This window comes from Phycodurus eques, chromosome 14 (assembly GCF_024500275.1).
Source record: "Phycodurus eques isolate BA_2022a chromosome 14, UOR_Pequ_1.1, whole genome shotgun sequence".
Lineage (NCBI taxonomy): Eukaryota > Metazoa > Chordata > Actinopteri > Syngnathiformes > Syngnathidae > Phycodurus > Phycodurus eques.
The window spans coordinates 24280611-24352699 of NC_084538.1; the positions used below are offsets into that span (position 1 = coordinate 24280611).

The 72089-nt window shown below is 45.7% G+C and overlaps 2 protein-coding genes across 5 annotated transcripts in view; both read right to left on the minus strand.

The window, feature by feature from the left end:
- Positions 1 to 5116, minus strand: part of enpep (glutamyl aminopeptidase) — a 25046-nt gene extending 19930 nt beyond the window's left edge. The window contains exons 1-2 of the mRNA XM_061696416.1: positions 4399 to 5116; positions 2202 to 2343 (exon numbers count right to left, since the gene is read on the minus strand). Of these exons, the coding sequence (XP_061552400.1) occupies positions 2202 to 2343; positions 4399 to 5045 (789 nt within the window). The 5' untranslated portion in view covers positions 5046 to 5116. The remainder of the gene's footprint in view (positions 1 to 2201; positions 2344 to 4398) is intronic.
- Positions 5117 to 25658: 20542 nt separating this feature from the next.
- lrit3b (leucine-rich repeat, immunoglobulin-like and transmembrane domains 3b) lies at positions 25659 to 42144 on the minus strand. Of its 4 annotated transcripts, XM_061697337.1 has the most exons (7): positions 41963 to 42089; positions 33058 to 33152; positions 32086 to 32460; positions 31922 to 32007; positions 30819 to 31112; positions 30665 to 30724; positions 25659 to 26528 (listed from the first exon to the last, which is right to left on the minus strand). In XM_061697337.1, the coding sequence occupies exons 1-7, from the start codon at positions 42002 to 42004 to the stop codon at positions 26056 to 26058; spliced, it is 1425 nt and encodes a 474-aa protein (XP_061553321.1). In that variant the 5' UTR covers positions 42005 to 42089; the 3' UTR covers positions 25659 to 26055. The 4 variants fall into 4 exon arrangements, with proteins under 4 accessions (XP_061553321.1, XP_061553319.1, XP_061553320.1 ...); XM_061697335.1 differs by having other exon boundaries at positions 31922 to 32460; XM_061697336.1 differs by lacking the exon at positions 33058 to 33152 and having other exon boundaries at positions 31922 to 32460; positions 41963 to 42144.
- Between the last annotated feature and the right edge of the window lie 29945 nt (positions 42145 to 72089).

Sequence of the window (72089 nt, forward strand, 5' to 3'; positions counted from 1 at the left end):
AGCCCCACAAATGAGAGGAGGGAAAAAATTTGTTCCTCTGTGTTATTATTCACAGTATTCACCCTTGTCATTCTTGTTTGTTTTTTTGTTTTTTTACCCCCAGAGGATTGTGACATAATTTAGCATTGGAGTTATGCTATTGAATCTTGAATTTCCTCTTCTCGTTCCTCTTTTTCTTACTATTAGCAACTGCACAGTGTAATTGTAGCAGTACATACAAGCAATTCAAAGGTAAAAGTTGTACCAATGTTCCATAAATAAGAAAAAAAAAAAGAATAAAAATATAAACTACAGGACTTTGAAGGCACTGATGGTGTAGTGGTACACTCGCCTGACTTTGGTGCGGGCAGCATGGGTTCAGTTCCCACTCAGTGTGAATGTGAGTGCGAATGGTTGTCTGTGTCTATGTGCGCCCAGTGACTGACTGGCGACCGGTTCAGGGTGTAGTCCGCCTTTCGCCCGATGTCAGCTGGGATGGGCTCCACCATCCCGCGACCCTAACCAGGATAAGCGGTTTTGAAAATGGATGGTGGATTGACTTTGAAGGGTGACTTCACACATCATGGTTCAAGTGGCACAATTTTGAGATGGGTCATGTCAGCGTAAAGACAAATAAACACGAAATTGGATGTCTTCACATCAGAAATAGATCTCTTTCAAATGTGGCTATAAATTACATCTTCAGATGTGACTGTAATCCATCCATCCATCCATTTTCTACCGCTTACCTGAGGTCGGGTCGCGGGGGCAGTAGCTTTAGCAGGGACGCCCAGACTTCCCTCTCCCCAGCCACTTCATCCATCTCTTCTGGGGTGATCCCGAGGCGTTCCCAGGCCAGCCGAAGGATATAGTCTCTCCAGCGTGTCCTGGGTCGTCCCCGGGGTCTCCTCCCGGTGGGACGTGTCCGGAACACCTCACGAGGGAGGCTTCCGGGAGGCATCCGAATCAGATGCCCCAACCACCTCATCCGGCTCCTCTCGATGTGGAGGAGCAGCGGCTCTACTCTGAGATATTCCCGGATGACCGAGCTTCTCACCCTATCGCTAAGGGAGAGCCCGGACACCCTGCGGAGGAAACTCATTTCGGCCGCTCGTATCCGGGATCTTGTTCTTTTGGTCATGACCCGCATAGATGAGGGTAGGAACGTAGATCGACCGATAAATTGAGACCTTCACCTTGCGGCTTAGCTCCTTCTTTACCACAACGGATCGATACAAAGTCCGCATCACTGCAGACGCTGCACCGATCCGCCTGTCGATCTCCCGTTCCATTCTTCCCTCACTCGTGAACAAGACCCCAAGATACTTGAACTCCTCCACTTGGGGCAGGATCTCATGTGACTGTAATGTAAACTGAAAACTCAGATCTACTGTGTCATTGCAAGCCTAAGATCCTAAAAAATATGCCAATTGGACAAAAACAAATATTGCGCATTCATGTTTTTTCACGTGTTGAGTGATATCAGATGCATTTCACTTGAAATTCATAAATCCCAGAAATGGGATATAGGTATTACATTCAGAATTTGGTACTTTGACCTGTAGTGTCAATCCAGCCTAACCCCCAAATGCGCTTCGTGTGACAGTGTTGTGTAGCCCTATTACCTTGACATCTCTCCCCACAGTGTAGAGAGATGAACTCGAGTCAATAAAGTGTGTGGGGGAAAAAACAATACAGTATACGGACTGGATTGAGGTGTGGACACTATTTAACTGCCATAAAAAGTCAATGTTTGCAAAAAATTTTTGTGCAAACACTGTTATTTAAAACTTTCTGTTCCCACACATTTTGACATTATCATCCATTCATGCATCCATTCTCCATACCGCTTATCCTCATTAGGGTCGCGGGCATGCTGATCCTATCCCAGCTGACTCTGGGCGGGGTACACCCCGAAGTGGTCGCCAGCCAATCACTGGGCACTTATAAACAAACAACCATTTGCGCTCACATTCACACCTAGGGGCAATTTAGAGTCTTCAATTAATCTCCCATGCATGTTTTTGGGATGTGGGAGGAAACCAGAGTACTCAGAGAAAACCCACACAGGCACAGGGAGCACATGCAAACTCCACACAGGGGAGGCCGGATTTGAACCCTGGTCCTCAGAACCGGCAGATGTGCTAACCAGTCGTCCACCGTGCCGCCATTATTTATCAATGTAGGATATTATCATCAGATGTTGCAACTTCAATACCTACCTCAGGTGGCATGTTGGACAGGACACCATAGGATGCGTCATGAATGATCGAGATTTTATAGGTAGCCTTTTTGTTGGGTTCATCAAAGCAGGGAAACGATTTCCGTGCATCTGTTGGCTCATGATCAGTCGCAGCAATCTTTCTGATAGAACAAAGGAAAGTGTAGTCCATAAACAGTGACTTCTCTTCAACCCATTTTACAGTATGTATAGCTGAACCTTTATTTGAATACATGAGTAAAAAACAAGATCTTTTTTTGTAATTATTACCCTGCATTCCGCAATAACTCATGCACTGTGAGTTCCTTCGTAATGTTTTAATTTCCATCTTTTGATTATCCTTTCCTCCATGAAACAAATGTAGGCGCTACCGATCAATGCAAATTAGAACTAGTAGACATTCCAACAGCTTCTTCCCTCTTGTGATCAACTTCTTAAACACCTAACCTATAATTCCATTACAAGAAGCTGGCAATTTTTTGACTTGAGTTCGTTGTCACATTTCTGTGGGGCCAATTATGTATTACTCGTGCACTCACTGTAGTTGTCTCACCATGCTGCACTATTTGCATATACTGGCCACTCATGCCAGAGTAGCATCTGCTCCATTTCTACACTGATTGAGGAGTATCTGTAACATTTGCACAACCAACATTGTCCCAGATTATCCCACTACTCGTCACTTTAAACCGCATACACTCCTTGAAGTCTCAGCGCCCTTTGCGCAATGGTCATTGCACCGGACTATTGCAATATTAGTCATTCGAACTGCTCTAAGTGCTAGAGGACTCTGCATCTTTTTGCACAATTGTTTTTTTGTCAATGTCTTTATGTCTTCAAAGTGTTCTGTAAATTGACTGTCTGTTGTACTAGAGCGGCTCCAACTACCGGAGACAAATTCCTTGTGTGTTTTGGACATACTTGGCAAATAAAGATGATTCTGATTCTGATTCTGATTACCAAGGACTAGATGTCCCTCCAAAGTTGATAAAAGATGAGAAGAAAACTGGTAAGGGTGGCAGACTAGATGCACGCACGCACACATGCACGCGCGCATGCACGACACACACACACACACACATACACATATAGTCGTCTGGGAGCTTGAGGGTTCTGTGCAGGATTTTCGCTGTTCCCAGTATTGCGCTCTTCTGGACGGAGATGTCGGATGTTGTTCATGGTATCTGCTGGAGCCATCTTCCCAGCTTGGGGGTTACTACGGGCACCACTATTGGCTTCATCATCCATCCATCCATTTTCTGAGCCGCCTCTCCTCACTAGGGTCGCGGGCGTGCTGAAGCCCATCCCAACTATCATCGGGCAGGAGGCGGGGTACATCCTGAACTGGTTGCCAGCCAATCGCAGGGCACATACAAACAAACAACCATTTGCACTCACATTCACACCGACGGGCAATTTAGAGTCTCCAATTCATGCATGTTTTGGGGATGTGGGAGGAAACCGGAGTGCCCAGAGAAAACCCACGCAAGCACGGGGAGAACATGCAAACTCCACACAGGTGGGGGCGGGGATTGAACCCGGGTCCTCAGAACTGTGAGGCTGACGCTCTAACCAGTCGTCCACCGTGCCGCCTGGCTTCATCATCACATTTTATAATCTATATACTGTCTAATATTCATCCATCCATCCATCCATTTTCCAGACTGCTTATCCACACAAGGGTCGCGGGCGTGGTGGAGCCTATCTCAACTATCTTCGGGCGAGAGGTGGCGTAGACCATGCACTGGTCACCAGCCAATCGCAGGCCACATAGAAACGGAAAACCATTCGCATTCACATTCACGCCTATGAGCAATTTAGAGTTTTCAATTAATCTACTATGCATGTTTTTGGGACGTGGGAGGAAACCGGAGTACCCAGAGAAAACCCATGCAGGCATGGGGAGAACATTCAAACTCCACACAAGGGAGGCCAGATTTTGAACCCGGGGTCTTCAGAACTATGACGCAGATGTGCTAACCAGTGTGTGTGTGTTTGTGTGTGTGTGTGTGCGTTTGTGCGTGTGTGTGTGTGTGTGTGTGTGCGTGTGTGTGTTTGTGTATACTGTGTATATGGGATGGGGTTGATGAAATAAAGAGACTTTGAATATTTCTATGGAATAAAAGTCACACAAAAACGATAGCTTAAACACAAAAACAAGATAGCTTAATGACGGAAAATGTCATTAATGCACTTACTTGGTAACTCCTGTTTCTGTGTAAACGACTCGGTAAAATCCCACCAAGGAGCCGTTAAGCCACCCTTGGAAATCCAACCTGAGCACATAGACCTCACCGGGGCCAGTGACCGGCAGCTCCTCTGTAGCCTCAACCACCACATACTCCTGTGGTTGATATTCAAAGCAACTCTTTACTGACACATCCTTCTGCTCTCCCTGCCGGCCCAACAACATTAGCCTAGGCTTGTCACTGACAAATGTCTCTCTGATATGGAGCCACAGATGGCGGGTGGGCTTGCTGACTTGCACTTGGATCTCCACAGTGCCCGTGTAGGTATCGTCGACAAGGTCTGGTTCCAGCAGCAAGTCATAATGGACCGGTTTCACATAGTCAGGCAGACGAAAATTCTTCCAGTCTCCACTACTGTCAGTGGAAGGATTGCAGGGCCCCCTACCAGGTATTGGGGGTAGCGTAGGCACCGTTGTGGGGGCTGGTGTAGACTGTGTGGTTGTTGTGGTCGTATCAGTCCTGGAGAGGCCCACCCCAAGACCCACTGCCAAAGAGCAGACCACTACTATAATACAAATGATAAATACATGCTTGCCACGGATGCAGTATTGCCTCTTTTCATGCTCCAAGTCCATGCTGTTGAACATAATTGCCATCCAATGCTCGAATGCCTAAAAAGAATGGAATTTGTCCAAGTACCAAACTGCAGTTGTAGCTGAAGACTGTGGCTCTCAGAATAGATGTATAATGTGTAAATTGATCTGAGGCTGGTCTCTGTGGTGCTGAGGGGTTGAGAAAAGGAAACTGAGGGGGAAAGAATCCCACAGTAGCAAGACACTCTCCTCGGAGCAGTGAGCACGCCTCCTTGTGTAAATCAGTAATCTGCCAGTCAGTAAAAAGATGAACTTCAGCTCTATGTGTGTGGCCTTGCTGAAAGAATGTTGAGCCCTTAAAACATAAACGTAACTATATACATACTGATGTATTATTACAGTTGCAAAATGCTTCACATAATGATCAATGATGGGAAGGAATAATAATTTTAAATGAGGTTTTTAAGGTCATGCTAAAGCATTTCAATTGGATTCAAGTCCAGACTTTGACGAGGCTACTCCAAGACCTTCATTTTTTTAAGCCATTGAGAAAATGACTTTCTGGTGTATTTTGGATCATTGTCCTGCTGTGGAACCCAAGTGCGCTTCAACTTGAGGTGACTGTTGGCCGAACATTCTCCTTCAGGATTTTCTGATAAAGAGCAGAATTCATTTTTCCATCAATCACAGCAAGTTGTCCAGGTCCTGAAGTAACAACACAGCCCCAGACCATCACACAACCACCAACATGTTTGACTGTGGGTATGATGTTCTTTTTTTCGCCTGAAATGCTTTGTTACATTTATCAGATGTAACGAGACACACACCATCTCCTCATTCCATAGAATATTCTCCCAAAAGTCTCAGGAATCATTCAGATGTTTTGTTTTCTTTTTCTTGCAAAAGTAAGATGAGACGTTCTTTTCGGTGAGCAGTGTTTTTTTCATCTTGGAATTCTGCCATGGATGCATTTGTCCAGTCTCTTCCTTATTGTTGCGTAATGAACACTGAACTTAACTAAGGCAAGGAAGGCCTGCAGTTCTTTAGTGGTTCTCAATTGTTGCCGCCCTGGGACCCGCATTTTCTTATTGTTGCAAAGTCATGAATGACTGTTAGAGAAGTTAAGAACAATATTATATAATATTTTTTGTCCAAAAATAACAATATAATATTTTTTGTCCAAAAATAGCCTCTGATAACACATGTAGCAGCATATTGTATATTTAAATTTTGTTTCAAATGAGTTTGCTGTACCGCCAAAAGCATATTGCTAGCCATGACATCCACCAGCCAGAGGCTGAGCTGCACTGCATTTGTTTACAGAGTAAACTAGTGGCTAGAGTGCAAGGAAGTACAACCCCAATTCCAATGAAGTTGGGACCTTGTGTTAAACATAAATAAAAACAGAATACAATGATTTGAAAATCATGTTTGACCTATGTTTAATTTAATACACTACAAACACTGCAACATTTTCCAAAAAAAGCTGCTACAGGGTCAGGTTTACCACTGTGTTACATCACCTTTTCTTTTAACAACATTCAATAAACGTTTGGGAACTGAGGACACTAATTGTTGAAGCTTTTTAGGTGGAATTCTTTCCCATTCTTGCTTGATGTACAGCTTCAGCTGTTCAACAGTCCGGGGTCTCCGTTGTCGTATTTTATGTTTCATAATGCACCAGACAGGTCTGGACTGCAGGCAGGCCAGGCTCGTACCCGCACTCTTTTACTACAAAGCCATATGTAGCGCATTTCATACACAAGGTCTTTAAATGTGCTTTACATGATGAAAAGCATTTAAAAACAAATAAAGAAACAGCTCATAAACATTTAAAACAGAGAAAAAAAATAAAAGTACAATTAAAACAGTGTACAGTACAAAAAAATAGCATTTAAAAGTGGAAATGCTCTAAAAAGCATGAGGAAAAAGAAGAATTTTTAACCTGGACTTAAAAACATTCAAACTTGGGGCTGATGTACGTCTGTTGGCAACTTATTCCGTTTGTGTGCAGCATAATAGCTAAATGCTGCTTCACCATGTTTGCTTTGGACTCTGTGCTCCACTAGTTGACCTGAGTCTGTCGATCTCAGAGCCCTACTGGGTTTATATTCCATTAGCATTGCTTTCGTGTATTCAGGACCTAAACAATTTAGTGCTGTGACCAGTAGCAGAACTTTAAAATCTATTCTAAAGCTGACTGGAAGCCAGTGTAAAGACTTTAGAATTGGAGTAATATGCTCTGACCTCTTTGTTCTGGTCAGAACCCGAGGTGCAGCATCCTGAATGAACTGCAGCTGTTTAATGCTCTTTTGGGGGAGTCCGGTCAGAAGACCATTACAATAGTCAAGTCTACTTCTGATAAAAGCACTGATGAGCTTCTCCTGGTCTGCTTGACCCATGCAAGCTATCACTTTGGATATGGTCTTCAGATGGTCGAAGGCAGTTTTAGTAATTGATTTGATATGACTGTCGAAAGTCAGGTCGGAATCTATCAGCGCACCAAGGTTTCGGACTTGGTCTTTGGTTTTTCAAGAGAGTGACTCCAGGTATTTACTAACACCAATCCTTTTTTCTTTATTGCCTAAAACAATTATCTCAGTTTTGTTGTCGTTTATTTGAAGTAAATTTTGGTGACACGACTAGTGAGTGGTTGGATCCAAGAGCAGTTGGAGGCAGATGTGAAAGGATGAATAGTTTATTGATGGAAGGTAATGGCGGAGGTCCTAGGTGGGTTGGCAGGCGGCGGTGTGAACAGTTGGCAGGCAGTGGTGAGGCGGCTGCCTTGGCGGCAGGAATAACGTGGATCAGGAACATGGGGGTAAAACACACTGGAACAAGGAGACACAGGAGTCAAAAAGGAATGAGGAATAGGGTGACTTACGAGAGGTAAAAGGGCCGTGGTACCACTGAAAGTAACTGCAGGCAGTGTATGACAGTACCCCCTCTCAACGGATGCCTCCAGGCGTCCTGCCAAGCTTCCCCGGTTGAGCCGCGTAGAAGTCATCCAAAAGTGTATGATCGAATATTAGTTTCCAGTAAATCCACCCTTCTCCAGGGTGCAGGTGGAGACAGGCTTAAGCAACGAGACGTGGAAGTTTGGGTGAATTTTCAAGGACAGTGGAAGCTTCAACCGGACGGAAGTGGGTAAGGACACATGAAACGGGGAGTGAGCTTACAGGATTCAGTCTGAAGTGGGAGGTCGTGAGAAGAAAGCCAGACAGATTGGCCCACCTTGTATTCGGGCGTCGGGGAGCTAGGACGGTCCGCGAGCTGTTTGTTGCGTGCTGCGGACCTTGGTCAATGCCGCACGGACGTCATTCCATACAGCCTGGACCCGCTGGAAATGATCCTTGACTGCGGGGACTGCCACTGCCCGCTCCTGATCCTTGAACAATAGCGGTTGGTAACCATAGCAAGCCATGAATGGGGACATACAGGGGAGCGGAACTGGTGAGGGAGTTGTGGGCGTACTCAATGGATGAGCTTCAGGAGGAGGGGTTGCGTGTGCCAACACAACGGAGGGCTGATTCCAGGGATTGATTTGCGTTCTCCGTATGGCCCTTGGTTTGCGGATGATATCCCGATGACAAGCTGGTTGTCTGTCGCTTTACAGAATTCCTTCCACACCAGGGATGAGAACGTAGGACCTCTGTCAGAGACAATATCGATAGGAATACCGTGGAGTCTAAAGACATGCTGGACGAGGAAGTCAGTAGTTTCAAAGGCGGATGGTAGCTTGGGGAGAGGTATGTAACGGACAGATTTGGAAAAACGATTGACAATGGTGAGAAAGACAGTTACCTTCAGAAAGAGGTAGAGCGGTAACGAAGTCCAGAGCAATATGGGCGGCTAGGGATAAGCAATGGACGCAGCAACCCAGCTGGGGGCAGTGTGAAGACTTCCCTCGGGCACAGACGGAACAGGCTTGGACGACTCCCGGGTGTCTTGAACAAGGCTGGGCCACCAGAAATGCTGCCGGATGAACTGAATGGTGCGAGTGACGCCAGGTGAGTTTGGAGGTAGGAGCCCACTGAAGAACGTCAGAGCGTGCAGAATCTGGTACGAACAGGTGGTTTGGAGGCCCAGTCCTAGGATCCGGGTGAGTTTTTTGGGCCTCCTTAACCACCAGTTCGATTTGCTAAGTGGCAGCACCAACGAAGCACGAGGAAGGAAGAATGTGTTCCGGTTTGTCCGGGCTGGTGGGGGTTGAGTAAAGTCGAGACAGGTTTGCCATTTTTTGGAGCCAGGATGGAAGGAGAGATTGAAATTAAATTCCGCATTTGGTGGAACGGAGGTAAGCGAGATTCTTGTGGTCGGTCCAAATGATAAATGGTTGTTCAGTTCCCTCCAACCAGTGCCTAAACCCTTCCAAGGCCCATATAATGGCCAGTAGCTCTCGGTTGCTGACATCGTAGTTCCTCTTGCCAGGGCAAAAAAAAGGCACAGAGGGGCAGTTTCTGGGTCGTGGGGTCCCACGGCGAGAGGACAACCCCTGCCCCCGTGTCTGAGGCGTCAACCTCGACCACGAACTGGAGGGAGGGAGGGGTTGGGGTGGCAAAGAATGGGCGCACTGGTGAACAGGGTCTTGAGTCGGTTGAATGCTTGGGATGCTGCCGGGGTCCAACGAAAGAGGGAGCAGGCGGATGTGAGGCTAGTGAGGGGAATAGCGACCTTGCTGTAATCACGGATAAACCGACGGTAGAAATTGGCGAAACCAAGGGAAAGTTGTAGTTCTTTGCAGGTGGCGGGAGTGGGCCAGTTAACGAGTGCTTGGATCTTGGCAGGGTCGGGTTGCTGTTGACCTTTGGAGAGGACGTAGCCCAGGAACTCTACGGAGGAGAGCTGGAATTCGCACTTTTCAGGTTTAACATATAGCCGGTTTTCAAGGAGACACTGAATGACTTGGCGTACATGGAGGCGGTGTTCTTCGGGGGAGCGGGAGAAAATGAGGATGTCATCAAGGTATGCATGCCGCGATATGATAACGCCGTATGTGGACGGTGGCTCCTTCCACCACCATACGCAGCCGTGAGCTGGCATCGGCATTGCATGGGTCGGTGATGTGCCGTGCAAACCACAGCCATTCCAATTGCGTCCACACTCCTCCCAATACGTTGAAATTGAAAGCAGCCTAATAACCTTAACCTTAGCGGTAAAACACAAAACCACCTCCTTGATTATCTGTACGAAGTCAAACTACGCACGTCTCGCATTCACCTGCCACTTACCCACGTGGCAAAGTATTGGGTTCCTCACGTCAGGGCGCAAACCGGTCAAACACCGCGGTCTAATCGTTACATGCGACCATCCATCCATCCATTTTCTGAGCCGCTTCTCCTCATTAGGGTCGCGGGCGTCCTGGAGCCTATCCCAGCTATCATCGGTACACCCTGAACTGGTTGCCAGCCAATCGCACATACAAACAAAAAACCATTCACACTCACAGTCACACCAACGGGCAATTGAGAGTCTCCAATTAATGCATGTTTTTGGGATGTGGGAGGAAACCAGAGCGCCCAGAGAAAACCCACGCAGGCACGGGGAGAACATGCAAACTCCACACAGGCGGGGCCGGGGATTGAACCCGGGTGCCGCCATTACCTGCGACCATCTAGTTAATTCTAACAACATGCGTCATATGTCTCCTGGAAGAAAGTCTGAGGTCACTCTCGTATTCCGGGACCTGATCAAATTTTTAACGACTTGACTGACTCTTTGGGGAAGCAAGGCACCTTTCATGGTACCCCATGGCAGTTTGACGCCTCATGGCTTCCCACCCCACCCAACCCATCGATGACTGTAATCATGCGCCGTCAGGCCGCCTCCGCCGCCGCTCGGCCGCAGAGTGACACTTTGTATAACCGTATAATCGAGCTAGAAACCAGCTGACGAAAGAAATTAACAGCAAAGAGAAACTAAGCAGCAAGGTTGGAAAAACAGTTTAGCACTAACGACTCTAAATCAGTCTGCCATGCATTACAATCGCTGACTAATTACAAGCGACATTCACCCAAAGCTGATAACAATAGCACACTAGCCAACGACTTGAATACCTTCGACTGCAGATTTGAAAATGACAATTTCAGCACTGCTCCTATACCGGCATCAGACGCATCAACTTCTACCACAAACTGCTGTTTAAGATCTGGCAAAGTGAAGATGGGAGGGGAGGTAAAGCTCGATTTATGTTTCTGAAAAGCTGACTGACAAAGCGGGTTCCATCCGAAAGGTCTGTGTGGCGAGGTAAGATCATGCAAAGGCGAGGCTATAGAACTGAAATTTCTAATGAACTTTCTGTAGAAATTTGCGAACCCTAAGAACCTTTGTATGTCCTTGGGTGACGTGTGAGTGGGACAATTAGTCACGGCATCAACTTTGCAAGGGTCCATTTTTATTTCACCTGGAGCCAGCATGAACCCTTGACATATAGTTAATTCTGCAGTAACTGTTGCAACACAGAGCGGACATGAATGATGTGAGTCTCCTCATCCGGGCAGAATATCAAAATATCGTCCAAATATACAAAAATGTACAGATTCAACATGTAATGCAGCCCTATTGGGGGGCACAATTCAGTGCAAAGAAGTCAAAGAAGAAGAAGAGGTGGAAAGCGTGTTCTTCGGCAGAAAGAGAAGAGGACACCACAGAGCCTAGAACTGAATGTGGGGACTTTGAATGTTGGGACTATGACAGGAAAATGTCGGGAGTTGGTTGACATGATGATTAGGAGAAAGGTTGATATATTGTGTGTCCAGGAGACCAGGTGGAAAGGCAGTAAGGCTAGAAGTTTAGGGGCAGGGTTTAAATTACTTTACCATGGTGTAGATGGGAAGAGAAATGGAGTCGGGGTTATTTTAAAAGAAGAGTTGGCTAAGAATGTCTTGGAGGTGAAAAGAGTATCAGATCAGGTGATGAGGCTGAAACTTGAAATTGAGGGTGTTATGTGTAATGTGATTAGTGGCTATGCCCCACAGGTAGGATGCGACCTAGAGGTGAAAGAGAAATTCTGGAAGGAGCTAGACGAAGTAGTTCTGAGCATCCCAGACAGAGAGAGAGTCGTAATTGGTGCAGATTGTAATGGACATGTTGGTGAAGGTAAGAGGGGTGATGAAGAAGTGATGGTTAAGTACAGCATCCAAGAAAGGAACTTGGAGGGACAGATGCTGGTAGACTTTGCAACAAGGATGGAAATGGCTGTAGTGAACACTTTTTTCCAGAAGAGGCACGAATATAGGGTGACCTATAAGAGCGGAGGTAGAAGCACGCAGGTGGATTACATCTTGTGCAGACGATGTAATCTAAAGGAGGTTACCAACTGTAAGGTAGTGGTAGGGGAGAGTGTGGCTAGACAGCATAGGATGGTGGTGTGTAAGATGACTCTGGTGGTGGGGAGGAAGATGAGGAAGACAAAGGCAGAGAAGAGAACCATGTGGTGGATGCTGAGACAGGACAAGTGTTGTGGAGCTTTTCGGGAAGAGGTGAGACAGGCTCTCGGTGGACGGGAGGAGCTTCCAGAAGACTGGACCACTGCAGCCAAGGTGATCAGAGAGGCAGGCAGGAGAGTATTTGGTGTATCTTCTGGCAGGGAAGGAGAGAAGGCGACTTGGTGGTGGAACCTCACAGTACAGGAAATCATACAAGGAAAAAGGTTAGCTAAGAAGAAGTGGTACACTGAGAGGACCGAGGAGAGGCGAAAGGAATACATAGAGATGCGACACAGGGCAAAGGTAGAGGTGGCAAAGGCCAAACAAGAGGCATATGATGACATGTAAGGCAGGTTTGACACTAAAGAAGGAGAAAAGGATCTATACAGACTGGCCAGACAGAGGGATAGAGATGGGAAGGATGTGCAGCAGGTTAGGGTGATTAAGGATAGAGATGGAAATATGTTGACTGGTTCCAGCAGTGTGCGAGCTAGATGGAAAGAATACTTCGAGGAGTTGATGAATGAGGAAAATGAGAGAGAAGGGAGAGTAGAAGAGGCGAGTGTGGTGGACCAGTAAGTGGCAATAATTAGAAAGGGGGAAGTTAGAAAGGCATTAAAGAGGGTGAAAAATGGAAAGGCAGTTGGTCCTGATGACATTCCTATGGAGGTATGGAAGCATCTAGGAGAGGGGGCTGTGAAGTTTTTGACCAGCTTGTTCAATAGAATTCTCGTGCGTGAGAAGATGCCTGAGGAATGGAGGAAAAGTGTACTGGTGCCCATTTTTAAGAACAAAGGTGATCTGCAAAGCTATGGGAACTACAGAGGAATAAAGTTGATGAGCCACACAATGAAGTTATGGGAAAGAGGAGTAGTGGAGGCTAGACTGATGGATAGGCTGACAGATGAGGTTAGACTGGAATCCCCTTGGACCATGATGTTTGCAGATGACATTGTGATCTGCAGTGAAAGCAGGGAGCAGCTGGAGGAACAGTTAGAAAAATGGAGGCATGCACTGGAAAGAAGAGGAATGAAGATTAGCCAAAGTAAGACAGAATATTTGTGCATGAATGAGAGGGGTGGTGGGGGAAGAGTGAGGCTCCAGGGAGAAGAGATAGCAACGGTGGAGGACTTTAAATACTTGGGGTCAACTGTCCAGAGCAATGGTGAGTGTGGTCAGGAAGTGAAGAAACGGGTCCAAGCAGGTTGGAACGGGTGGAGGAAGGTGTCAGGTGTGTTATGTGACAGAAGAGTCTCTGCTCGGATGAAGGGCAAAGTTTATAATATAGTATATATATATGCTATATATAGTATATATAATATATATATATATAGCCATGATGGACGGATGAGAGACACTGGCACTGAAGAGACAACAGGAAACAGAGTTGGAGGTGGCGGAAATGAAGATGTTGAGGTTCGCTCTCCTTGACCAGGTTGGATAAAATTAGAAATGAGCTCATCAGAGGGACAGCCAAGGTTCGATGTTTTGGAGACAAAGTTAGAGAGAGCAGACTTTGATGGTTTGGACACGTCCAGAGGAGAAATAGTGAGTATATTGGGAGGAGGATGATGAGATTGGAGCTGCCAGGCAAGAGAGCTAGAGGAAGACCAAAGAGAAGGTTGATGGATGTCATGAGGGAAGACATGATGGCAGTTGGTGTTCGAGAGGAGGATGCAGGAGATAGGCTTACGTGGAAAATGATGACGTGCTGTGGCGATCCCTAACGGGACAAGCCGAAAGGAAAAGAAGAAGAAATACACATTCCACATGTCATGCAGGACATCATTGACAAGGTTCTGGAAAACAGCTGGAGTGTTAGTTAGTCCAAAAGGCATTACCAAATACTCGTTGGTGTGTTGAATGCTGTTTTCCATTCATCCCCCTCCCTTTTTGTGACAAGATTATATGGATTTCTTAAGTCTAGTGTGGTGAAAACCTTGGCTCCCTCCAGGAATTCAAAGGAGAAGGAGATGAGAGGAAGAGGCTAACTGTTTTTTACAGTTATGTCGTTGAGACCCCGGTAATCAATACAGGGTCGCAGAGTCTTTTCCTTCTTGTCCACAAAGAAAAATCCGGCTCCCGCAGGGGATGAAGATGGGCAAATAATCCCGGCTGCCAGTGATTCATCCACATACGCCTTCATAGCCTTGTGTTCCGGCCCTGAAAGAGAGAATAACCTCCCCTGTGGAGGTGTGGTTCCAGGCAGCAAGTCAACTGCACAGTCATAAGGTCTGTGGGGTGGGAGGGATTTGGCCTTGGACTTGGAAAAAACGTCTTTAATGTCCTGGTAACAGGTGGGTAACAGGATCCCCCGATGGGGTCTGTGGATTTCCATTTGAAACATATCCCTGAACATCACATGGAGGCTTGACACAGTTCTGGGCGCAATAGCTGCCCCATGACATAACTTGCCCAGAGGACCAGTCAATGTGGGGGTTATGTAATTTCAACCATGGGATCCCGAAAATAAGGTCATGATTCATGGCGTCAATAACATGAAAACTAATGCGTTCCGAGTGAGATTGAGACCGAAAACAGGGGATCTGCCTTGGTTTGGCTGGTCACTGAGGCTCGTCCTCCAAGTGCGAGGTGACGCAGCCCTCCGCCGAACTCCGTCCAGCTCATGATCCAAAAGCCTTTTGTCGATTTTTACGGTGAGAGTGATGAGAGTGTCTCGTGGAGCAAATGATCCTTGACGGCGGGGAATAGTCCTTGAAAAAATGCATCGGGTAGTGCCCTGTTATTCCACTGACTCTCAGATGCTTAAATGCGAAACTCAATCGCGTAATCTGACACGCTGTGCCTGTAAGGTGACAAGGGAGCGAGCTGCCTCAGGATCTGGTGTGGAATACTGGAAGATTTACTGCATCGTCTTTATTAAAGAAGCCCAAGAATGACACGCGGTGGAAGTGCGGCTCCATTCAGCAGTAGTCCACGCCTCCGCACGACCAGTCAGGTGGGAAATGACAAAAGCGATCTTTGCCCACTCGGTGGCGAAGGCAGCTGCCTGCAGCTCAAAGTGGAATTCGCACTGAGTGATGAACGGCTTAATATTCCCAGAATCTCGATAGAACCTCTCCGGTTGAGAGAGCTGTGAGCAGACAGCAGCAGCTGTGGCAGGTGGCTGCATGGTAACTGCTTCACATGGAAACTTTGGTACCATGGCGGTATCGGGTGTTGTGCCAACTGTTTCCTTCTTCTGAATCATTTTCATAAGAACTTCAAACTGTGAGGCCACCTGTCTCATCATATTGTCCTGATGCTTTGACAGTCCCTCTAGATGAAGGTGGAGTGCAGCAAGCTGCTCATCCTGCTTCGAGGTACGTTTACCCTGCGCTTGAAGGGCTTTGCGCACCGGATCTGAGTCTGCTGGGTCCATGTTATGGCCAGTTCGTTCTGTCATGAACGGAATAGAGGATAGGACCCAAAAATGCACGACTCCACTACAAATGGACAGTTTCAAAAAGAGAGGTTTAATATACGGGCAGAGGTCGGTACACAGGCAGGCAATCCGAAAAGTCAACAGTATCCAAAAACGTGAGGCAAAAAGGCAAGGTCGACAATCGGAACAGGGTCGAGGCTTACTCTGAGTCGGTGACGTGGAAACAAGGAATGCTACAACGCGACGACAAGGTACAACGAACTGGCGACAAGAAAGAATGAGACACTAGGTTGAATGCAAGGGGTAAAGGTGAACGAGGCACAGGTGGTGAAGATGCTCTCAGTAGCAAGTGTGTATGAGACAGCGGAAAGACAACAACCAGAACACATACCCATGACAGACCATTTGTCCCCATCCTGCCTCAAATTCTGCGTGGACCAGCTCGCTCCAGTCTTCACACAGATCTTCAATAGATCTTTGGAACTGTGCGATGTACCATCCTGTTTCAAATGGTCCACCATCATTCCAGTCCCCAAGAAAAATACAATACCGCGTCTAAAGGACTACAGGCCTGTCGCCTTCACATCTGTGGTCATGAATTCCTTTGAACGTCTCGTGCTGGACCACCTCAAGAGCGTCACAGGTCCCCTGCTGTACCCCCTCCAGTTTGCCTACCAAGCGAACAGGTCTGTGGATGATGCAGTCAGCATGGGACTGCACTTCATCCTAGAACACCTCAACAGTGCAGGGACCTACCCGAGGATCCTGTTCGTGGACTTCAGCTCAGCGTTCAACACCATCATCCCTGAATTCCTTTCCTCCAAGCTTCTCGAGCTCAGCGTCTCACCTGCCATCTGCCAGTGGATTTACAGCTTTCTGACGGGCAAGACACAGCAGGTCAGGCTGGGGGAGCTCACCTCATCCACACGCAGCATCAGCACTGGGGCGCCCCAAGGTTGTGTCCCCTCTCCGCTGCTCTTCTCTCTCTACACGAGCGACTGCACCTCAGCGCACCCGACTGTCAAACTCCTGAAGTTTGCAAATGACACCACTGTCATTGGCCTCATCAAGGACGGTGACGAGTCTGCATATCGACAGGAAGTGGAGCGGCTGGAGCTGTGGTGTGGCCGACACAACCTGGAGTTGAACACGCTCAAGACTGTAGAGATGATCGTGGACTTCAGGAGGCATCCTTCGCCACAGCTGCCCCTCACGTTGTCCAGCTGCCTTGTGTCAACTGTCGAGACCTTAAAGTTCCTGGGAATTTCAGTCTCTCAGGACCTGAAGTGGGCGACCAACATCAACTCAGTCCTCAAAAAGGCCCAGCAGAGGATGTACTTCCTGTGGCTTCTGAGAAAGCACGGCCTGCCACAGGAGCTGCTGAGACAGTTCTACACAGTGGTCATCGAATCAGTCCTGTGTTCTTCCATCACAGTCTGGTCTGGTGCTGCTCCAAAAAAGGACAAACTCCGACTGCAACGGACAAGCAAAACTGCTGAAAGGATTGTCGGTACCCCCCTTCCCACTCTTGAGGACTTGCACGCTGCCAGAACTAAGACAAGAGTGTCCAAAATCCTCTCGGACCCTCCACATCCCGGTCACCAGCTCTTCCAGCTCCTTCCCTCAAGTAGGCACTACCGATCAATGCAAACTAGAACTAGTAGACATTCCAACAGCTTCTTCCCTCTTGCGATCAACTTCTTAAACACCTAACCTATAATTCCATTACAAGAAGCTGGCAATTTTTTTACTTGAGTTCGTTGTCACATTTCTGTGGGGCTAATTATGTATTACTCGTGCACTCACTGTAGTTGTCTCGCCATGCTGCACTATTTGCATATACTGGCCACTCATGCAAGAGTAGCATATGCCCCATTTGCACACTGATTGAGGAGTATCTGTAACATTTGCACAACCAACATTGTCCCAGATGATCGCAGTACTCGTCACTTTAAACCGCATACACTCCTTGAAGTCTCAGCGCCCTTTGCACAATGGTCATTGCACCGGACTATTGCAATATTAGTCATTCGATCTGCTCTAAGTGCTAGAGGACTCTGCATCTTTTTGCACAATTGTTTTTTGTCAATGTCTTTATGTCTCCAAAGTGTTCTGTAAATTGACTGTCTGTTGTACTAGAGCGGCTGCAACTACCGGAAACAAATTCCTTGTGTGTTTTGGACATACTTGGCAAATAAAGATGATTCTGATTCTGATTCTGAGTATTTATGCCAGTGAGGCATAGTGACAGATAGATGGCAGGAAGTTAGGTACAGTAATTAATGTATCCACTTTTTGTGACATTTGTTTTTTGTTGGTGTGCCGTGAGATTTTTCAATTGTAAAATATGTTCCTTGGCTCCATAAAGTTTTGAAATCACGGTTCTAGTCAGATCGTGTATTCGAACATTTCAACATGACAGAAATAATGGGTGCTAACTTACTGTAATTAAATTATTTTATTTTTTATTAAATTACTTCACTCACACCGAAACCTTAGAGCATGATTCGAAAGAACAGTGGCATGTTTACGTACAACCGTTCGTGCTAACACTAGCTTGCTAGGCTACATAACATTTTGTTGCCTGCTTGCGAGCCGTATCGTATTAAAAGCACTGATCCGGGCATTACGTGTTGTCTGTCTCAGACGTGTTGTCTTTTCCACACCGCCGACATGAACTCCGGGCAAATCTCATCCACCCCCGGGGCTTTGCCACTGAGGACTTTATTGGCCGTGAGATATTTACAGGACTACTTCAAAAGACACGCGACAAGGCTAAAAATAAACAAGCTTTTGGATTCAAATTTAGTGTGAACTATGGCAACGTGGAGTAAATGTCTTTTGCGGAGCCGATCAATGACATCATTGATCAGATCAGTAAATTATGACATTAAAGCCGATCAGCATAAAATGCTAATTATCAGCCGATAAAATCGGTTTAAAGTATAGTTTTTAGCGTTTATTTTCATCTTCAAACCAACATAAGACCCGATAACAGAAAAAACAATCTTAAAATTGAGCTAAAACGTCACCAAAGGTCAAACTAGCAACTTTACATCACAATGAATTGGGACAAAATTCACAAACATCTCACAGTATCACAAACACTAACCTTGTGCCTCATCAGTGGGTAAGTAAAGGAATCAACGTTTGATAGTATTTGGTTCCATTCATTACTCTTTTTCTTGCCGTCTCGGTTTATTTAGTTTTCATTTCATTCACCGGTTTTATGTGAAGTTGCTTTTCGTGGCAAAATGCTGAGTTCCGGTGCGCACCCATCAAAATAAAAGACTACAAGATTAAAACAGGAAGTCATGTTAAAACTTGCACATATGAACCAATTTTAAATGCTAAAACAGTGGCAAATAATTGTTCTAGCAATGCTATATTTAACTTTTAGCTGAAAGATTCCATCCATCCATTTTCTACCACTTATCTGGGTCAGGTCACGGAGGCAGTAGCTTTAGCAGGGATGCCCAGACTTCCCTCTCCCCAGCCACTTCATCCAGCTCTTCCGGGGGGATCCCGAGGCGTTCCCAGGCCAGCCGAAGGACGTAGTCTCTCCAACGTGTCCTGGGTCGTCCCCGGGGTCTCCTCCCGCTGGGACGTGCCCGGAACACCTCACCAGGGAGGCGTCCGGGAGGCATCCGAATCAGATGCCCCAGCCACCTCATCTGGCTACTCTCGATGTGGAAGAGCAGCGACTCTACTCTGAGATCCTCCCGGATGACCGAGCTTCTCACCCTATCTCTAAGGGAGAGCCCCTAATTCGGCCGCTTGTATCCGGAATCTCGTTCTTTCGGTCACGACCCACAGCTCGTGACCATAGGTGAGGGTAGGAACGTAGATCGACCGGTAAATTGAGAGTTTCGCCTTTCGGCATAACTCCTTCATCACCACAACAGACCGATACAAAGCAGCAGATGCTGCACAGATCCGCCTGTCGCTCTCCCTTTCCATTCTTCCCTCACTCGTGAACAAGACCCCAAGATACTTGAACTCCTTCACTTGGGGCAGGATCTCATCCCCAACCTGGAGAGGGCATGCCACCCTTTTCTGACTGAGGACCATGGTCTCAGATTTGGAGGTGCTGATTCTCATCCCAGCCGCTTCACACTCGGCTGCGAACTGCTCCAGTGAGAGTTGGAGGTCACGGCTTAATGAAGCCAACAGAAACACATCATCTGCAAAAAGCAGAGATGCAAAACTGAGGCCACCAAACCGGACCCCCTCTATGCCTCGGCTGCGCCTAGAAATTCTGTCCATAAAAGTTATGAACAGAATCGGTGATAAAGGGCAGCCTTGGCGGAGTCCAACCCTCACCGGGAACGAGTCCGACTTACTTCCGGATATGCGGACCAAACTCTGACTCTGGTCGAACAGGGACCAAACAGCCCATATCAGGGCGTTCGGTACCCCATACTCCCGAAGCACCCTCCACAGGACTCCCCGAGGGACATGGTCGAACGCCTTATCCAAGTCCACAAAACATATGTAGACTGGTTGGGCGAACTCCCATGCACCCTCGAGGACCCTGCCGAGGGTGTAGAGCTGGTCCGCTGTTCCACGGCCAGGACGAAAACCACACTGCTCCTCCTGAATCTGAGATTCGACTTCCCAACAGACCCTCCTCTCCAGCACCCCTGAATAGACCTTACCAGGGAGGCTGAGCAGTGTGATCCCCCTGTAGTTGGAACACACCCTCCGGTCCCCCTTCTTAAAAAGGGGGACGACCACCCCAGTCTGCCAATCCAGAGGCACTGTCCCCGATGTCCACGCGATGTTGCATAGGCGTGTCAACCAGGACAGCCCCACAACATCCAGAGCCTTTAGGAACTCCGGGTGAATATCATCCACCCCCGGGGCCCTGCCACCGAGGAGCTTTTTAACTACCTCGGTGACCTCAAACCCAGAGATAGGAGAGGCCTACTTCAGAGAACCCACACTCTGCTTCCTCATGGGAAGGCTTGTTGGTGGAATTGAGGAGGTCTTCGAAGTATTCTCCCCACCGACTCACAACGTCCCATCCCCACTATACACAGTGTTGTTGGTGCAATGCTTTCCTCTCCTGAGACGCCGGATGGTGGACCATAATTTAGGACTCCTTCTTCAGCTTGACGGCATCCCTCACCGTTGGTTTCCACCAACAGGTTCGGGGATTGCCGCCACGACAGGCACCGACCACCTTATGGCCATAGCTCCGGTCGGCCGCCACAGCAATGGAGGCGTGCAACCAGGTCCACTCGGACTCGATGTCCCCCGCCTCCTCCGGAACACAAGTTCTGTCGGAGGTGGAAGTTGAAACTCCTTCTGACAGGGTATTCTGCCAGACGTTCCCAGCAGACCCTCACAATACGTTTGGGCCTGCCACGTTGGACCAGCATCTTCCCCCACCATTGGAGCCAACTCACCACCAGGTGGTGATCAGTTGACAGCTCCGCCCCTCTCTTCACCCAAGTGTCCAAGACATGCGGCCGCAAGTCCAATGACACAACCACAAAGTCAATCATCGAACTGCGACCTCGGGTGTCCTGGTGCCAAGCGCACGTGTGGACACCCTTATGCTTGATCATTGTGTTCGTTATGGACAAGCACAGAAGTCCAATAACAGAACACACTGGGGTTCTGATCGGGGGGGCATTCCTCCCAATCACGCCCTTCCAGGTCTCACTGTCATTGCCCACGTGAGCATTGAAGTCCCCCAGCAGAACGATGGAGTCCCCAGCAGGAGCGCTCTCCTTTACCCCCTCCAAGGGCTCCAAAAAGGGTGGGTACTCTGAACTGCCGTTTGGTGCATAGGCACAAACAACAGTCAAGACCCGTCCCCCCACCCGAAGGCGGAGGGAGGCTACCCTCTCGTCCACCGGGGTGAACCCCAACGTACAGGCGCCAAGCCGGGGGGCAATAAGTATGCCCACACCTGCTCGGCGCCTCTCACCGTGGGCAACTCCAGAGTGAAAGAGAGTCCAACCCCTCTCGAGAGGAAGAGGTGAGTCCGACTATATCTAGTCAGAACTTCTCAACCTCACACACCAGCTCGGGCTCCTTCCCTGCCAGAGAGGTGACATTCCATGTCCCTAGAGCCAGCTTCTGTAGCCGGGGATCGGATCCCCAAGGTCCCCGTCTTCGGCCACCGTCCAGCTCTCACTGCACCCGACCCCAATTGCCCCTCCCACAGGTGGTGAGCCCATGGGAAGGGGAACCCACGTTACCCTTTCGGGCTGGGCCCGGCCACAAGGCGCTCGTCTTCGAGCCCCACCACCAGGCCTGGCTCCAGTGTGGAGACCCGGGAAAATGAAGTCCATTGTTTGTCGTTATCATAAGGTGTCTTTTAACCGTGCTTTGTCTGGTCCCTCACCTAGGACCTGTTTGTCAAGGGTGACCCTGCCAGGGGCATAAAGCCCCAGACAACTTAGCTCCTAGGATCACTGGGACACACAAACCCCTCCACCACGACAAGGTGACGGCTCAAGGAGGGGAGCTGAAACATTAATTAATAAATATTAAGTCAATTGGGTTAGTTCCACACACATTGCCTTTTAGTTCGTATGTTTGATATTGATACTGGTTAAAGGACCCGATCCAAATGTTCATTTTTGTCTATGCTGTGGGTTGGTAAGAAAATAGATGTTCATAATTTGGACACCCTGTTTTTAAGCCATGCAAACGCTTTTGACTCAGCCTCCGAAAAGAATCGGATTCAAGAATCATTTGGAACCGGAATCGAAAGGAGGAATCGGAATTGGGACCGGAATTGCTCAAATTCAAATGATGCCCAACCCGAGTTGTAACACGTTACATTTACTCATGTAACATTTTAGATAAATTGTACTTTTCAGAGTAGTTAGAATGCACCATACTTTTTACTTTTCATGATTTTTTTTACTATTCATGTTAAGAAGAATCGATACTTTTACTCCGTTACAGGGATTGACATGCCGCTCGCTACTTTTATTTATCCATTATTGCGTGCATGATCTGTTTTTTAGACTTCATCTTCGACTTCTGCGTAGGGCGCCGTTGCGCCAATTCAACGTGAACACATTTTGTTATTTGTCTTCAATTCACTGGACGGCACAAGGCAGTCACATAACCGCACACAAAGCCTTCACGGGCCAATCAAAATGACACATTTTTGGGAAAAACACAACCATTTGTTTACTTTACTTCAGACTCAGAAAAACAAAAGCTTTTGGCCTGATGTCTGCCCAAAAGTGGCTATTTCAGCCCACTTCTAACTTGAGAAAACACCTTGCTGTAAGTTGCAGATGTTTCTATTTATTATCGTCTCTCTCTTTCTTTCTCTCTCCCTCTCTCTCTCTCGCACTCGCATGCACACTCACTCACTCACACGCAGGCATGCGCACACACACACAATCAATTAAGTCTGTTTAGCAAACAGCTTCTTCATTCAGTCATTTAAGTGACAAAAGCAAATAATTTTTCTGTAGGGCGCAATACATGTGTTGTTGTTTCTGGACTCTTAAAAAAATGAAATGGTGGCAGGTGTGTGTGTGACATGTTAAAATATTACAGTCTGGTAAATTTCAAATACTTATCATAATAACATAATATTAATAATAATGTCACTGATGGTGTCGTGGTACACTTGCTGACTTTGGTGCGGGCAGCGTAGGTTCAGTTCCCACTCAGTGACAGTGTGAATGTGAGTGCGAATGGTTCTCCGTGTCTATATGTGCCCGACTGACTGGCGACCAGTTCAGGGTGTAGTCCGCCTTTCGTCCGTAGTCAGCTGGGATAGGCTCCAGCGCCCCGCGACCCTAACCAGGATAAGTGGTGTTGAAAATGGAAATGAATGGAACAAATGGAAAATAAAAATTAATAATAATATAAGTAATATAAATAAATCTATGAAGATTAAAAGATAGGGTTAAAAATAACATTTAACATGGTGAAAAATCTTTATATGTTGATCTTATGATTTGAACATCTTGTCAATCACATCACTAGCAGTGTATCTGAGATCTCACCACATTGTGATCGAGCGATCTGAGCTCGATTGTTCATGTCTCCGTGCACCTACCAAGGTGACAGCGGAAGAGTTTTCTCACTCAAGTAAAATCTGAGGAAACAACACACCATCTTCTGAGAGAGCAAGTTCCTGTTTTCTAAGACAAAGAGGTAGTTAAACAATGGGTTGCTATTATTTTGAGTTCCAGGTAAATGAAAATATTTATCTTCTTGTGAGATGTACTGGATACATTGTTAGCCATTTGAAGCGTTGCAGAACGTTAACAATAAATGTTTCATGTAACAGCAATCGCTGTGTGTGAAAGGAAAGGAAATGACTGCAAATATTTAAAATATGACAAAATTTCTGTGTAAAATCTTTATTGACTCACTCAAGTAAAGTCTGTTGAGGAAACAACACATGATCTTTCTCGTGATTTTTTTTCTCCCCGTTTTCAGCAAATTCAGGGTGTAACGTGTGGACTCCCACATTTGATTAATTTTGGCAACCAGTTCAGGGTGTACCCCGCCTCCCGCCCGAAGATAGCTGGGATAGGCTCCAGCACTCCCACGACCCTTGTGAGGATAAGTGGCTCAGAAAATGGATGGATGGTGGTGGGCAAGTGAAGCCTCATGAAGCACTGAGGCTTTCCTAACAATTGTGCTGAAAAAGCTTCAAAGCGTCAAGGCTTCAGTGGTGCTGACATCGCAGCCTCTCAATAACACGACTGAAGCACTGGCACTGTTTCCATCCATCCATCCATTTTCTGAGCCGCTTCTCCTCACGAGGGTCGCGGGCGTGCTGGAGCCTATCCCAGCTGTCTTCGGGCAGGAGGCGGGGTACACTCCATTGACATTCTATAACACAAAAGTTAAGTGTGACGTATATAATGGGTGCGTGTATAGTAAATGTTAAATAGATTGAGTACTATGTATACTTTGTTGTTGTTGTTTTCTGGACAGTTTTAAGAAATGTTATGGTATTGTGTTGATAAATGTTATTTGAAGAGAGTGATAAGCATGATATATTTAAGTACAGCAAAGCCAGGGTACATAGTAGAGTAGCAAAAATAGGATAATATAGTGTGTGGTAGTTGTTTGTAGTGCACGAGGAGAGTTATGTGAGAATTGTCTGTTTAGTGTCTGTGGGAACAAGCAGAGCAGGAAGGCAGAAAGGAGTGAGAATTGGTGCTGGTGGCATGGCTGATTCCATTGTTTTGCTTTTCTAAGCAAAAATGGAAAGAAGGAAACAAAATACAATAAGCTTTTGACAATGAATAACGACAACAGATCAGAAGAAGTACTTATCTAGAAGAGCCAGGGTGTGACGTTGGCATCACGAAACAGTTGACCGTCGACGTATAGCTTGTCGACAACCAGTGACGCTCGTTTGCCTTTCTCATGGTGGTTCTTCATCAACGGGTACAAAATTTTACACCTCTTGTTGATTTCCTTGGGAAACTGGTCGTTCATTCCAAACTAAGTCCCTTTGAGCTCACGACCTTTTGATTTCATGAACACTTTTTGTTGGAAGTGTTTAAACTTTGCAATGATGGGACGTGGTCGGTTTCCTGGATGAGGGCCTCCAAATCGATGAACACGGCGAAAGTTAATCTTGTCGACTGTATCTTAGTGTATCTTGAGTGCGGATATCATGAACTTTTTAATCTGCGCCTCGGGGTCTTCCGGTGTGTTTTCTGGAATGCCCGAGAAAATTAGATTGTCGCGCATGCTAAGTGATTGAATGTCCAGCGTGGTTTCTTTCATGATTTTATATTCCAATCTGAGAGTTTGTAATTCCACTGACGTTGACATCATGTTTTGATCGGAGTGCAGTATTATCTCATCTTCCAGAACTGGCTTAAAAAGTATTTGGCACAGATGTCCTAGGAGTATGACAGCAGTTTTTATTCATGAAGGCCCAACTCCGCACACACAGTAAAGAGCAAACATTTAAACATTGAAATTAAATTGAAAATCTCATGTGAAAAAAACAACACAATGTGCAGTATTAAATGTGTTATCTATATGAACTGTAAACAAAACCATAAGAGACTTCTCAGTCAGTTTTCTTTCACACATTTTATGACAGTTAATGTTGAAAATGTAAATGTAAAATATCAGGTACTAAAAGCGATCAAATCTCCAATCCTACAGTTCGATCGATGACAACTCTGCCACCTGAGGTTTCGCAGCCCAGCTCATCAGTGTGTTGTCTCTGCAGGGGTCCAGGATAAACCACAACAGCTATACTGAAAATACCCTTCCACCGTTAACCAACTGTCTAAGGTCATACTTTGGTGTTTGAAATAGGAATGGTTGAATTGTCAGATTCTTCTAGTATAGACTTGAGTTTTTTTTTTTTTGTAATTTTCTTTAGACCTTTTAAGTGTGTTTTGCTGCGTTTGTAAATGGGGACTACTTTGGACACAATAACAGGAACTGTCTGTGTTTTGTTCTTTTGAGCAGGCGGTGTAATGGTTTGGGTTGTCTGGTTCTCCTTTAGTGAGGGCGTGGGAGAAGTAATTTGAGTCTGGATGGGCGTTTTGTTGTTGGATGATGACTTTGATGGAGTCTTCTGGGACTTCTTCTTTGGGAGTCGGGAGAGCCGTGTAACTCCCACCACCTTTAGTTTAATAGGAGCTTCAGATATTCCTGCCATGTTCCGAGCTTGACAGCGATATTCACCAGCATCCTTGAATGCTAAGTCATCCAAGCTGATTATTGACCAGCGCACACCAACCCTAGGAGATCCCTGCATGGCTAGAACAATACCTCATTGTCAGCAATCTATAATAAAGTCTGCACCTTCTTCCAGCTCAACAACCATAAACATCTTCAGTAAATAACAAACAAAAAACCGCTCCCTCCAAGTATAAATAGCTAATATAAATAGCTAAACTGAAGCCCTGATTAAATTAATAATCAAAGTGCAACCAAACAAAACGTAAATTTGACACATCACAGAAAAGAGTGTTGTTAACAAGCTGGACAATTAATGAATGGGTAAAAAAATAACAAAGTATGTGAAATTAGGCTTCAAACTGGTCAAGTATTGAGAATTTTTTTCAGCTCGCAGATGCTGTGGGTGTGTCACTAAATACTTCTTAAAATCCCACCTCTATCTGTCAATCAAATAAGTGCCTTCTTTCATGACTCATAAATGGTGACAGACGAATTCCAAGCGACCCACATTTAACACAATCTCAGGCTGCAGAGAAGCAGCCTCTGATCCAGAATAATGACCATAAACCGCCTCGCCAGGACAATTTTCTCTCCTTCGAAATTCAGCGGGACAAGGCGCTTCTGTGGGCATCGAACGATGTGCCATAAGCGGCCTGCATCCTCCTGCATTAATTTTTCCTCTCTCCTCCCCGCCCCGCGACTTGCGGCCGACACCTGTGAGGCCAACGGCTTTAACCCTGTTGTGCTGGACCTCCAGCTGCTTCTCTAACCGCTGTCGAGATGGCAATGGGCGACGGGGCGGCATATCTAATTCGTTTCGCCACTCCCTTGGAAAGCGCATGAGTACCAGACGGCAAGACACTGCCAAAATAACACATTACACTTCAGGGAAGATGTGTTTTTTTCGAGTTGTGGGCATAATTTGATGGCTAATTGAATGCTATACTGGTAGAAATGGCTTCAGGTCGTGTCTTCACAAGGCTACTTTTTAGCCCCACCCCTCCCAGAAAAATCAAGAAAAGAGCCATATATCAACAATTCAGTACTATAATGTAGCCCTATAGGGCACAAGCCAGTGCAAACTGAAATCCGGTCCCCAGCCTGGATAAATGCAAAGGGCTGCGTCAGGAAGGGCATCCAGCTTAAAACTTTGCCAAACAAATATGAACTTTCATTCAAAGGATTCCATACCGGATCAGTCGTGGCCCGGGTTAACAACGTCCGCCATGGAAATTAAACTTGAAGATGGAGAGGTGGAAAGAGGGTTCTTAGGCAGAAAGAGAAGAGGAAAGCACAGAGGAGGAAGGAGCGAGACGAAGTAGTTCAGGGCATCCCAGGTAGAGAGAGAGTCGTGATTGGTAGAGAGGGTAATGGACATGTTGGTAAAGGAAACGGGTGACGAGGAATTGATGGGAAAGTTAGGCATCCAGCAAAGGAACTTGGAGGGACAGTGGGTGGTCCATTTTTAAGAACAAGGCTGATGTGCAGAGCTGTTGGAACTATAGGGGAATAAAGTTGATGGTCCACACAATGAAGTTATGGGAACGAGTAGTGGAGGCTAGACTCAGGACAGAAGTGAGTATTTTTGAGCAACAGTATGGTTTAAAACCTAGGAAGAGGGCCACAGATTCATTATTTGCCTAGAGGGTGTTGATGGAGAAGTACAGAGAAAGTCAAAAGCAGCTACATTGTGTCTTTGTCGATCAAGAGAAACCCTATGACAGAGTACCCAGAGAGGAACTGTGGTACTGCATGCGGAAGTCTGGCGTGGCAGAGAAGTATGTTAGAATAGTACAGGGCATGTATAAGGGCAGCAGAACAGTGATGAGGTGTTCTGTAGGTGTGACAGAAGAGTTTAAGGCGGAGTTGGGACGACATCATGGATCAGCTCTGAGCCCCTTCCTGTTTGGATTAGTGATGGATAGGCTGACAGATGAGATTAGACTGGAATCCCCATGGACCATGATGTTCGCAGATAACATTGTGATCTGCAGTGAAAGCAGAGAGCAGGTCAAAAAAGATTTAGAAATGCGGAGGCATGCACTGGAAAGGAGAGGAATTCAGATTATCTGAAGTAAAACGGAATATATGTGCTTGAATGAGAGGGCTGGAGGAGGAAGAGAAGAGATACAGAGACTGGAGGACTTTCAATACCTCGGGTCAACAGTCCAGAGCAATGCGGAATGTGAAAAGGAGGTCAATAAACGGGTCTAAGCAGGTTGGAACAGGTGGAAGAAGTTGACAGGTGTGTTATGTGACAGAAGTCTCTGCTCGGATGAAGGGCAAAGTTTATAAGGCTGGCCTTATAAACTTTGCCTTATCACAGTGATGAGGCCAGCCATGATGTCCGGACTACAGACAGTGGGACTGAAGAGACAACAGGAGGCAGAGCTGGAGGTGGTGGAAATGAAGATGTTGAGGTTCTCTCTTGGACTGACCATGTTGGGTAGGATTAGAAATGAGCTCATCAGAGAGACAGCCAAGGTTAGATGTTTTAGAGACAAAGTTAGGGAGAGCAGACTACGATGGTTTGGACACGTCCAGAGGAGAAATAGTGAGCATATTGGTAGAAGAATGATGAGGATGGTGCTGCCATGCAAGAGAGCTCGAGGAGAACCAAAGAGAAGGTTTATCAATGTACTGAGGGAAGACATTAAGGCAGTTGGTGTTAGAGAGAAGGATGCAGGGGATAGGCTAAAGGCATCTTTATACTCGCGTGGGCGGCGATTGCGCTGACGTCACTGCGTCACGGCTATGCTGCGCACAGTGTGCCTTTATACTCAAGCGCAGCCCACCCGCGCTCTTTGAACATGTGCTGCAGTTCTCCCGCAAGTCGGGGTGTCGCCACGGCTGGTATTGGCTAGGACACCACAGGGTGGAATTTCCTCTGCAATTTATGTCCATTTCTGCTAGCTGTTTTTACTTTCCAGAACAAGGAACAAAGCAACAACAATGGCGAGCGTGGAAAAGTGCCTGCTAGAACAAATGGACCTAGATGACCAGGTGATGCATTTAATTAGATTGCAAAATCGATCAAGAAGGCGGCGGCGTAGGTGGTATGTGCGGCCACTACATGAAAGTCTGTGTAGCGGTTTTGAGGAACCAAGAGGAAAGCTGACTAAGTCACCGCAGCATGTAAATAAAATGGACCAATCACAATAGATGATCTCCACAGTATTCTGCGCGCTGTGTGCGCATCAAGTGTCGCATAGGGGCCGCCCAGCCCAATACGTCAGTCACGTGATGCAATGCGGGCGCAGGAGTATAAAGAGGCCTTTACATGGAAGATGACGACGCGCTGTGGTGCCCCTTAACTGGACAAGCCGAAAGGAAAAGATCAGTACTATAGTATTTTTTTCCAGCACTTATCCTCAAACATATTTCATGTATTTAAAAACAAAACATGAACATTTGTTTGGTTGAACTTTAATTAGTTAATAGGTGTATCCTCAGCCTCTCGCCCACGTTGTATCAGTGTTACTGATGAAGTACATGAATCTCTCAAATAGGTGTTCTCAAACTGGGGTTCCTGGAGGTCCGCGAGCTGTAACTTGGGGGGTCCACAAAATAATTATCACTAATTCATTGTCTAATTTAAAACAAAGCATACTTGCATAAGAGGACCGAGCACCAATAAAACAAATATACTAAACCAAGTACACCTCCCAACCTTAGCTTGGGGCCGATTAAAAGCTCTTCTATGATTGTCAGGTATTACATACTGTAAATATGACATCCCTGCATGTGCGCAGCATTTCTAGCTCTCGCACACTCTTTTCTCATGTAGAGTTGTACAGGGGAGGCAAGGCGATGTCTGCAAAATATTTGAAGCTTGGAAGCACATTCATCAGGTAAAACAATTCCTACATGTTGATAAAATGTGGTTGTAAAAGTCGTTACCTTTCGCCACCAATGTTTTTACCCATGTTGCTCGTGGAAACAGAGCACGTCAGTTTGCAACAATTAATAATTTAACTCAACTGACTTTAAGTTCCTTTCCAATTCAACAGTTCCTGGCTAAGTTGAAACATTCGAAAAATTGATAATTCTCATGGCATTTAGGGGTATACACATGGTAGTTACTCTACCTTTGGAATTATGAGGGGGTGCTGTAAAAAAAATTCTCCCCTGTGACAGGTCCCTGCAGTTTGAGAACACTTGCTCTAAGTTATAATTGAAGAAAAATAGTAAATGGAAGGGCAAATACATCTTACAACTTTCCACATTCCTGGGCAGTTTTTCATTGTCATCAATGATGTCCTGTCGACAGCAATCTGAGGGAGATCAGAGAGAGGTAATCACATCACTATGAACTGGCTGCCCAAAATCTAAAAGCCTTCTGATCGCTGTAAACTCTTCAGTCCTTACCAGCATAATTTGAAGTTTTGACCCATGTCAAAGATGGAGTTGGGTAGCCAGTGGCATCACAGCGGAGAATTACACTGCTGCCCAGCAGAGATATGACTTTGGTGACTGCAGGCTGGATGTATGGTCTCATACAGTGAGGCAGCTCTGTTTCAGTCAGCACCATCCCTGACTGATCGAGAGACCTTCTGCATGTAAGCAGCTGGTCCATGAGAACCACGGGACTCCCCAGGGACATTGACAGTGACACCACCAAGGAGATCTGGCAGTCACAGAACCATGGGTTGTCATGGAGACCTAGGTATCCAGTACAATTGATTATATTATACTTTTATAGTATGATATAATTATAGTAGTACTGATTAATGTATGTAACAAATTTGTTGGTATCCTTCAGTTAAAGAAAAAAAGGAAAAAAAACACAATAGTCTCTGAAATAAACAAACTGATGAGACTGGAAATGGCCAAAATGTATACTGACCACCCACAGAGCATCTGGGTGTCCTTTGGATAGATGACACCAAACTGGACATTTTTGGCAAGTGACTTTAGCTATATATTGATAGGTGCAAAAATGAAGCATTGAAACAAGCATTTATTTTTTTGGAACGAAGCAAACCCAGAACATTATGGGTTCGCTATGCAATGCAGTCTCAAGACAAGCAAGGCAATCTGGAGTGAAATCTGCTTCCCAGTGCCAAAACGTTTGTTCTCAACTGCAGTTCATGGGTCGGTCAACATGGTAATCACACACGTCACAAAACACTAATGAGCAGCCCTACATTTCCAAGCAATAATACTAGTGCAGCCATATTTTACACGTAGTTTCAGTTTACCAAATAATCTTATTCCAAAGGTTTTTTTGTTTTTGTTTTTTTTTATCCCTCCAGTGGAATTAAAACTTGTTTCAGTATAAACAGTATATTTAAAAAAAAGGGCTGCTACCCCTGAATGTAATTTTTTGAGTGAAAGCAAACTGGATCCATTATGTTGGTGTAGAGGAAAATCATTCAAAAAAACGTCTGGGCCCAAAGGTAAAATATTACTCTCAGTAGCTAAGAAACCAGTGTTTTAGTTAAAGATACATTTAGTGTGTAAAGTCATACCCAAAATTCTTCTTTGTACTGATCTCCCCCATTGACCAGAAAGAGGGAACCAGAGGTCCAACAGTTTGCCTGATAATATAGTCAACCTAGGGAGAGGAGAGAATTGAAGCATATTTATTGAATAGAACCAGTTTGTTAGTGAGTTAATTCCCAGCTGGTCAAACCTGTTACTGGACAAGTCAAGGTAGGTGATGTTTGGCAGAAAGAGTGCTGCGTGAGATGAAAGGCTGGATAGTCGGTTGTTGTGAAGACTAAGCATCTGAAGGCGAGGCATGTCCCTAAGACCCTCCCATGGGAAGGCAGTTAGGTGATTTCCATCCAGACGCAGCTCTCTCAGGGCTCTCAGGTTAACAAAGCTGCTGGGGTGGATGGTTGTGATGGAGTTGTAGCTAAGCCACAAGAAGAGCAGCTCTGACAGGTTGAAGAAGGCTGCCCTGGGCACCCTGGTGATCAGGGTCTTTTCAAGACGAAGTTTCACAGTGTCAGCAGGGACATTGATAGGAACGTCTGATATTCTAGAGTCACTGCATTGCACCAACCTGATGTTAAAACACAAATCTGTTAGAATTTACATTTACATTGATAAACAATAAAAACAATGATGTCTTTACATATACAGCACCACAGTCAGGTACCACTATATAAAGTGTGTGTGTGTGTGTATATATATATATATATATATATATATATATATATATATATATATACACATATATATACATACATATATTCTGAGGACCCGGGTTCATTCCCCGGCCCCGCCTGTGGGGCATTTGCATGTTCTCCCCGTGCCTGCGTGAGTTTTCTCCGGGCACTCCGGTTTCCTCCCACATCCCAAAAACATGCATTAATTGGAGACTCTAAATTGCCCGTAGGTGTGACTGTGAGTGCGAATGGTTGTTTGTTTGTATGTGCCCTGCGATTGGCTGGCAACCAGTTCAGGGTGTGCGGGGTACACCCTGCCCGATGACAGCTGGGATAGGCTCCAGCACGCCCGCGACCCTAGTGAGGAGAAGCGGCTCAGAAAATGGATGGATGGATGGATATATATATACATATACACACATTTATTTATATAGTGGTGTCTGACTCGAAAAAATTGCGATTCGAGCGCTGTATGGTGGCAGTGAACTCACTTCACAACCAGCAGCAGTTTGGCAGATCGTGAACAATTCTTCAAGAAAGAAAGAGAGCTGTTTTTTGCCACTCCCAATTGAAGTTTATGGTCAAACTAAACATAAAAAAAGAGAATTACACGATGTGTATGTGTTGAAAAAAAAAACAGTTTTAAGTCTGCTTAGCTTAATGCTAACAAACAATGCAAAATGCCATTAGACGGGCTAATGAATAGCATTGGTGTATAACATAGCATAGCATTGGTGTATCATAAGCAACAGATATTTGAACACAGCAGCACGGTGGGGTTAACAGATCTGCCTCACAGTTCTGAGTACACGGGTTCAAATCCGGCCTCGCTGTGTGGCGTTTGGATGTTCTCCCCGTTCCTGCGTGGGTTTTCTCCGGGTACTTCCGGTTTCCTCCCACAGCCCAAAAACATGCACAGTAGGTTAATTGAAGACCATAAATTGTCCGTAGGTATGAATGTGAGTGTGACTGCTTGTTTGTTTAAATGTGCCCTGCGATTGGCTGGCAACCAGTTCAGGGTGTACCCCGCAGTTAGCTGGGATAGGCTCCAGCATACCCGCGACCCTATTGAAGATAAACGTTGTAGATAATGGATGGATTTTGTTTAACTGTAACACGGAAATAAGCATAAATCTGTCTGTAGGATTTTATACAATATACTGTACATTTGTACAGGCCATACAGTGTGCTATTCATAGGCCCAATAGCTTACACAAAGTAGCTACAAGCTAATAGCTAAACAAGATACTGTAGCTACAGTACAAGCTACAAGCTAAACAGAACTGGCACAGCCAATAAACAACATTGCAATCCAAAACTTACTTTTTCTCATTGCAGTACATGTAGGCAAGGCATTGGATATTTATACAGTGACTGTTCAATACTTACAGACATATAGTCTCCAAGGCAGAAACGTTTCAGACAGCATTCAGCAACAATATTGTGTTCATTATGCTCTGTATCATCGTGCGTGTGACAATTTGACCACTACTTCACAAGCTTCACTTAATGAATTAGTATGACCACAAGGTAGCCCTAAAATCCTGGATAACCCTAAATAATTATTTAATCCTTGCAAACCTAAATTAAAGACAGCACACTTGATATAATAACAGATCACTTCAAATACCAATACAAATCCACAATCCACAACTATATAAGGTACTTAAGAAGTCGCTGAAAGAAGTATCACGATTTCAGAGATCGGCCGCAGGAACACCTTGGCTGTCCCATCCTTGACGATCTGTATTTCCACCTTGCGGACCTTCCCATCCCTGCTTGGAAATTGGAAACAATGACCACTCAGTTCTTTGGCCCCGGTTGTCTTTAATAAGAAGGACGACATCTCGTACGTTCACATTCGGCTTGTTATCTGTCCACTTACTGCGACTCTGCAAAGTCGACACATACTCTCCTTTCCATCGCTTCCGAAAGGTGTCAGCAAGACATTGGACTTGTTTCCACTGTTTTCGTACATCTGATTGGTGTCATCCAGAGTGAGTGGATACAGCATTACTTGAAATTCCTTGACTCCAGTTTCCTCTGAGGTCAGTCCCAGGTCCTAAAATACGCCTACAAAGTTGGTTCCACTGTTAGACCACAGAAGTTTAGCTGGACCCTGAATGGGAAAAAACCACCTGAGGGCATTAATAAAATTGTCTGTCGAACTGCTTCAATTAACTTGATATGCACTGCCCTCGTAGACACATAAAGAGCACAGCCCAACGGTTGCTGTTGGCTGCTCCTCCGCTTGTCCGACATGGTCCAAATACCCTTTAGGCCCACAGAGGTGAATGGGAGTTCAGGAGTGACTCTCTCAGATGGCAGGTCTGCGATTTTGCGGGTTGAAACCTCCCTCTCAAATTGCGTCACATGACGCATCCGTACATAACACTGGAAACCTGACGCTTACTACCAATTATCCAGTGTCCAACTGCTCTTATGGCTCCAACTGTAAAGTGGCGATCCCTGGCGATCAGGCTCATTTAATCATGGCAGCCAAAATCACCATCACGATTAAAATGTGATTAATTGTGCAGTGCACCAAATGTTGGCAGGTACCAGTGTTCTTTTTCTTGTGTCCAAAGGTGGAGAAGGTTCTGCTTGGTCACTATCAATCACCTTCTGCATGAATTCAATGTAGTGAGTTTTCATTTTCGGCTTTTTATCCAAAGATTTCCGGAGTCAGCAGAGATGTTTAAATGTGTTGTCTCTGTTGCTCAGGAGGTGTGCTCTGGGAGAACGAAATGGAAAAGGTGCCACCAAACTGTTTCCTTACTTTGGTAGACTTGTGCAACCATGATGGCCATAAATGCCTTGTCAGCTTTCGATAGAGCAGGTTTGTCGTCATCTTGGGTTCTGTCAAAAACTGAACAGCCGAAACTTTCTGTGATAATTGAGAGGTGTTTGTTCGCTGTACGGGCAAGTGGTCTTATGTGCCAATGCTGCGACATGCCACTGTAGTCTTCCTTGACATGGATATTGTTAGGACATTGCCTGAGAAAGGACATGCGACCATTGCACAGTAAGTTTGCTTTGTAGACGTTCACCTCTGAAGGTTTGTGGACAGTTCCCAAGCAAACATCTCCCACAATGACCCAACCCAGATCTAGCTGCTGTGCATAAGAAGCATTATTTGCCCCATTGATCTGCTCATGTACTTTGTACACTCTTAGGATATCTCTTCCTAAGAGCAGGAGAATAGGAGTGTCTTGATCCACAGGATAAATGTTGTTTGAAACTGGCTTTAAGTCAGGGTGACAGTGTGCAATCTCTGGGGATGGAATTTTGGTCCTGTTGTTTGGCACCATGTCACATTCTATTAAAGTAGGCAAAGGAAGCTGTGATTTCCCATCCATAGCGTACAGTATGAAATTGGAAGCTCTGCGACCTGCAGTCTCTTGTTTCCCAGAACAAGTTTTCAATGTGTATGGGGTAATGTTGGAGTTAATTTATACTCCATACACAAAAGAAAGCCCTCCCCCCAATCAGAAAGTGAGCGGTGTTGTTATAGGACTTATTTCGTCTTCATAGATTGTCCATAACGTACACCATTTTCAGACATAAGGGTGTCCATGTGTCCGCTTGGCACCAGGACAACCAAGTCCACAGTTCGATGATGAAATTTGTGGTTGTGTCATCGGACTTGTGGCTGCATGTCTTGGACGCTGGGGTGAGGAAAGGCGCAGAGCTGTCAACCAATCACCACCTGGTGGTGAGTTGGCTCCGATGGTGGGGAAAGATGCAGGTCCGACGTTGCAATGTATTGTGAGGGTCTGCTGGGAATGTCCGGCAGAGTCCCCTGTCAGAAGGAGTTTGAACTGACCCCCTCCAGCAGAACTTTGCCCACATCTCGGGTGAGGCGGGGGACATTGAGACATTGAACATGTTCCGGGCCTCCATTGTCAAGGCGGCCGACCAAAGCTGTGGCCGTAAGGCCTGTTGTTAGATATATCTTAGTAGTTATCATTTATTTGCTTAGCTTGCATTAGTATTTTGCATTAGTAGCCTGCATTAGTATTATGGACAATATTTAGATAGAAAGATGTCTCGCCTTCAAGAAGATGACTCAGCAACAATTGATGGAAGGGCGCCTTGACCAAGGACGTGATCGGATGTGGTCGGGGACGGGACAGGTGTCGTCCGGTCCTATGTTTTGTGTTGTGTCTTAATGCTTAGAATATTATGTCTTGTAGAACTCTCCTATTTTCAAATAAATGTAGGAGCGACGGGGGAGATTGTTTAGAGCGTGTTGAGAGGCTGTAATCTGAACAATCTCCCATGCGCCCTCCTCATGAGTAAAATGACCAACGTCTTCATTCCTTTTGTGTTTATTCATAATAATGTTTGGTGAGATAAATCCAACACCTGTCGTGGTGGCTATCCCCAAACCCGCTGGTGGACACCAGTGGTAAGGGATACCCTCAACCTGAAGGAGTCCTATCAGGCCTTTTTGGCCTGTAGGACTCTGGAGACTGATGGGTACCGGCTAGCCAAGCGAAATACGGATTTTGTGGTCACTGAGGCTAAGACTCAGGCACAGGAGGAGTTTAGTGAGGCCAAGGAGAACGACTTGGAGACAACTTTGATGAAATTCTGGTCCAAAATCCGGTGTCTCAGGAGGGGGAAGCAGTGCATTCATCAACACTGTGTATAGTGGGGATGGGGCACTGCTGACCTTGAGAGCCGGTGGGCTTAATTCTTCGAAGACCTCAATTCAACCGACACACCTTCCTATGAGGAAGCAGAGTCTGAAGGAGTATGCTGGCTATGCAAGAACTGGGATGTTTTCAGTTTCTAGGAATTGTGTACAGATCCTTGCAACATGGGTCCATGCATTATCATGCTGTACCATGAGGTCATGGTCGTGGATGAATGACACAACAATGGGCCTCAGGATCTCATCACGGTATCTCTGTGCATTCAAAATGCCATCAATAAAATGCACCTGTGTTCGTTGCCCATAACATACGCCTCCCCATACCATAACCCCACCGCCACCATGGGCCACTCGATCCACAACATTGACATCAGCAAACCGCTCACCCAAACGACGCGACACACACAGCCCTGAGCAGTGAAAACCGGGACTCATCCATGAAGAGAACACCTCTCCAACATGCCAGACGCCATCGAATGTGAGCATTCGCCCACTCAAGTCAGTTACGACAACAAATTGCAGCCAGGTCAAGACCCCAATAAGGATGACGAGCATGCAGATGAGCCTCCCTGAGACGGTTTCTGACAGTTTGTGCAGAAATTAATTGGTTATACAAACCAATTGTTGCAGCTGCTGTCTGGGTGGCTGGTCTCAGACAATCTTGGAGGTGAACATGCTGGATGTGGAGGTCCTGGACGGGTGTGGTTACACGTGGTCTGCGGTTGGGAGGCCGGTTGGATGTACTGCCAAATTGTCTGAAACGCCTTTGGAGACGGCTTATGGTAGAGAAATGAACATTCAATTCACGGGCAACAGCTCTGTTGGACATTCCTGCAGTCAGCATGGAAATTGAACACTCCCTCAGAGCTTGCGACATCTGTGGAATTGTGCTGTGTGATTAAACTGATAAATCTTGATATGCCACACCTGTGAGGTGGGATGGATTATCTCGACAAAGGAGAAATGCTCACTAACAGATTTGTGAACAATATTTGAGGGAAAATGCCTTTTGTGTGTGTAGAAAAAGTTTTAGATCTTGGATTCCAGCTAGGCGGCTCGGTGGCCGACTGGTTAGAGCGTCAGCCTCACAGTTCTGAGGACCCGTTTTCAATCCCCGGCCCTGCCTGTGTGGAGTTTCCATGTTCTCCCCGTGCCTCCGTGGGTTTTCTCCGGGCACTCCGGTTTCCTCCCACATCCCAAAAAAAAACATGCAGGAGCGGCTCTACTCTGAGCCCCTCCCGAATGACCGAGCTTCTCACCCTATCTCTAAGGGAGAGCACGGACGGACACCCTGTGAAGGAAACTCATTTCGGGCGCTTTATCTAGGATCTTGTTCTTTTGGTCACGACCCATAGCTCGTGACCATAGGTAACGGTAGGAATGTAGATCGACCGGTAAATAGAGAGCTTCACCTTTCGGCTTACCTCCTGCATCACCACAACGGACTGATACAAAGTCCGCATCACTGCAGACGCTGCACTGATCCGCCTGTCGATCTCCCGTTCCATTCTTCCGTCACTCGTGACCAAGACCCCAAGATGTTTGAACTCCTCCACTTGGGGCAGGATCTCATCCCCAACCCGGAGAGGACACTCCACCCTTTTCTGACTGAGGAGCATGGTCTCAGATTTGGAGGTGCTGATTCTCATCCCAGCTGCTTCACACTTGGCTGCGAACCGCTCCAGTGAGAGTTGGAGATCACGGCTTGATGAAGCCAACCGAACCACATCATAAGCAAAAAGCAGAGATGCAATACTGAGGCCACCAAACTGGACCCCCTGTTCGCCTCGGCTGTGCCGAGAAATTCTGTCCATAAATGTTATGAACAAAATCGGTGACAAAGGGTGGAGTCCAACTCTCACCGGAAAGGAGTCCGACTTACTGCCGGCAATGCGGACCAAACTCTGACATTGGTCGTACAGGGACTGAACAGCCCCTATCAGGGGGTTCGGCACTCAATACTCCCGAAACACCCCCCACAGAACTCCGCGAGGGACACGGTCGAACGCCTTCTCCAAGTCCACAAAACACATGTAGACAGGTTGGACGAACTCCAATGCACACTCGAGGACCCTGCGGAGGGTGTAGAGCTGGTCCACTGTTCCACGGCCAGGACGAAAACCACACTGCTCCTCCTGAATCTGAGATTTAGGATCATTGGGACAGACAAACCCTCCCACCACAATAAGGTGACGGCTCAAGGAGGGGCCAACGTGTATACAAATTAATTGTATTCATTTTAGAGTTGGATCTTGTACATTTTAAATAAAAATGAACTTTGTAATGAATTTCAAATTAAAATAAACTCACTATCTAGTTAACCCTGTTAACTACTAGTTTAAGGAAACTTTTTTTTCTACCTGGGTTACATTGCTGGGTGGGGAGGGGGCGGTGAGGGTAGGGGTGGTATGGTCCCCTTGCTCCTGCCTTTGGGACTGGTCGGGGCGCATTGGTTGGGCTGGGGTACTGCTCTGGGTCCTGGGGAGTGGGTGGCGTTCCCCTGGCTGTGTCCCCCACGGGATGGGCTCCTCCTCGATGTGCCGGCAGAGCAACTCCATGCACCAGTTGACTAACATGTGGTGTGGCGTTCATTTAGTAATAAGTCCCATTGACACGCCCTAGGCTTTAATTGCTTGCACTGGGACCACTAATAATAACACAGGTTGTACTAAGATATCAACTCACAGGTTCTTTTGTTTAGACATGACAAAAGCATCCCACCGCACCACTCATCAGTAGCACTGCCTTGCTCATTTCCCACATCCTGTCCCGCCCTGCCGTTTTCTCTCCTATCTCATCTTGTCCGATAGGTTAGTTGTTGCATGTTGTCATGGGGTGTCACGGGATGTAAATAAGAACACAATTTGACTTTGTAACGTTACTTGTAGTCAAATAGCTGGACTGTCGAACTATTGTTCTGCTGTGGTTTGCACCCCTATTCATCTTGTTCGTTCTGTCCCTTGGTCTGTCCCCTAAAACCCTTTTCCGTCCGACTGCATTTTCAATAAACATCAGAATGATTAAAAAAAAAATAATAATAAAATAAGCAGAGGAAGTATTTCCAATTCCCCTGTTGGACAGCAAAACTGTTCCAGCAAAAACGGCATTCAGATCCATCATTTTGCATGGCCACCCAGCTGAACAATTCACACTCACATTCACATCTACGGGCAATTTAGACTTTTCACTTAACCTACCATGGATGTTTTTTGAATGTGGGAGGAAACCAGAGTATACGGAAAAAACCCATGCAGGCACGGGGAGAACATGCAAATTATACACAGGCAAGGCCAGATTTGAACCCGTTGAGCCTGTAGTTGTGAATGTAATGGTTGCTTGTGCCCGTAATAGGCTATATATATATATATATATATATATATATATATATATATATATATATATATATGTGACTAACGTGGTATGGCGTTCATTTATATATGTGTGTGTGTGTGTGTGTGTGTGTGTGTGTGTGTGTGTGTGTATTGCGGTATGGTGGCCGCCTGGTTAGCACAATGGCCTCACAGTTCTGGGGACCCGTTGTTGTTGAAATCCGGAAAATGGAAATGAATGAATGAATACATTTATATTAATTTTACTAAAACATGTAAGGATGACACATTTTGAATTCTAGTACTGCTTTGTAAACATTCATCCATCCATTTTCTGTCCCGCTTCTCCTCACTAAGGTCGCGGGTGTGCGAGCCTAACCCTAGAGGCAGGATACACCCTGAACTGGTCGCCAGCCAATCACAGGGCACATATAAACAAACAAACAACCATTCACACTCACTTTCACACCTACGTGGGAGGAAACTGGAGTACCCGGAGAAAACCCACGCAGGCAGCGGGAGAACATGCAAACTCCACACAGACAAGGCCAAAACCGTGAGGCGGATGTCGTTCACCATGCCTCCCTCTGTAAACATAATCACTAAAATTCAAATGAAAAACAATCTTATTTAAATGGTCGATCTAAAGGGCACATAGCATACAGTGATTCATCAGCACTTGAGATTTGGACTTGGGATTTGTTCCGAAACCCTTCACAGATCTGGCAATAAGGTAATGAATTCATACAATTAGTTAGACACTTGCCATTCTTCAACTACATAGCCATCCATCCATTTTCTGAGCCGCATCTCCTCACTAGGATCGTGGGCGTGCTGGAGCCTATTCCAGCTAACATCGGGCAGGAGGCGGGGTACACCCTGAACTGGTTGCCAGCCAATCGCAGGGCACATGCAAACAAACAACCACCCGCACTCACATTCACACCTACGGGCAATTTAGAGTTGTCAATTAACCTACCATGCATGTTATTGGGATGTGGGAGGAAACCGGGCAGCACGGTGGCCGACTGGTTAGAGCGTCAGCCTCACAGTTCTGAGGACTGTGGTTCAATCCCCGGCCCCCCCTGTGTGGAGTTTGCATGTTCTCCCCGTGCCTGCGTGGGTTTTCTCCGGGCACTCCGGTTTCCTTCCATATCCCAAAAACATGCCTTAATTGGAGACTCAGAAAGTGAGTGCCCGGAGAAAACCCACGCAGGCACGAGGAGAACCTGCAAACTCCACACAGACGGGGCCGGCGATTGAACCCCGGTCCTCAGAACTGTTAGGCAGACGCTCTAACCAGTTGGCCACCATGCTGCCTTCAAATACATATGTATTTATATAATACATTTGCTCTTTCATTTGAAACACAAGGAACATATGAAAGCAAACAAAGTCTCACTCAACCTGAGATCTGCTGTTTCTGTGGTCCCATCGGCACAGGCACATAAAACTGGGCAGGAGCAGACTACCAAGAAATGATATAGCAGGATGTGAAGAAAAACCAGCAAATACATCCTTCACTCGATAAATGTTGCCCTTACACAGGCCGCTTGTATCTCCATATTCCCTTCCCTGTGCAGTCTGAGTTTGTCATCTACAGTTTGGAGTAAAACTGAATCCCAGATTAGCTGGGATTACACTTCTTACAAATAGCATGTAATCCCACGCTGCACCGTCAGAATAACAAATCACAACACCATGGGTGGCTCAAGCCTTTAAGGCCTGAAGGACAATACAGATGACAACACCCGACAAGAAAAAAGGCTTTTTTTAAAAATACTTATTTATTTTCTCCAATCCCCAAAAGGCACTATTAAATTGAATTATGGTCAGATCTTTTGATTCTAACTTTCATGTTTACGATCATGAATGAATATTTTTTTAAAAGACAAACCATGCTGAAAAACAACAATAATAAAAACAAGTTAATTAAATTAAACACAATTTTCAAAAACAAACTATATTGTCTGTCATAAATTGATACTATGTGGAGTCTGATCAGTTTTGACAGACTAATCAACTTTCATCAGATTTGGACTCCTGACCATTATACTTCTTTCATACATTCAGAAAATCACTCTTTCCTAGTCATTCCCAAACCCTCTGCCTTGGCTCAATAAAGGCTGGGAGACACTGCCACAGTAATTAGCACACTATTGAACAGCAAGGAAAACCTTGTAAATTGTTAAAAATACAGTATATATATATATATATATATATATATATCCATTTTCAACACCGCTTATCCTGGTTAGGGTCGCGGGACGCTGGAGCCTATCCCAGCTGACTTCGGGCGAAAGGCGGACTACACCCTGAACTGGTCGCCAGTCAGTCGCCGAGCACATATAGACACGGACAACCATTCGCACTCCCATTCACACCGTCACTGAGTGGGAACTGAACCCACGCTGCCTGCACCAAAGTCAGGCGAGTGTACCACTACACCATCAGCCTACTACACCATTTTTATATATAATACGATAAAAATACGATAAAAATACATGTATAACCACCCCACCTAGTTTTCACAGCTGGGAAAAAAACTGCATCTTAAGATGCATTCTTTTCCCCGACAGAAAACATTCAATGGGGCATGTAATCGACTACGGTAAGTAAACGCTTTCAATACAGTTGAAAAGCCAGCATTTTGAGAAATGGTGTACAAATTGCCCTTGGGAAAATACATTTCACGAATGGCAATTTCACAACTTTACAACAGCGTGAAAGATGATATTACGGGAAATCAGAGTGGTCACATTTTCTCCACTGCAACAGATATATGATGATTTAGGGCGGTATTTACTCCTAAAATGATTTGATTACACTGGCTCACGGTTACTATATGTCGAACCAACCACCTATTTCTAAGGTTTGTCTTGCAATTAGGCTGTTATTTTATCAAATGCATATGGGCACATACAGTAAGTTTAAAAAAAAATCTGTTGGTTCCACATTTTGTTTCGCATTGAACGTAATATGTAAGCAACATAACACTTTACATACAGTATATTTATGAATCAAACCATTAATGCACTGTGCACGCGGGCGGAGAGGGGCGGTGAACGGGACAGATTTGGGATTGCCCATTCACAATCGTCTTTGTAACCCTAACCCTAACAGTGTTGGTGTTGGTTTGACTTTAATGTAATGCCACTTAATACATCGGGCATAAAGTGGACATTTGTATTTCGTAGACGTCTCCATGAAATAATGTCATGGAGGAACGATTGTCTTATTTCCCACAAACATTCGTGTCTCCTGCTGCCTCACTCCTCCGTCAATATCCTCGCTCCCGGATGGAATTTCTGGTGGGAGGAACTAGCATGGAAATAGAGGAGGGAGGAGCTTGGACCAAGGAAGTTCGAAATATAGAAATGAGATTCGCCATGTCTTTCTCAAATGTAAACTTCCAATGAGTGCACAGAAAATAGTCATACACATACTGTAAATACATTAAACTACGTTGAATGCCTGCTATAGCACACTGCTTTGATGCTCTTAACATTACTCATTACATTGCAACTGATGTTGATGTTTGTGTAACAGTTCCCTGATTTTTCTTGAAAGGACACTTTATGTTTTGAACGACAGCACAGATTTTTAGCTTATAAAATGTCAATACAATCCAAAGGCAGTGGTGAAGACTACTGTCAGTCAGGGAGCAAGGAGAGCTCGGTTTTTGCAAAAAGCTTGATTTATTTGCACTGTTGTGGAACTTCATTTTCTACGCAAACTCGTTCAAAGTTCAGTTCACTGTTCCAAAAAAATAACTACTTGTTCATTGTTCATAATTCATTTTATAAAATAATGTTCACCAGTCCAAAAATGACCTAGTTCAGAGTTCTTCTTTTTTTTTTTTTCAATATGCTGCTGACGTCGTCAGTCTCACAGTTCTGAGGACAAGGGGTTCAATCCCCGGCCCCGCCTGTGTGGAGTTTGCATGTTCCTCCCGTGCCTGCGTGGGTTTTCTCCGGGCACTCCGGTTTCCTTCCACATCCCAAAAACATGCATACGAGGTTAATTGAAGACTCTAAATTACCCATAAGTGTGAATGTGTGTGCAAATGGTTGTTTGTTTCTATGTGCCCTGCGATTGGCTGGCAACCAGTTCAGGGTGTACCCCGCCTCCTGCCCGATGATAGCTGGGATAGGCTCCAGCACTCCCGCGACCCTAGTGAAAAGAGGCGGCTCAGAAAATGGATGGATGGATGGATGTTGCTGACGGGCGATTGCCCTCAAAATACTGGCATTTCATTTCCCCATTGTTGCCACCCATTCAGTCCGCACTAGTTGCCAGCTGCAGCTTTTACCATACAACCATACAAGAAACATGAGGAAAAACTGTTTGAATGGTCTTTTTTTTTTTTTTAAATGAGGAATTAAAACAAAAACAGGACTTTTGCCCTTAATGTACGAACAGAAACACGCAACACAGTATGACGGGAACACTGGTGAAAGGACATTGATAACGCTGGCTGATTATATTAACAAAATATTTTATCTTATCTAGTCTTATGTTACAAAACAAAAGACATTCCATGTTATGACAGTGTGATCGTACAGTTTTTTAAACTAAAACATTCTGATTAAAATAATATTATTTATCTATATTCTCTCCCATTTACGGAGTGTCCCTGAATGCATGTAAACATGAATGGGGACCGCACCGAATCAGTTGCCAAATACGGCATTTAACCCCCGACATTTGAAGGCCTGTATAGAGTGTGTTCAGACAGGCTTTGTTCTGGAAGTTCCTAACAAAACCCGGCATTCTTGAATGAAAATGAACTTTCGTTCACAGACACCAGAATGAGCATGTTCTCAATAACGTTCATCAGGCAGAAACAAAGTTCAGTTCACGTTTGCCCAAAATATGAACTAGTTCATGAACTTTTGTACATTGAACTCATTCAGGCACAACACTGTTCACTGTGTTCTACTGCACACGAGGAAGTGAGGTCAGACGCCGCTCCAGATCAGCATCTGCTCCAGTCACGAGACGCTGTGTGCTTCCGAAAGACAAACTTAACGCTTTTTCCTCATCTACTTACATTGTTACATTTTACTTTTACCTTCGTTTTTTCTTTTTGAGAGTATTTTGAATGTTTGAGCATGGAGTAGCCCTGTTTTCGAGGCTACTAGCTTCAGCCGCACCACTGCTGGACACGACGAGTCTCTTTTGCTATCCCACGGAGTTCGCCTCCAAAACCCCGACCAAATAAATTAGAGTATGGACTCGTCCACCACTTGCACTCTTCTTCTGGAGAGGCTTTCCCTGCTAAAGGGAAGGGTCCGCCAATTAGAGCAGAACAGTTTGGTAACTGTAGATGTGGCAGGCACACCTGATAGTGCAGGTTTTAGTCGACTTACTAGCCCTGTTAGCAGTAGCCCCAAATCACTAGCTAACCGCAGCGAGCCTGTTCAGACGCATAACAGATTAACTTCTTTAGCTAGTCCCATTCGGACTCAAGTCTACTGGCTTCCGCACATTAGTCATAGGTGGCTCCATCACTTGTAACATCAAGCTTAAAAACACAGCCACTGCAATGTGTATTCCTGCGGCCAGAGCACCCGACATTGAAGCTAATCTTAGGGAGCTGATTCACATTAGGGCCTAAACTGCGTGGGGCTAACAACACTAGCTACTTGGATATCAGAATCAGCATCTGCTTTGTTGGCCATGTATGTTACAAGACACACAAGAAATTTGTCTCCGGCAGTTGGAGCCACTCTAGTATGACAACCAACCGCCACTACGACAAAATATACATTTAGGACATGAAAAAACACGAGTGTGGAGTCACTGAGCAATGAAAGTGTTCTACTAGTGTGGTGATACTGATATAATGGCAGTGTTGCCAATGATGCAGTCCTCAAGCAATTTAGAGCAGTTTAAAGTGACTAATAGTGCAATGATCTGGTACAGTGACGATTGTGCAAATGGTGCAGAGTTCTCCACCACATGAGTGGCCAGTAGTAATCAACAACAGAATTCAAATAGTGCAGCGTGATAAAACAGCAACATGTTGCAGTAAAACTGTAAGTTAACTATTATAAAAAATTAATGCCAAGGGGGAAGAAGCTGTTGGAATGTCTTCTGGTTTTAGTTTGCAGTCTTCGATAGTGCCCACCTGAGCGAAAGAGCTGGTATAGGTGGTGACCAGGGTGTGGTGGGTCCAAGAGGATTTTGCGGCCCTTGTTTTAGTCCTGGCAGCGTGCAAGTCCTCAATAGTGGGTAGATTGGTATCGATAACCTTTTCGGCAGTCTTGACTGTCCGTTGCAGTCTGATTTTGTCCATCTATGTCGAAGCACCAAACCAGACCGTGATCGATGAACACAGAACCGATTAAATGACCGCTGTGTAGAACTGCCTCAACAGCTCCTGTGGCAGGCCGTGCTTCCTCAGAAGCCCAAGGAAGAAGATCCTCTGCTCGGCCTTTGTAAGGATAGACTTGATGTTGTTCTCCCACTTCAGGTCCTGAGAAAATGTAATTCCCAGGAACGTGAATAGTGATATAGTGATAAATGTCAGCTCCAATGAGAAAAGGATGAGGCAATTGGAGATTACAAAGAGTAACATATAGTGGGTATGGAAAGTTTTCAGACCCCTTAAATGTTTCACTCTTTGTTATATTGCAGCCATTTGTTAAAATCATCACACAGCACCCCATGACACTCATATATTTAACTCGGGTGCTGTCCATTTCTTCTGATCATCCTTAAAATGGCTCTACACCTACATTGAAGTCCAACTGTGTTTGATTGTACTGATTGGACTTTATTAGGAAAGCCACACACCTGTCTATATAAGACCTTACAGCTCACAGTGCATTTGAATGAAAATCATGAGGTCAAAGGAATTGCCTGAAGAGCTCAGAGACAGAATTGTGGCAAGGCACAGATCTGGCAAAGGCTACAAAAAAAATTATGCTGCACTTAAGGTTCCTAAGAGCACAGTGGCCTCTATAATTCTTAAATGGAAGACATTTGGGACAATCAGAACCCTTCCTAGAGCTGGCCGTCCGGCCAAACTGAGCAATTGGGGGAGAAGAGCCTTGGTGAGCGAGGTAAAGAAGAACCCAAAGATCACTGTGGCTGAGCTCCAGAGATGCAGTCGGGAGACGGGAGAAAGTTCTAGAAAGTCAACCATCACTGTAGCACTCCACCAGTCGGGGCTTTATGGCAGAGGGGCCCGACGAAAGCCTCTCCTCAGTGCAAGACACATGAAAGCCCGCATGAAGTTTGCTAAAAAACACTTGAAGGACTCCAAGATGGTGAGAAATAAGATTCTCGGGTCTGATGAGACCAAGATAGAAATTGTTAGCCTTAATTCTAAGTGGCATGTGTGGAGAAAACCAGGCACTGCTCATCACCTGTCCAATACAGTCCCAACAGTGAAGCATGGTGGTGGCAGCATCATGCTGTGGGGATGTTTTTCAACTGCAGGGACAGAAAGACTGGTTGCAATCGAAGAAAAGATGATGAAGATTGTCTGCGTGAGGCAATGATGAGAGATTTAGCTGATTATTCTCGCTTAACCGGTGGCTGGCTGGTTTCTGTAGTGAACAGGGATTGCAGTTTGTAGATAATTGGCCTTGGTTCTGGAGGACTCCAAGCTTGATGAGGGCAGACGCCCCTCACCCTAACGGGGTAGATGCCATCAAGCTTTCTAGAAACATAGATTACTGTTTGAGCTTTCCATGATAATTCACACGAGAGCAGACCGGGACACAGGTGAGTTGTGAGCCTGTTAGAAAGTGTGTGGAGTCTTTAAGGATAAGGCTAACTAATGCTGGAGTCTAACAACACACATAGTCCTATATATAGATGAGAGCGACATACTACACATTCTGATCCGCTGCTCACGAATGCATTGCAGCCTGTCATGCCTTCTTCTGAGGTAGTACTGTGTGATGAGTTTAAGCACTCTTCTCCGGTTTGTTGTACCGATGACAAGTCGAGAAATAATAACCAGATTCCTGCAGTATTAATCTCTCACCGCGCCCGCAGCAACTCCAAATATATTATGGGCTCTAGATGATGCAATCTTGTTAAGATTACTATTATGAATATTCTGGGGGCAAATACTACAGATCAGCCCACTTTAATGAAAATCGGTCTTATGACTATTAATGCAGCCCTATGGGGGGCACAAGTCAGTGCAAACTGTAGGCCGGTCCAAAGCCCGGATAAATGCAGAGGGTTGCGTCAGGAAGGGCATCCGCTTTATGGCAGAGGGGCCGTCAACCTGCGGGGCCCCGTTGGAAATTCAGCTACTGTGGGTCGAAGTCAAAGAAGAAGAGGTGGAAAGCGGGTTCTTCGGCAGAAAGAGAAGAGGAAAACACAGAGCCTAGAACTGAATGTGGGGACTTTGAATGTTGGGACTATGACAGGAAAATCTCAGGAGTTGGTTGAAATGATGATTAGGAGAAAGGTTGATATATTGTGTGTCCAGGAGACCAGGTGGAAAGGCAGTAAGGCTAGAAGTTTAGGGGCAGGGTTTAAATTATTTTACCATGGTGTAGATGGGAAGAGAAATGGAGTCGGGGTTATTTTAAAAGAAGAGTTGGCTAAGAATGTCTTGGAGGTGAAAAGAGTATCAGATCGAGTGATGAGGCTGAAATTTGAAATTGAGGGTGTTATGTGTAATGTGATTAGCGGCTATGCCCCAGAGGTAGGATGTGACCTAGAGGTGAAAGAGAAATTCTGGAAGGAGCTAGATGATGTAGTTCTGAGCATCCCAGACAGAGAGAGAGTCGTAATTGGTGCAGATTGTAATGGACATGTTGGTGAAGGTAATAGGGGTGATGAAGAAGTGATGGGCCCAGGGCGGCAAAACAGACAGCGTGCTTGCTCGACCCTCTTCCTAGGAAATTTGTAAAAGAGCTGTTTTTAATCCTAGGACTTTCATTCTTAAATATTATAAATGTATCACTCCCCTCCGGCGCTGTACCTGCAGCTTTCAAGACAGCCATTATTCGAGCCCTACTCAAAAGACCCAACCTCGACCCTGAGAGTCTTTGCAATTATAGGCCGGTGTCATATCTCCCATTGATTTCAAAAATTCTTGAAAATATTGTAGTACATTTTAATGATCACAGGGCCTTTAGCAATCTATTTGAACTTCTTCAGTCCGGATTCAGGGCGGAGAACTCTACTGATACGGCCCTTGCAAAAGTGTTGAATTAACGTTTTAGTTCTGGATCACAACACCTCATCAATACTATTATTACTCGACTTCAGCGCTGCCTTTGATACCATTGATCACAATAAACTACTAGATCTCCTCGTAACATGTGTCGGTATTACAGGCCCAGCAATTTCATGGTAATGTGAGCTCTGAGTATTATAATGTCACTTGCGGAGTCCCGCATAGATCGGTACTCAGCCTTCTTTTTTTCAGTATTTATTTGCTGCCGCTTGGCGATATCAAATGCAAATATAAGATTAGGTTTCACTGTTATGCCGAAGATACTCAGCTATACATGCCATTACAACTAACTAGCCCACGCGATCACTCTAATTTAGATTCGTGTCTTGCTGAGATTGAACAGTAGATGTCCTGTAACTTTTTGCTCCTTAACTATGGGCTGATGTGCCAGCGGGATTGAATTTGAATAATTTATATTTGAAGTTGAATTGCTAAACTTGAATAATTGCATTAAAAAACTGAATTTGAAAAACCCAATTTTAATTTGTTTAATTTGAAACATAGCATTTAAAAACTGAATCTGAATTGCATATTTTGAAATTGAATTTATTAGTTTGGAGCTTCAGTCCAATAAACTAAGATTATTGAAAATTCTAATTCTGTATTTTGCCATTCAGTTTGATAATTTCAGATTCAAATTCAATTTCAAATTAGCTCTGACAGACATTCGGGTACTGTAGGAATAGCAATCGATCGGCAATACACAGATCTCCTACTCAGTCAATCAGTGGCTTCGTTTTTGAGCATGTGACATAGGGACTCTCCGGAATCAAATCTTCTAACCAGCTACAGTATTTTAACCTTTATACCACCTTTTCTTAACCTTTGTGGAATGCAGCATATGGTCAGAAAGTGATACAAAGGTGCTTCCTTTCAAACATAGGAAAGGACAGTGTATTGTAGAACCATACCCACCCCCCCCATATCCCCCCCCATATCCACCCCCCCCCTCCCCCCACATAAAGCCCTCCAGGCATTGAACTCCATGCCCTAGGCTTTACTGACCTCTAGGGGTAGAAACAGCACACAGCACATATCGATACAGAGCACTGTTTCAAAATGAGTTTAGCGGCTTTACATGAATGAACTGTAGGCCAGCCCTTATGCACCCTTGTCCATTTTTTGGAGATTTTTTGGGACTTTGATATGTTATTAATCAAAGACGAATCAGTTAAAACCAAAGCTTAGAGGGCTGCAATTTGGCCACTTTGAACAAGTTAAACTTTAAGATGGCACCATTTCTAAAAATTTGACCAAAAAATGTCAAAAACGTGGACAAGGGTGCATAAGGGCTGGACTACATTTAATTGATATCAACCCGCTAAATGCATTTTAGATATTGCTGCCAGGAGTTGACTGAACTGTGTCTCTGTTCTTTTTAGCTTTCAGCTACAGAGGATAGCTGTCATCGCCACCCTCTGTTCACAGAAATGCTCCAGTGCCCTTGGAGAGCCACCTTATGTCATTATGCAACACAAGTTCCTGATGCTCAGCAGACATCTCTAACAATAGCTGGTGAAATAAACAATGTTAGCGGCTTGATGTTGAGTGAGTAAATTTAATTGTAGCCGTCACACTGTCCATTGTTAAGATGATCGCTAAGTTTTGGGTACTATATAGTCTGAAGCGCGATACAGTGCAGGGTTGTTATCTGAGGCGAAACAGCGGACCAACATGCAAACTGAACCACTTCGTTTTCCAGCCATGAATGGAGCCCCATCCTTATCAAGCATGCTCACGCACTTCATGTCCAGATCATTGTCTTCAAAAAAATTATGATATGTTTTCAAACAGTTTCCCACTTGTTGTGTGCCAATCTAATGGCAATAAGCCCAGCGGTTGCTCTTTGAAACAGAAACAAGAACAAAAGCCAACAAACCAAAGCAGACACACATACAAAGCTGGGCTGTCAAGCATTGCAAGTCTATATCATTGTGGTAAAATTTCGTTTGTAAGAAGCAGTCAGAGTTTAGTCACCCTCTATTGAGATCCCTTGAGAATGTTTGTCCGAAACTGTCATGAGCTGTGTGGACTTTTGCATTGTTTTGACTAGATTTAGGTTTGTTTCATGTTATGTCGTGTTTTCCTGTGTCCCATGTTCATTTCTCATCTGCTCATTTGGTTTTCACGTACAGAAGCCTTCATTACGTCATGTTTTCCCCATTCAGTAGTCTTAAGTGGTGAGTGTTTTGTTTCTCCCGTGTTTCTTTGTTATTTTGTTTAATGATTTTTGGACTTGTGCCCTGCGACTGACTGGCGACCAATTCAGGGTGTCGTCCGCCTTTCGCCCGAAGTCAGCTGGAATAGACTCTAACGCCCCGTGATCCTAACCAGGATGAGCGGTGTTGGAAATGGATCGATAGATGGCTTTTTGGACTTTCAATTCAGTATTTTTTATCATACTTTTGATTTGCCTTTTTTCTAACAAATCTTTTTGAGTACATCCTGCACTCCTGCCTTGCCGCCCTGCTTCCCTGCACTTGGGTCCCCCGCTTTTGCCTCCACACCAGTACCACGAAAACCCTCATCTGTGACAGAATGACCTGAACAAAGAAGGAACCAACGGGAAACACCCTCAGGTAACCGTCAGCCTGTAACGCCCGATTGTTCTCCTCTCTCTGCTCACCGGTGTTCTCTAGTCAACCTAGTCTATCACGTGATAAGTTTTCATTTTGCCCTACCATTTTAACATCTCACATTTTTATAGACTCTGACTTTTCTGATTTTGAAGATTACGTCCTTGATTTACATACCATCCTTTCTGACCCATGTTTTGATTTCTTCGTTTCTGTCCCTTTTCTAGGTTCAGTCAGTTTTTTTTTTAGGAATTTTCCCTTTTCTTATCCCTGTGTGTCCACACCTGTCTTTTCCTTCTGACCTTTACTTGGGCACCTGTTAGGCTATCTGCACTATACCTTCGCGTGGTGGCCAACATAGAAGCCCAAGTAAAGGTTAATTTTCGTCATCACGTCTTTCTGCACCATTTTCCAAGTCACGTCGTTCCGCACCTCGTTTCAGGTGATTGTCAAGTCCTTCCATGCCTCTGTCCAAGTCACGTCATACTGAACCTGTCCCCAAGTCATCTCGCTCCCTTTCAGTTTCTCCATGTCCTCTTGTACCACTCATTACCACTATTTCACCTTCCCTAGTCCCTGCACACTCTGCCCCTCTTGTTTCTGTTGCTCCCCAACCTCTATGCCGCTGCGCCAGTCACCTGTCCACGTCACAATTGGACGGCCTGGACTGCCGCTCCAGTCGTCTGTCTCTCTGATGATGCATGTACTGCGGCAGGCACCCGATCCTGCTCTGGCAGCGCATGTCTTGCCAGCCAACCCTGCTCCGATAACACATGTCCTCCGGCCACCACTGGACCCTGCTCTGGGAGCGCAATGCGCACCATATGGTCCTGCATCACAGCTGTCCACCTGAACATCCTAGGAAATGTGATTAGTTTCCTGGCCAACCTACGGAGCAGTACAGCTGAACAACTCATCTTTGGCATCCCGGACGTCCACCAGACTAGACCACATGGTCAAGACTTGTATCCCCCAGCATGCCCCCTTCCACCCACCTCGTTGTGGACAGTTTTTGTTTTGCTTTTTGGGACATATGGATTCTGTCCCTTTATGGGGGGATTATGTCATGATCTGTTTTTGTGTGGACTTTTGTGTTATGTCTTGTTTTCCTGTGTCTCATGTTCATGTCTTGTCTAGTCATTTGGTTTTGATCTGCACCTATTCTCATCCACCCTGTTCCTTGTGTCAACCAATCAGCTCCCTCCAGCCACCAGGTGTGCCTCGTTGTCTCGTCATTTTGTTTGTATTTAGTTCCTTGTTTTTTTTCCAGTCAGTTTTGGGACATTGTTGCTGTCATATAGTATGTCACGTAGCCCTCACCATGTTTTGTTTCTCCCTTGTTTCTATGTTACTCTGCAGGATTTTTGGACTTTTAATTCAATATATTTTTTGATGACGCTGTATTACTTTATATTGTATTTATTATTGAATTTTATTTTATTTTTTAACCTTTTTTTCAAATAAATCGTTTTGGGTACATCCTGCACTCCTGTCATCCACATACCAACAGCACGAAAACCCTTTGAGACAGAAACACTTGTTTTTCTGAATGGTGTCCTTGGATATTATAATATTTCAGCACTGCAACACATTCGTTGCAGAGCCAATGCATTGGCTGGGTGTGTGGACTTGGGGTAAAATGAATGTATAGTTGGTAGTCTACTCAGGACTCGACCGATGATTTTCCTTGATTATTTTTCATTTGAGGGGAGAAAAGAAGAAAAAAAGCAATTTTCACCTGTACAGAAGTGCTAATATTAACTTGTCAAATGCGCCTCCACAGCATTGTGGGTTAGTTGCAAGGTTACAATAAGTGTATTGTAACCTGTAATTCAATGTGTGTAATACGTTTTGGAAGAAATTGACAGTATTAGTATAAGATGTGTTTTTCTCACCAGACCCAAACCCTAATCACTCAGCAGTTGCTATCAGGCCTCTCAAGGGTTGCTTTTGGTCTGCATGTGGCCCATGGGCCGCTAATTGAATGGGGTTGGTCCACAGTATACTGTATGTGCCATCCTGGACTGGATGGGTAGATGTATGGAAAACAATACTGGTCTTTTCATAGTAATCTTAGTTGGAATGTGTACTTTTATTCCTCGAATTCTGTTGACGAAGGTACCTCCAGACCACAGTTGAACTCTTGGAGAGCAGACATATATGATTGCGCCATCATCATCATTTCCATTGCACCCTGCTAGTCAACTGCACCAGAATCTTATTAGGTTTCATGAAAAAAAAACAACAACAGCAGAGCACTGGGATCTGATAAAGTCTTAGCAGAACAGTGGACTATGAAAACCACATGGCCATGGTTTTGCATGGGACAAGAGTCCATCAGATCATATGTTATGATAAAACATGAAGTTATGCAGAGCCTCTGGGAGAAGTCCTTGGCAGGACTACATTTTGTAGTTTAGAATTTTTGTTAATTGTGTCTGTGCAGATTGCCAGTCAGCCAGGTCATGGTAATCCTGGAAATCAGATTCAGTTAATTGAACACATACAGAGGTGCCAGACAATCACTTCATATGTCAAACAATCATCCTCTGTAGCCTTGATGATCTGTGTCCATATTAGCTCTTTCACAGCAGTTATTTTTGCAACAGTAATACTGAGCAAAAATGTATTCAACAACCTATGAGGTTGCTCTTCTGAACATGACAAAAACGTGTGATCATAGTTTGACACTAATATTTTAATTCACATTGATGAAAGTCATAATTATGCTTTAATTTAAGAGCTTTATATTTCGTATTTCCTCCCAGGCACATCTGATCCCGGAGGAAGGGGTGCCATAAGGTGAAGAAAAGTAATGATAATTGAAGGGCACATGAGTGACAGGAACCCTTGAAAATGCCGTTGTATTTTCAATTTGTGCCGTTGCTGATGTGGAGCCCAAATTTTTTTCACAGGGCCCAAAATCCTTGGCGGCATCTATGTCCTTCCAAATCACACACATTGTTTTTGGAGTTGAGAAGAGTGGATCAATGGCATATGAAAAGAAATAGGTTGCCAAAGTTGGTTTTACAATTAAAATAACACTCAAAATTGTCTATTTTGGCCTTTGTCTATTTGAAAATGTATCAAAAAAAAGTGGAACCACCTCATTACCCAATTATTGGATTTTTTATTTATTTCAGTATTTATGTCATAATACTGTTTTATAGTTTATTTTGAAGTACCAATTTGGCTTACCCAATCATAAATAGGCACCAAGGGTTTGTGGTGAAAAGTGCGTTGCTGGGGTTGGAACAGACGTATGTACTCTCTGTTCTGTCTTTTTGCTGTCCACTTTTGTAAAGCGGCCTTGGGCTAGATTATTATTATTATTATTTTATTATTATTATTATTATTATTATTATCATCCATCCATTTTCTGTACCGCATATCCTCACGCGGGTCACGGGCATGCTGGAGCCCATCCCAGCTATCTTCGGGTGCACCCTGAACTGGTCGCCAGCCAATCGCAGGGCACATAGAAACAAACAGCCTTTCACCCTCACATTCACACCTACGGGCAATTTAGAGTCTTCAATCAACCTACCACGCAGGTTTTTGGGATGTGGGAGGAAACCAGAGTACCCGGAGAAAACCTACGCAGGCATGGGGAGAACATGCAAACTCCACAGAGGTGAGGCTGGATTTGAACCCCCAACCTCAGAACTGTGAGGCAGATGTGGTAACCAGTCGCTCACCGTGCTGCCTATTATTATTATTATTATTATATCCATCCATTTTCTGTATCGCTTATCCTCACTAGGGTCGTGGGCGAGCTGGAGCTATCTTCTATCAGCTATCTTTGGGTGACCAAAGTACTGGCGACCAGTACACCCTAAACTGGTTACCAGCCAATCGCAGGGCACACATAAACAAACAACCATTCATACCCACATACACACCTATTATTATTATTATTACATATGGAATATTTTTCATCAACGGTAACCATGATACTATTTATACGTGATTTTTCTTTTACCTGTCTAACGTTTACAGCATCTGCCACAGTGGTGACTGGCCTGGCTTGAAGAGTATTATCAGGGGAATAGTTTTGCATATATTACGGGGTTAAGTGCAAAGCAATCTGCTTTATCCAAACACAGAAATCTAAACAGAGGAAGACTGATGAGTAACCCTTTCAACCAGGGCCCCCATAACCAACCTCATTCCACCCAAATCTCCCTGATTCCTGACTTTTCTACCAGCCCATCACACACACACTGTACACACTGATTGGCTATGATTGGTTGCATAAAACGAAAAACTTTTTTTTTTTTAATTACATATAGTAATGCTTGGGCTAGTGCCCTGGCTGCTGATACCAGAACTTCAATGGTTATGCAGCTATTCTAAATCTAAACCCTGCAAAGTCACATCGATGAAAAAAAAACACACGCAAAATAAGGCACTGTATATCAAAATTACTCTAGGGAAATTGAAAAATGCAGTGAGCGTATCTGGTTTCAATGTTTACTGGTTTTTTTATTGTTAGTTCATGCTTGCATTTTCCACCTTGGGAGGTACAGACTCAAAGGTTACTGAAGGTTCAGGAGTTTCGCAATGTCATAAGCGGCATTGTAGATAAAGAGAACAGAGAACGGCCAAAGCAGCATTTAAGCAATTTTGACAAAAAAATCACCGACTAAAGTTATATTTTTTGATGATTTTGACAACTAACTACACTGATAAACTCCTAAAAGACACACATTTCAATGGAAATTGACAGTATAGGTAGGGTACGTTATTTATAGCTCGAGGTACATTTACTTGAATCACTTTTTGGAAAAAATTAACTTGTCAGAGTAGTTTCAATACAATGTTCTTTTTCCTCACGTATTTTTATTAAGAAGCAGCACTACTCTTACTCCATTACATACAGCTTCATCGCAGTCACTACTTTTTAATGCATCATCATAGTGTGGACCCAGGCCTCAAACAATAACTAAGGTTCATCTGTGACAGAACCAAAAACCAGTAATGAACTTCCACAACCTAATCATAAGTGGTAAATGAAGAAGGAGGTCATTACACAAAACATTAACATACCAAGACATGTAGCCTCGCTACAAAGAAGAAGGGAAATGTGGAGCGGCATTTTCAGGCTGTTCATACAAACTACGACACTGACGTACATCCAAAAAGCAAGCTGATAATGATAAAGGTGAAGGAGTTCAAATCAGATTTGTGCGGACAGCAGTCTTTTTTTTTCACAACTTCAAAAGCAAAAGCAGTCACTGAAGTATCGTGAGTCACTTCATTGTTAATTCTAATAATAATAACTTTAATAATTTTGTACTGAACAGAGATTAATAAATACACAAATGTGCCCTTGTCTATAGGTCCCAACAACAAACCCAACTACTTTTTTTGTGCACACATTTTTTTTCCATCCATCCATCAATTTTCTTCCACTTATCCGAGGTAGGGTTGCGGGGGCAGTAGCTTTAGCAGGGAACTCAGACTTCCCGCTTCAGCCACTTTATCCAGCTCTTCCGGGGGATCCTGAGGCGTTCCCAGGCTAGCTGGGAGACGTAGTCTCGCCAGCGGGTCCTGGGTCATCCCCGGGGTCTCCTCCCAACGGAACATGTCCAGAACACCTCACCAGAGAGGCGTCGAGGAGACATCAGATCCCCAGGCCACTTCATCTAGCTCCTCTCAATGCGGAGAAGCAACAGCTCTATTCTGAGCCCCTTCTGGATGACCAACCTTCTCGCCCTATATCTAAGGGAAAGCTTGGACACCCTGGAGAGGAAACTCATTTCGGCCGCTTGTATCTGTGATCTTGTTCTTTCGGACCCACAACTCGTGACTATAGGTGTGGGAATGAACGTAGATTGACTGGTAAATGGAGAGATTCGGCTTTCTGCTTAGCTCCTTCTTCACCACTACAAAGTCCACATCACTGCAGACCATCCGTCTGTCAATCTCCCATTCCATTCTTCCCTCACTCGTGAACAAGACCCCAAGATACTTGAACTACTCCACTTGGGGAAGGATCTTATCTCCAAAATGGAGAAGGCACTCCACCATTTTCCGACTGAGGACCATGGTCTCAGATTTTCATCCCAACCGCTTCTCATTCAGCTGCGAACCGGTTCAGTGAGAGTTGGTGATGACGGCCTGATGAAGCCAACGGAACCACATCATCTGCAAAATGTCACAAGTGGGGAGTAGATGGACCCAAGAGCAGGTGAAGGCAGATGTAAAATGATGAATAGTTTATTGAGCAAAGTTTATGGAGGTGGTCCTGGATGTGTTGGCAGGCAGCGGCGTGGACAGGTGAACAGGCGGCTGGCTTGGTGGCAGGAATGATGTGGGTCAGGGACACAGGGGAGCACTGGGAGCGAGGAAACACAAGAGTTAACAAGGGAACGAGGCGTTAAGTGGCTTACTTGAGTACAGTGGGCTGTGGTACCGCAAGGAGAGGCTGTAATACTTTGGCGAGGATTTCCTGTAACAGGCAGGCTTAAATACCAGTGGTGATGAGGCTGATTGGAGACAGGTGCTGAAAACGGAGAGGGGATGAGGGAGAGAGAAAGAGGACGCAAAGAGCCCTCCAGACTACTGTAATGGAACTGCAAGGCAGTATATGACACAAAAAGCAGAGATGCAATACTGAGGCCACCAAAGCCTCTAAAATTCTGTCCGTAAAGGTTATGAACAGAATAGTTGACAAAGGGCAACCTTGGCGGAGTCCAAACCTCACCGGGAACTAATCCGTCTTACTTCCAGAAAAGCAGAGCAAACTCTGACACTGGTCATACAGGGACCGAACAGCCCATATCAGGGGGTTTGGTCGCCCATACTCCCGAAGCGCCCTCCACAGTACTGAGTTGAATGCCTTCTCCAAGTCCACAAAACACATGTAGACTGGTTGAGTGAACTCCCATGCACCCTCGAGGACCCTGCTGAGTGTGTAGAGCTGGTCCACTGTCCCACGGCCAGGACGAAAAACACACTGCTCCTCCTGAATCTGTCATGAACGGAACAGAGGACAAGAACCACAAATGCACGACTCCAAAACAAAATGGACAGTTTCAAAAAGAGAGGTTTAATATACGGGCATAGGTCGGTACAGAGGCAGGCAATCCAAAAAAGGCAACAGTATCCAAAAACGTGAGGCAAAAAGGCGAAGTTAATAATCGGATCAGGGTCTAGTCTTACTGTGAGTCTGTGACGTGGAAACAAGGAATGCTGGAACGTGAAGAAAAGGTACAACGAACTGGCAACTAGAAAGAATGAGACACAAGGTTAAATGCAAGGGGGTGAAGATGCTCTCAGGAGCAGGTGTGTACGAGACAGGGGGAAAACAACAACCGGAACACACACCCATGACAGTACACCCCCCCCCCCCGCCCCCCCCTTAACGGTCGGCCCCAGATGGCCCCGGGGTCCCTGGATCCGCAACGTGGAAGTCCCGAATGAGCGAGTCATCCATGATAAATGCAGACGGCACCCATGAACGTTCCTCAGGCCCGTAGCCCTCCCAGTCCACCAGATATTGAAACCCCCACCCCCTCCGACAAGACGACAACAGCCGCCTCACAGTGAAGACAGGGCCCCCATCCACAAACCGGGGGAAGGAGGGGGCCTGGAAGGCGGGACCGGAGGGGACTCCCGGGCTGGCTGGAGCAAACTGACATGAAAAGCAGGCTGGACCCGCATCGACCTTGGGAGCCTAAGCTTCACGGTGACAGGGTTGATGATCTTTGTGATGGGGAAGGGCCCCACGAACCTGGGAGCGAGCTTCCTGTACTCCACCCGGAGTGGAATATGTTTGGTAGAGAGCCAAACTCGCTGACCCACTTCGGGGCCGGTGTCCTCCGACGGTCAGCAGCGGTTTTGTAGGACCGTCCCTGCTGCAGCAGCATATGGCGGGCTCACTCCCATGTCCTCCTGCAGCGTCTCACCAAGGTCAATGCCGCTGGAACTCTGGACTCTGGGGCTATGGCAGGAAATAGAGATGGTTGGTAACCATGCACAATGTGAAAAGGCGATAGACCAGTGGATGCAGAGGGGAGGGAATTGTGAGAGAATTCGACCCAAACCAGTTTCTGAGACCAGGATCGTGGCTCCTGTGACGCGAGACATTGGAGCCCAGTCTCCAGGTCATGGTTCAGTCTCTCAGTTTGTCCGTTGGTTTCAGGGTGAAATCCAGATGACAGACTGACGGTAGCACCTATGAGATTGCAAAACTCCTTCCAAAATTGCAAAATGAATTGGGGACCCCTATCAGACACCACATTCTTAGAGAAACCATGGAACTTGAATACCTGGTGAATCATTAACTCGACAGTGTCTTTAAATGAGGGGAGTTTCAGGAGTGCAATGAAGTGTGCCATTTTAGAGAACCTGTCCACGACTGTGAGAATGGTGGTATTTCCTTTTGAGGCCGGCAATCCCATCATAAAGTCCACGGAGATGTCTGACCAAGGACGTTGTGGTATAGGCAGGGGTCGCAACTCCCCAGAAGGACGTTTACGAGAGGACTTGTTAGCAGCACATACCTGGCAAGCATTGACATAATTGGTAACATCCCTTCTAACATTGGGCCACCAAAAGCGCTGTTCGACCACAGATTGAGTCTTGGGAATGCCTGGGTGACATACAGTCCGGTTAGTGTGAGCCCATTGGATGACCACATAAAGCCTGTTTTCAGAGCAATTTCCAGGGCTAAGAGTGTTCTTCAGAGCCTCCTTTACCGCAGTCTCAATGTCCCAAACAAAAGCAGAAACGAAACATGACTTGCGCAAAATGGTTTTAGGGTCGGACAAAGAATTCTCTGCACAGAAAATCCGCGATAAAGCATCTGGCTTACCATTTTTAGAACCAGGTCGGTAGGATAACGTGAAACTGAATCTAATGAAAAACAGAGCCCATCTAATCTGGCTCACATTTAATGTTTTAGCAGATTTAAGATATTCCTAGTTGTTGTGATCTGTCCATACTAAAAACGGAGTATGTGCCCCCTCTAGCCAGTGCCTCCACTCCACCAAAGCCACCTTGACTGCCAGCAGTTCAGTCACCAATGTCATAATTTCTCTCGGCTGGGGTCAGTTTTTTGGAGAGAAAAGCACAAGGATGTAATTTACCATCCTTGAGCCATTTCTGGGAGAGCGCTGCTCCTATACCGGCATCAGATGGATCGATTTCTACCACAAACTGCTGTTTAAGATCTGGCAAAGTGAGGATGGGAGCGACGGGAAAGCTCAATTTCAGCTTCTGAAAAGCTGCCTGGCAAATCGGGCTCCATACGAAAGGTCTGTTTGGCGAGGTAAGATCATGCAGAGGCGAGGCTATAGAACTGAAATTTCTAATGAACTTTCTGTCGAAATTAGCGCACCCTAGGAACCTTTGTACGTGTTTGCGTGACGTGGGAGTGGGCCAATTAGTCACGGCATCAACTTTGCAAGGGTCCGTTTTGATTATACTTGGAGCCAGCACGAAACCCAGAAAAGAAACGGACGCCTTGTGGAACTCACATTTCTCAGCCTTGACATCTAGTTAATTCTGCAGTAACTGCTGCAACACAGAGCAGACATGAATGATGTGAGTCTCCTCATCCGGGGACAATATCAGAATCAGAATCAGAATCATCTTTATTTGCCAAGTATGTCCAAAACAAACAAGGAATTTGTCTCCGGTAGTTGGAGCCGCTCTAGTACAACAGACAGTCAATTTACAGAACACTTTGGAGACATAAAGACATTGACAAAAAACAATTGTGCAAAAAGATGCAGAGTCCTCTAGCACTTAGAGCAGTGCGAATGACTAATATTGCAATAGTCCGGTGCAATGACCATTGTGCAAAGGGCGCTGAGTCTTCAAGGAGTGTATGCGGTTTAAAGTGACGAGTAGTGCGATAATCTGGGACAATGTTGGTTGTGCAAATGTTACAGATACTCCTCAATCAGTGTGCAAATGTAGCATAATGCTAATCTGGCATGAGTGGCCAGTATATGCAAATAGTGCAGCATGGCGAGACAACCACAGTGAGTGCACGAGTAATACATAATTGGCCCCACAGAAATGTAACAACGAACTCAAGTCAAAAAATTGCCAGCATGTTGTAATGGAATTATAGGTTAGCTGTTTAAGAAGTTGATTGCAAGAGGGAATAAGCTGTTGGAATGTCTACTATTTCTAGTTTGCATTGATCGGTAGCGACTACCTGAGGGATGGAGCTGGAAGAGCTGGTGACCGGGGTGTGGAGGGTCCGAAAGGATTTTGTATGCCCTTGTCTTAGTTCTGGCAGCGTGCAAGTCCTCAAGGGTGGGTAGGGGGGTACCAACAATCCTTTCAGCAGTTTTGATTGTCCGTTGCAGTCGGAGTTTGTCCTTTTTTGTAGCAGCACCAAACCAGACTGTGATGGAAGAACACAGGACTGATTCGATGACCGCTGTGTAGAACTGTCTCAGCAGCTCCGGTGGCAGGCCGTGCTTTCTCAGAAGCTGCAGGAAGTACATCCTCTGCTGGGCCTTTTTGAGGACGGAGTTGATGTTGGTCGCCCACTTCAGGTCCTGAGAGATTGTAATTCCCAGGAACTTGAAGGTCTCGACGGTTGACACAAGGCAGCTGGACAACGTGAGGGGCAGCTGTGGCGAAGGATGCCTCCTGAAGTCCACGATCATCTCTACAGTCTTGAGCGTGTTCAGCTCCAGGTTGTGTCGGCCGCACTACAGCTCCAGCCGCTCCGCTTCCTGTCGATATGCAGACTCGTCACCGTCCTTGATGAGGCCGATGACAGTGCTGTCATCTGCAAACTTCAGGAGTTTAACAGTCGGGTTCGCTGAGGTGCAGTCGTTCGTGTAGAGAGAGAAGAGCAGCGGAGAGAGGACACAACCTTGGGGCGCCCCAGTGCTGATGCTGCGTGTGGATGAGGTGGGCTCCTCCAGCCTGACCTGCTGTGTCTTGCCCGTCAGAAAGCTGTAAATCCACTGGCAGATGGCAGGTGAGACGCTGAGCTGGAGAAGCTTGGATGAAAGGAGTTCAGGGATGATGGTGTTGAACGCTGAGCTGAAGTCCACGAACAAGATCCTCGCGTAGGTACCTGCACTGTCGAGGTGTTCTAGGATGAAGTGCAGTCCCATGTTGACTGCATCGTCCGCAGACCTGTTCGCTTGGTAGGCAAACTGCAGGGGTTCCAGCAGGGGACCTGTGACACTCTTGAGGTGGTCCAGCACGAGACGTTCAAAGGACTTCATGACCACAGATGTCAAAGCAACAGGCCTGTAGTCATTCAGACCCGAGATTGTAGGTTTTTTGGGGACTGGAATGATGGTGAAGCGTTTGAAACAGGATGGAACTTCGCACATTTCCAGAGATCTATTGAAGATCTGAGTGAAGACTGGAGAGAGCTGGTCCGCGCAGACTTTGAGGCAGGATGGGGACACATGGTCCGGGCCTGCCGCTTTGTTAATCTTTTGTTGTTTGAAGATGCGTCTCACATCCTGTTCATAGATGGTTAACGCAGAAGTCAGAGGTGTGCTTGTGGTCGCAGGTGCGGCCGGGTGGGTGTGTGGTGTGAAACTGTCCTTTTCAAATCTGCAGTAGAAGGTATTCAAGTCGTTGGCTAGTGTGCTATTGTTCTCAGCTTGGGGGGGATCAGCTTGTAATTAGTCAGCGATTGGAATGCATGCCAGACTGATTTAGAGTCATTAGCGCTAAACTGATTTTCCAACTTTGCTGCATAGATCCTCTTTGCAATGTTAATTTCTTTAGTCAGCTGGTTTCTAGCTCGATTATACAGTTTATATATAGCTCTCTCTCTCTCTCTCTCTCTCTCTCTCTCTCTCTCTCTCTATATATATATATATATATATATATATATATATATATATATATATATATATATATATATATTCTAGCTCGATTATACAGTTTCTTATTATACAGTTTTTATACAGTTTCTAGCTCGATTATATATCAAAATATCATCCAAATATACAAAAACATACACATTCAACATGTCACGCAGGACATCATTGACAAAGTTCTGGAACACAGCTGGAGCATTAGTTAGTCCAAAAGGCATCACCAAATACTCGTAATGTCCCGTTGGTGTGTTGAATGCTGTTTTCCATTCATCCCCCTCCCTTATCCTGATGAGATGATATGCATTTCTTAAGTCTCGTTTGGTGAAAACCTTGGCTCCCTCCAGGAACTCAAAGGCGGTGGAGATGAGAGGAAGAGGGTACCTGTTTTTCACAGTTATGTCGTTGAGACCCCGGTAATCGATACAGGGTCGCATAGTCTTGTCCTTGTTGTCGACAAAGAAAAATCCGGCTCCCGCAGGGGATGAAGATGGACGAATAATCCCGGCTGCCAGTGATTCATCCTCATACTCCTTCATAGCCTTGTGTTCCGGCCCTGAAAGAGAGAATTTTGGGGGTGTGGTTCCAGGCAGCAAGTCAACTGCACAGTCATAAGGTCTGTGGGGCGGAAGTGATTTGGCCTTGGACTTGGAAAAAAAATATTTAATGTCCTGGAAACAGGTGGGCAATTGAGATAAGTCAGGATCCCCAGATGGGATCTTTGGGTTGTCATTTGAAACATAGCCCTGAACATCACATGGAGGCTTGAAACAGTTCTGGGCGCAATTGCTGCCTCATGATATAACCTGCCCAGAGGACCAGTCAATGTGGGGGTTATGTAATTTCAACCATGGGTTCCCTAAAGTAAGGTCATGATTCATGGCGTCAAAAACATGAAAAGTAATGCGTTCCGAGTGAGAATCGGGAAATGTCAATGTGAGTGGTTGGGTGCAGTGAGTGATCTTGCCCATAAAACTGCTGTCTACAGCATTTATTTGAAAGGTTCTAAGGTGCATCCGTCTAACGAGTAGGGAGTTGAGTAAGTTTGCATCAGAACCAGAGTCAAATAATACAGGTGTATGAATTTCTTGATCAGGAGAGCATAGTGTCACTTTAGGAAGAACCCGGGTAGAGTCTTCCTTAATGAAATTTAGACTCACCGCTCCCATGTCCTTGATACCTGCAACCTTGACGTGACAGTTGCTCACGGAATGACCCAACTGCCCGCAGTCGAAGCACCGCCCTTCCTTCAGCCGGCGTTGACGTTCTTCAGGGGAGAGACGGAAACTGCCCAGTTGGATGGGTTCATCCGTGGTGATGCTAGCCAGTGGATTGAGATCGGAAACAGGGGATATGCCTTGGTTTGGCTGGTCACTGAGGCTCGTCCTCCTAGTGCACCGTGCCCTGGTGCACGCAGCCCTCCGCCGAACTCCGTTCGGCTCACGATCCAAAAGCCTCTTGTCGATTTTTACGGCGGGAGCGATGAGAGTGTCCAAGTCGGTCGGCAGGTCTAGCGGGACCAAATGATCCTTGCCACCAAGGAGCTTTGTAACCACCTCGGTGACCTCACCCCCAGAGATAGGAGAGCCCGCCTCAGAGAACCCAGACTCTGCTTCCTCATGGGAAGGCCTGTCGGTGGAATTGAGGAGATCTTCGAAGTATTCTCCCACCGACTCGCAACATCCCAAGTCGATGTCAGCAGTGCCCTATCCCAACTATACAGTGTTGGTCCCTCCTACTGAAACCCCGGATGGACCAGAATTTGGACCAGAAATTCCTCGAAGCCGTACGGAGGTCATTCTCCATGGCCTCACCAAACGCCTCCCTCATCCGAGTTTTTGCCTCAGCGATCACCAAAACTGCATTCCGCTTGGCCAGCCGGTACCTGTCAGCTGTCTCAGACGTCCCACAGGCTGAAAAGGCCCGATAGGACTCCTTCTTCAGCTTGACGGGATTGCTTATCGCTGGTGTCCACCAACTGGTTTGGGGGTTGACACCACGACAGCCACCGACCACCTTATGGCCACAGCTCCGGTTGGCTGCCTCAGCAATGGAGCCACAGAACATGGTCCATTCGGACTCAATGTTCCCTGCCTCCGCCGGGATGAGTGTGAAGTTCTGCTGGAGGTGGGAGTTGAAAATCTTTCTGAGAGGGGATTCTGCCAGATGTTCCCAGCAGACCCTCACAATATGTTTGGGCCTGGAGCAGGATCTTCCCCCACCATTGGAGCCAATATACCACCAGGTGGTGATCAGTGGAGAGCTCCGCCCCTCTCTTCATCTGAGTGTCCAAGACATGCGTCCACAAGTCCGATGACACAACCACAAAGCCAATCATCGAACTGCGGCCTTTCCTGGTGCCAAATGCATGTATGGACACCGTTATGCTCGAACATGGTGTTTATTATGGACAATCCGTGATGAGCACAGAAGTCCGATAAAAGAACACCGCTCAGGTTCTAATTAGGAGGGCCATTCCTGCAAATCACGCCCTTCCAGGTCTCCCTGTCATTGCTCATGTGAGCATTGAAGTCCCCCAGCAGAACGATGGAGTCCCCAGCGGGAGCGCAATCCAGCACCTCCTCCAAGGACTCCAAAAAGGGTGGGTACTCTGAACTGCTGTTTGGTGCATAGGCACAAACAACAGTCAGTACCCGTCCCCCCACCCGAAGGCGGAGGGAGGCTCCCTCTCATCCACTGCGGTGAACCCCAATGTACAGGCACCGAGGTGAGGGGCAATAAGTATACCCACACCTGCTCGGCGCCTCTCACCGTGGGCAACTCCAGAGTGGAAGAGAGTCCAACCCCTCTCAAGAGGACTGGTACCAGAGCCCAAGCTCTGTGTGGAGGCGAGCCCAATTATACCTTTTCGGAACTTCTCGACCTCACACACCAACTCGGGCTCCTTCCCTGCCAGAGAGGTGATATTCCATGTCCCTACAGCCAGCTTCTGTAATGGGGATCGGCTCACCAAGGTCCCTGCCTTCGGCCACGGCCCAGCTCACACTGCACCCGACCCCTATGGCCCCTCCCACAGGCGCCCATGGGAAGAGGGACCCACGTTACCCTTTTAGGCTGTGTCCCCAGCCGAGCCCCATGGGCGCTCGCCTTCCAGTCCCACCTCCAGGCCTGGCTCCAGAGGGAGGCCCTGGTAACCAGTGTCTGGGCAAGGGAAAACATTTTCCAGTATTTTTAAACATCATAGGGGGCTTTGGAGCCATGCTTTGTGTGGTTCCTCAGCAAGGACCTGTTTGTCATGGGTAACCCTGCCAGGGGCATAAAGCTCCAGACAACTTAGCTCCTTGGATCATTGGGACACACAAACCCCTCCACCATGATAAGGTGGTGGTTCAAGAAGGGGACATTTCTTTTTTGGTTTATTATTCTCCAAACAAATTGTTTACTTTACATGTTGTAACACTCCACAGGTTGCTACACAATTGTTAATTTGATTTGTGTCATTATTGTTGCTCAAATACATGGATCAATCAGAATCCAGTTTCTTCTGACACTCGTCCTCATTGGCCAAATTTTTAATTCAAAGACTGTTAATGCACTGTCATCTTACTTTTACTGCTAAGTGGGTTCCAAACACCTTTTACAATGTGCAATATGGGTTCATGCAGTTCAAACAACACCAACGTATATTGTACATGTAGAGAATTTTCAATATATTTATAAATAAATAAACGTACTGGATATGTTTTGTATCTCACACTGTAATATTTACGAAGCATAATTGCGTTGTGTGTAAGAAAACCATGTTGTCTACTGTTGTGACTGCAGGTCACATTTTACGACCAATTTATGCACAAATAAAGAAAATTCAATTTTCTTGCAATTGTACAGTGTATGGATGTGGACATGGACATCAATTTATCCATCCATCCATCCATCTGTACCGCTTATCTGAGGTCGGGTCGCGGGGGCAGTAGCTTTAGCAGGGACGCCCACACTTCCCTTTCCCCAGCCACTTCATCCATCTCTTCCGGGGGGATCCCGAGGCGTTCCCAGGCTAGCCGAAGGATTTAGTCTCTTCAGCGTGTCCTGGGTCGTCCCCGGGGTCTCCTCGCGGTGGGACGTGCCCGGAACACCTCACCAGGGAGGCGTCCGGGAGGCCGATCAGATGCCCCTGCCACCTCATCTGGCTCCTCTCGATGTGAAGGCGCAACGGCTCTGCTCTGAGATCCTCCCGGATGACCAAGCTTCTCAACCTATCTCTAAGGGAGAGCCCAGACACCCTGCGGGGGAAACTTATTTCGGCCGCTTGTATCTGGGATCTCGTTCTTTCGGTCACGACCCACAGCTCTTGACCATAGGTGAGGGTAGGAACGTAGATCGACCGGTAAATCGAGAGCTTCGCCTTTCGGTTTAGCTCTTCTTTACCACAATGGATTGATACAAAGTCCGCATCACTACAGACCCTGCACTGATCCGCCTGTCAATCCATTCTTCCCTCACTCATGACCAAGACCCCAAGATACTTGAACTAGTATACCCACACCTCTCACCGTGGGCAACTCCATCGTGGAAGAGAGTCCAACCCCTCTCGAGAGGACTGGTACCAGAGCCCAAGCTGTGCGTGGAGGCGAGTCCGACTATATCTCGTCGGAACTTCTCGACCTCACACACCAGCTCGGGCTCCTTCCCTGCCAGAGAGGTGACATTCCACGTCCCTCGAGTCAGCTTCTGTAGCCGGGGATCGGATCGCCAAGGTCCCCACCTTCGGCCACCGCCCAGCTCACATTGCACCCGACCCCTATAGCCCCTCCCACAGGTGGTGAGCCCATGGGAAGGACATCAATTTAGTCACATTCAAAAATGGATGTAAGACAAACCAAAAATGGTTCTTGGCTCAGAAAGCTCAACATCCTATTGACCTTGATCCTTTGCCATGTTTATATTTCCCAAACCTCCCTCCCAAAGACATCCAAAATTGATAAAATATGTTAATGCAAGACAAGGCCCGTAAACTTGCCATCAAAAGCAGTTTGGTTGTTTTTTCAGAAGGGTGAAGGATATCATGTGGAGCTGAGAGGCCTGGTGACTCATGAAGGTGATTGCAGCTTGCTGTATACAGTATGTAGACAGAGACAGACTTTTGAATATGGTGGGGAGAAGTGGGGAAAGTAACACCAGACCCCGTAGATACATAAAGAACAAAATAAAGTTGTTCAGCTTTTGAAGCAGATGTGAGATTGTGACATTGACAACATTGATGATGGAAAACGTCAATTCTTCGTGAGCCAAATTATTTTCCACTTCTCACTGCATCTGAATGCTTTTTTCTTCTCATAATAGCATTTTGAGCATCACATTTGCATGAAGCAGTCTTTTATAAAGGGACGCCGGCTCAAATCCAGGCTCCGACTGGTCACATCTCAAAGTGTCCTTGGGCAAGACACTGAACCCTAATTTGCTCCAAGTGGGGCTGGCAGTGCCTTGCATGACAGGAGCCGCTCATTGGTGTATGAATGTGTGCATGAATGGGCGAATGTGAGGCTTTGTAAAGGGCTTTGGGCACTGTGATGGTGTAGATAAAGCACTATATGAGTGCAGTCCTTTCACCATAATGTACAATACCTAAAAGGAATACTTGAGTAAAAGTAATTTAACAAAAAATAACTTTGGTAGAAGTTCGGGTCACTTTGTAGAATATTACTTCAGTAAGTCTTAAAGTATCTGACATTAAATGTATATAAGTGTCAATCGTATTTTTTCACATTAAATGTACTTAAAGTAAATATTTTAAAATGTGTGGGATTAGAGTTTTGTTTATATTTTTATTTATTTGAACTTTATGTATCTAGTTTACTTCAATTATGTAGTTAAAGATCTGCGCGTTGTCTAATGAGCTAATATCGCTACCCAACACGTTAACCTGGCTATGTTAACCATATGCCAAAATAAGCGCATGATAAATAAAAGGACATTGACATTTTGACTTCACTGGATTAATGTAAATTAATTCAACGTACCAGGTTGTACAGGGAGTTTTTGAATGCCAATATTGCCAATATTTAGGTAGGCATAAGAGGCATAAGAGGCACTTCATCCTCTAAGAAATATTTCACTATAATGCAAAAAACAATTCATGTAAATTCCCACGGGTGTGAATTAAGCGTTTATTTTTACGCTACTAGTACAATTATAGAGAGGTGACATTCCACGTCCCTAGAGCCAGCTTCTGTAGCCAGGGTTTTGGATCCCTGCCTTCGGCCACCGCCCAGCTCACACTGCACCCGACTGACCCCTATGGCCCCTACCACACTTGTTCACGAGTGAGGGAAGAATGGAACGGGAGATCGACCAGGCGGATCGGTGCAGCGTCTGCAGTGATGCGGACTTTGTATCGGTCTGTTGTGGTAAAGATGGAGCTAAGCCGAAAGGCGTAGCCCTCAATTTACCGGTCGATCTACGTTCCTACCCTCACCTGTGGTCACGAGCTGTGGGTCGTGACCGAAAGAACAAGAACCCGGATACAAGCGGCCGAAATGTCCGCAAGGTGTCCGGGCTGCCCCTTAGAGATGGTGAGAAGCTCGGTCATCCGGGAGGAGCTCAGAGTAGAGCCGCTGCTCCTCCGCATCGAGAGGAGCCAGATAAGGTGCTGGGGCATGTGATTCGGATGCCTCCCGGACGCCTCCCTGGTGAGGTGTTCCGGGCACGTCCCTGGAGGAAGTGGCTGGTCAGAGGGAAGTCTAGGCGTCCCTACTAAAGCTACTGCCCCCATGACCAGACCTCGGATAAGTGGAAGGAAATGGATGGATGAATGGATAGTTTTGATGTAGCTTAGCTACTTTTGTCATTTTACTCTAAGCTTAGTTTGCTACAATTCTCTGGCGGGTTAGGGTTAGTGTAGTGAAATTTCACTGACGTTTAGCTTAGCTCTACTACATTTTCCGAGTATCTTGCCCAACACTTGCAGTAGTGATGAGATTAAAAATAGCAACAGTCAGCACGTAAATGTTAGGGGAAATGTGCTGTATTTCAGTAAAAGTATGCATTTTACTTAGGAAATGTAGTGGAGTACACGTGAATGTTGCCAGAAATATAAATTACCAAGTACAGTAATGAACTATTGTAGTCCTTCATACATTATAAGACTGGCACGAAGAATCAAGTGTGAATTTCTCTTTAAGTGCAGTCGGTATGTGTTCAAGCAGGACATAACATGAATCAAATCAAATATCATCATCTACTGTTTGAAAAATTTTATGTTATGTGTGTTTCAGCAAAGGGTTATACTTACAATTTTCAGTCTACAAACACATATACAATGTTTCCTTCTCAACAGTGTGTAACAGTCCCACACGCTGTTTAAATCAGGAGTTGACAGTCTGACAAGCAAATCCAAAGCAAATGTCAATTTGGTTCTACTTGCTGTATGTCAGCTATAAGCAGATGCAGCTGTGCTTGGATGAAGCACCAGCTTCAGGGGAAGCTGTATGAGATGTACAAGTTGAAAGGCAGGAAATGGTCAACAGTGCTCTCAAATACAAATGCATATAAAACTGGAATTCACACAAATACACTCTGTCATATCCTTGGAATTCTTGTGATCGTCCCAAACAAGGATAGATTATTTCTTGCATAAAAAAGGGTATATGCCTGCATTACAAAACCCTTTTTGACTTTTAGGTGATGTCATACCCTTCTGGAATGCAGGTCATATTCAATATGGACATCATTGCATGTTTTACTATTGACACCCCACACATAACCACGCTTACTACTGAATTGTGTACACTCACATTTAGAAACAGAAGAGATTTTATTTTATTTTTTAAAATAAATGTTATGTTTGAAACTTGAAAGTCAATCAAAATGAAGATTAACCGGGTTCAGTTCCCACTTGGTGAAGATGTGAATGGGTGTCTTTCTCTATATGTGCCGTGTGTAAATGACTGCTGTCCAATCATGTCTGTAGT

What these genes read in the sequence shown, in the direction of transcription:
- lrit3b (XM_061697335.1), bottom strand. Translation starts at nt 42,004, where the DNA reads ATGTGCCTGTGCCGATGGGACCACAGAAACAGCAGATCTCAG. An exon ending in AGTACAAAGAAGAATTTTGG is followed by an intron (nt 31,113 to 31,921) that starts GTATGACTTTAC and finishes CTGGATACCTAG; the next exon opens with GTCTCCATGACAACCCATGG. An exon ending in CAAAACTTCAAATTATGCTG is followed by an intron (nt 30,725 to 30,818) that starts GTAAGGACTGAA and finishes GATCTCCCTCAG; the next exon opens with ATTGCTGTCGACAGGACATC.